Genomic DNA, 72,089 nt, shown 5'->3' with positions numbered 1-72,089 from the left:
AAGTAAACCAGAAATGCGCAGATTCTGCACAATACGCTGTATTTATTATATCATGATGACTCACGAGTTGCATATTTGCGCTAAATCCGCGCAGATTTGGCTACACGAACTTCCCCGGCAAAGTGAGTAATCATAGAAACACGCCAAATTGGCTCGTGATTTGACAGCGTTACCCACCAAAGTTCATTTTTACCCACATTTGGCGGATTGGCGGGTGTTAATTTCAAACCCTGAATGTTGCACTCCTGTTTGTCATTGTGCACGAAACTTCACGCCAATAAATCATCAGAAATATTGCTGACTTGTGCGCATCTCAAGCGCCCTCTTTACGCTCGTCCTAATGCCTGTTAGTTGTCCGTGGATTTGCCTATTTTTGGTTGGAAAATGGAAAAGTCTTTAGACATGGAAAATCGATTTTACAATCGATTCAATGAACACTTCTGTCTCAAAAATCGAACAGGATTTTTTCACAAAAGTGACAGCCCTAGTTTGCATGGGGTTTCAGAAGATGGCGGGGTGTTTTTGAGTTCAGGGCCCTCACGGCCTGGGGGAAAAAGCTGTTGAGCAGTCTGGCGGAGCGGGCTCTGATGCTCCGATACCGGCTTCCTGATGGTAGGAGCTGGAAGAGACTGTGGCAGGGATGGGTGGAGTCCTTAACGATGCTGTTGGTTTTGCTGGAGCGTTGTATAAGAAAAATGTCCTGGATGGAGGGGAGAGGGGCACCAATGATCTTGGCAGCGGTGTTCACTGTCCGCTGGAGGGTCTTGCGGTCAGCAGCATTGCAGTTTTCGTACCAGACAGTGATGCAGCTGGTCAGCACACTCTCGATGGTGCCCCTGTAAAATGTATTAAGGATAGGTGTAGGAAGGCTTGCTCTTTTCAGCCGGCGGAAAAAGTGTAGGCGCTGTTGTGCCTTTTTGGAGAGTGACATGGTGTTGGTGGCCCAGGTAAGATCCTCTGTGATATGCACCCCCAGGAATTTAATGCTGCTGACTCTCTCCACAGTTAAGCTGTCTATGGTCAGAACACAGTTTTTATAGAGTTTATTTATTGTTTATTTTCTGTTTTGTGTGCAAGAACTTTCAGTAAACAAATGAAACTTGAACGAAGACCCGAGTCAATACTCTGCCCGAAAAAAATATGCAAAAAAAGGATTATTGCAAATAGCTATATTAGAATGAATGTAGAAAATAACGCGATCATTATCAACATTAAACAGCACAACGGTCTAATGTTACTGAATGAAATGTCGACGCAGGACGAGCTTTAGGACTGTTTCTAGGGTGACCATATTTTAGTTTTCAGAAAAGAGGATGGGGGCGTGGTTTTGAGAGGCGTGGTTAAGGGGTGGGGGCGTGGTTGGGGTAAATGCGTCAAAATATACTTGACAAATGCATTCACAACCTTGCATGCAACTATGTTATTGTACTTTAATACACAAAGTAATACATCCTTTCCATTCAACGTTTGGCTCGCAACAATAAAATAGTATTTTTTTTTTAAAGTTTACCTTACATGACACTATTTCTTTTCATGGCCATAGGTAAAAAAATTAATAAAAAATCACCAACACTATTTCAGTAAAAAACATCCTCCTGATGTTCTCTTGTAGCCTATACATTCCTTATGTGGCGTCTAGGTCGCTAGCACCTTTATTTGACACTGACACATACGTGCCAGCTTTGCAGGTCATGCACGGAACCTGACCGAAACGAAAACACGGGAATTTTCTAGGCTTTTTTTTTTTTTTTTTGGCTGTTAGCTACTTACATCTTATCTCGCACTTGACCGTAAACTGAAGCGTCGAGTCGCGCTGCTAAAAAAAAAAGTCCGCCTACTTTGATTTGATTGGTCATTTCAAATATTCTGACATTAATGAGCAGTAACAGACCAATGAGGCTGAGATGAACACAAACACACACACACACCCCCCCCCCCCCCCCCCCCCCACACACACACACCTGTTTTCTGACGTGCAATCTCTGCTTGGAGCCGTTGAGGATTGAGGAATGCGCTGATTAAAACAAGCCGGTTTCATATGTTTTGTGTGCAAAAGCAAGCGCCAGTCAATTTAAAGTACACGCTTAAATGGCCCAATGAAAAATAATGAAAACCAGGACATTTTCATCACTTTATAAAAAACAGCCAGGACGGCCAGGACAGGACGTGAAAACAGGACGTTTGGTCAGCAGACTGTTTCTGAACCCGATGCAGATGTATCTTTAACACGTGATTTTCTCAGTTTTTTGCTCAACATTTTGCTTTTTTGAATGAAACTTGCCCATATCCATGTGTTGATTTAAAAAATGTAAATGCAAAAGCTTTGTATTTTAAATAAATGCTGTTCTTTTTAACTTTTCTATTCAACAATGAATCCTGAAAAAAGTATCACGTTATTAAAAAATATTAAGCAGCACAAATGTTTCTAAAATTGATAATAAATCAGCATAGCCTATTAGAATGATTTCTGAAGGATCATGTGATACTGATGACTGAAGTAATTATGCTGAAAATTCAGCTTTGATCACAGGAATAAATTATACTTTTAAAGTATATTAAAAGACAAAACCATTATTTTAAATTGTAATAATATTTCACATTTCACACTGTTTACATTTGATCAAATAAATGCAGCCTTGGTGAGCATAAGAGACTTCTTTCAAAAACATTAAGAATAGTAATGTTTCCAAACTTCTGACCAGTAATGTATCCTATATAATAAAGGAAATAAATAATAATAATAACTTAAAATAAAAATAATCAAGTCTTTAAAGTTCTTACCTTTTCAAAACCCCAAAAACCACCAAAATAGGATTTGTTGACCGGGACTTTTTTACTGCTCTCATTCTTTGAGTCTATCAGCGTCAGGAAAATGCTGTTCGTTTTCTCAGCGAACAAATATCTCATAACATGAGAAGTGTGTAAAATATAATTACAAGTAGAAACAGTCACCTTGTAGGTCAACATTTTGTCTGAATGAAAGATGTACAAACTCTGGATCCTCAGTTTATTCTTGAGCACCTTTATATGAAGTTCACTTCCGGCGCTACTCTCCGCCTCCTGTGACATTAGACAAGTCAAGTCAAGTCATTATAATGTGGAATTGGTCCATCAATCAAAAATGTCATGTGCATACCTGCATATGTGATCTGCTATATCAAGTTTCTGAACTTATAGAAGATACAGGAATAAATGTCCTGTATCATTGCATCTAAACCAACAATATGTTTATTAGATCCAATACCAACTAATCTACTGAAAGAAGTGTTACCTGTAGTGGAAGAGCCTCTTCTCAATATTATTAACTCGTCTTTATCTTTAGGACATGTTCCAAGAATATTCAAGCTGGCAGTTATAAAGCCACTCATTAAGAAACCACAATTAGATCCAAATAACCTAGCACATTACAGACCCATTTCAAATCTTCCATTTATGTCTAAAATACTAGAAAAAGTTGTGTCCGCTCAATTGTGCTCTTTCTTGCAAGAAAATGATATCTGTGAAAAATTTCAGTCAGGATTCAGGCCTCATCACAGCACAGAAACTGCGCTGGTTAAAATTACAAATGACTTACTTATGGCTTCTGATCAAGGCTTTATCTCTATGTGGACACAGCGACCCCATAGATTTCAACGGAGAAAAGTTAAGTCAATTAGAAGCACTCTCTTCCTGATGGCTGACCGAACTGTGCAGGCTCACACTGAGCTTGATGACTGTAGATGTGACGTGGGCAACGTGTCTGACAGCTGTCAGTCTTCTAGTGGCTGTGCCGATAGAAATCTGAGTCATTCCCGTCCGAATCTCTCAGAGACGGAGAGCGTGAGCATTAGCTGTCCATGAGCTAGCAGCGGGAGCAACTTTATCACTCTCAATGCGCTTCTCCCTTGACAATTTACAAGAAGAGATCAATTCATGTTTGACCACTGCCGAGCCCCGTAGCTGTTGCGCTTCGCTGTAATTTGCATTTTTAAATGTAGTTTTCACTTTTATTACTGAAGTGCTGGAAAGTATTTCATATTTCATCACTGCTTCCCCTTTAACAAATGGGAGCTGTTAAGAACAAAAAGAAGGTTTTTCTTAGAAAAGCGCCCCTGCCTTCGTCTTCAGGATATGCAGAGTCCGGACCCTCGGATTGCAAGCTATGAACGGAGCCTACGCCAAAGAACTTGATTGCTTGCAGGGCTGTTAATAAATGTTTAGTCACAGTATTTATTCTCCCGAGTCTTTCTGGTAGAACTACAGCGTGTCTATTTGCCTATTTTTAAACAGCATATTTAAGCAATCAAATAATAAGTATGAATATTATTATTAAATATGAATGTATTCATATTATTCAAGCATTTGACAGTTTATTTACAACAGAAAATCATGTGACTGAGCACGTGAGGAATGCGTTCCCGGGTTCGTATGATCACAAAACTCTTTACACTTTACACTCTTTAGCACTTTACAATAACAGTTCATGAATAATCAGGAAGGCTACTAATACCTGAATTAATAATTAGCATACTTCACTGTTTCAATCGTTTTTGAGTTGGTGAGATTTGAACCTTCGGATTGAAAGTCAGTCTCTCTAACATGTGACTCAAGACAGAATATGAAAGTGTAAATTCATACATTTCCTAACAAACACCTGCTAGCATGTAAAGTTGTTATTCACTCATGAGTTCACGTGACTCAGTTCTTCATTAGTTCTTGAGTAGTGCATGCTTTGACTTGTTAGTTTGTGCTGAAGAAATTATTAATTCAGATATTAGTACATGATTATTCAGGCTGTTATTGTAACGTGTTACTACACACATGGTTGTTCTTTATCGATAGATCACACACTTTATTTTACAGGTTGTGAAAGTTTTTTTTTATTGGAGACAGTTTTTAATTTTCATTGTTGCAAGGATGAGTGACACACTGTGGGTGTAAGTTAGTTGGAAACAGAAAATTTTTCAGTTATTTCTAAACAAAATTTTCAAGAAAAACACAGAGGTATTAGGCAACACTGTTATTGTGTAAATGTATGTAATAAACTGGCATAACCAGTTCATTGCACATGGCATAAACTGAATAGGGAAATTCATTTTTCATTTTTTTTAAATAATATTTTAATACTATTCATTCTCTATTCTATTCATGGAGATAAAATAGAGAGAAATGAAAGCTTTGGCATAAGTTCTGCCGGGAAGACTCAATTGTTACATCACTTATTACCAGGGCCGGAGTGGGACTCATTTTCAGCCCTGGAGTTTCATGCCTTAGACCGGCCCACTTTAGTTTCCGACTGACTAATACAATAATGTAATTAAACCCTCAGTATATAAGTCTGCAATAGCACTGTTCTGTACAGCCTTGTAATTCATTGTATTTTTCAAAAATATAATTTTATATTCAGTGCAATAGCCGTAGCCTACACAGGGTTTTATAAATACAAAGGTCCCAAAAGTGATCTTGCTATGGGGTTCAGGGCAGGGGCATATAATTTTTTCCACTGGCATTGTCAAAGAACATAGGCTATGTATACCTATCTGTGTTAAATATGAATTCATTGTAATAAAGTTATTCTCATTCTGGGCACAGTATGCAATAGGCTCTTCCTCTACCTGCTCCCCTCTCTCATCTCCATCTCCTTCTCTCGTGATCTTCTCTCAGTCTCTTTATCTTTAGGCTACCTGTATCCTTCCCGAAGCTGAGCTTTGATTGACAGTCTTTGCAAACTGATTATTTATGTCGGTTTCTATTACTTCTATCGTTAAACAGCTGTTTAGTTTAGCCACTTGCATGTTATCTTGTGAAGCGTCGCGATGGGATTCGCGCGCGGCCGCGGCTCGCGCTTCTGTGAACATAATCCCGCTTGCTTTGATCGGTCATCTCAAACATTTTGCCATTGCCGACGAGCGGTGTTTGAGTGCTGAAGCAGCTCAGATGATGAGGGCGGTTATCGTCGCGATATGCGAGTCATTGCAGCACCAAATTAGAGTTAATATTAGGCAATTATTTCACAACGTTATAGGCTACAAATCGGAGACCTCACGCTCTGACTCGTAGGCTATTTGGTCGCTTGAGTTTCTAGAGATTTTTTATTATTCTGGCCTTTTCAGCGCCGCCTTTGCACCTATTATCCATGTTTTGTATCTCTTATTTTTTGTTCGCACATCTCTAACAACTGACTTTATTTTTTGTGGGGCTGCGATAAAATAATAATAAAATAGTGGGGCTGCGCTGTGACTGGAGCCTAAAGCATTCAACCCAGTGCCATGACAACACCGGCCCTCTTGGCCAATAAAACAGACCGGCCCACCGGGAATTCTCCCGGTGCTCCCGATTAGCCAATCCGGGCCTGCTTATTACCTTCTCATCTATCCAAACATATTCTTATACTTGTGGCATAAAAGATCGTTACACACGTCTGAGATCGCAGATGCTGACGCTTCCCTTCACCTCCATCCTCCCCACCTCCACCAGGATGGTCTCTTCCCTCCATCCTCCCCACCTCCACCAGGATGGTCTCTTCCCTTCATCCTCCCCACCTCCACCAGGATGGTCTCTTCCCTTCATCCTCCCCACCTCAACCAGGATGGTCTCTTCCCTCCATCCTCCCCACCTCCACCAGGATGGTCTCTTCCCTTCATCCTCCCCACCTCCACCAGGATGGTCTCTTCCCTTCATCCTCCCCACCTCCACCAGGATGGTCTCTTCCCTCCATCCTCCCCACCTCCACCAGGATGGTCTCTTCCCTTCATCCTCCCCACCTCCACCAGGATGGTCTCTTCCCTCCATCCTCCCCACCTCCACCAGGATGGTCTCTTCCCTTCATCCTCCCCACCACCACCAGGATGGTCTCTTCCCTCCATCCTCCCCACCTCCACCAGGATGGTCTCTTCCCTTCATCCTCCCCACCTCCACCAGGATGGTCTCTTCCCTCCATCCTCCCCACCACCACCAGGATGGTCTCTTCCCTCCATCCTCCCCACCTCCACCAGGATGGTCTCTTCCCTTCATCCTCCCCACCTCCACCAGGATGGTCTCTTCCCTCCATCCTCCCCACCTCCACCAGGATGGTCTCTTCCCTTCATCCTCCCCACCTCCACCAGGATGGTCTCTTCCCTCCATCCTCCCCACCTCCACCAGGATGGTCTCTTCCCTTCATCCTCCCCACCTCCACCAGGATGGTCTCTTCCCTCCATCCTCCCCACCTCCACCAGGATGGTCTCTTCCCTTCATCCTCCGCAGCACCACCAGGATGGTCTCTTCCCTCCATCCTCCCCACCTCCACCAGGATGGTCTCTTCCCTTCATCCTCCCCACCTCCACCAGGATGGTCTCTTCCCTCCATCCTCCCCACCTCCACCAGGATGGTATCTTCCCTCCATCCTCCCCACCTCCACCAGGATAGTCTCTTCCCTCCATCCTCCCCACCTCCACCAGGATGGTCCCTTCCCTCCATCCTCCCAACCTCCACCAGGATGGTCTCTTCCCTCCATCCTCCCAACCTCCACCAGAATGGTCTCTTCCCTCCATCCTCCCCAACACCACCAGGATGTTTACTACTTACTATTTACCTGAGCATTCAGTATTGTGCAATATAGCATACAGAAGGTGAGGGACATTTTGGGGGGAAAGAAGTGCTGCATTTTATCATTTAAACTTTTGACTTTTCATGAAAATTCTATAATCCAAGATGGCCGCCACCATATGACGTAATAATATGCAAATTAGATGGAAAAATCGCAGATGCTGACGCTTCCCTTCACCTCCATCCTCCCCACCTCCACCAGGATGGTCTCTTCCCTCCATCCTCCCCACCTCCCCCAGGATGGACTCTTCCCTCCATCCTCCCCACCTCCACCAGGATGGTCTCTTCCCTTCATCCTCCCCACCTCCACCAGGATGGTCTCTTCCCTCCATCCTCCCCACCACCACCAGGATGGTCTCTTCCCTCCATCCTCCCCACCTCCACCAGGATGATCTCTTCCCTTCATCCTCCCCACCTCCACCAGGATGGTCTCTTCCCTCCATCCTCCCCACCTCCACCAGGATGATCTCTTCCCTTCATCCTCCCCACCTCCACCAGGATGGTCTCTTCCCTCCATCCTCCCCACCTCCACCAGGATGGTCTCTTCCCTTCATCCTCCCCACCTCCACCAGGATGGTCTCTTCCCTCCATCCTCCCCACCACCACCAGGATGGTCTCTTCCCTCCATCCTCCCCACCTCCACCAGGATGGTCTCTTCCCTCCATCCTCCCCACTACCACCAGGATGGTCTCTTCCATCCACCCCACCTCCACCAGGATGGTCTCTTCCCTTCATCCTTCCCAACACCACCAGGATGGTCTCTTCCCTCCATCCTCCCCACCTCCACCAGGATAGTCTCTTCCCTCCATCCTCCCCACCACCACCAGGATGGTCTCTTCCCTCCATCCTCCCCAACACCACCAGGATGGTCTCTTCCCTCCATCCTCCCAACCTCCACCAGGATGGTCTCTTCCCTCCATCCTCCCCACCTCCACCAGGATGGTCTCTTCCCTCCATCCACCCTACCACCACCAGGATGGTCCCTTCCCTCCATCCTCCCAACCTCCACCAGGATGGTCCCTTCCCTCCATCCTCCCAACCTCCACCAGGATGGTCTCTTCCCTCCATCCTCCCAACCTCCACCAGGATGGTCCCTTCCCTCCATCCTCCCAACCTCCACCAGAATGGTCTCTTCCCTCCATCCTCCCCAACACCACCAGGATGTTTACTACTTACTATTTACCTGAGCATTCAGTATTGTGCAATATAGCATACAGAAGGTGAGGGACATTTTGGGGGGAAAGAAGTGCTGCATTTTATCATTTAAACTTTTGACTTTTCATGAAAATTCTATAATCCAAGATGGCCGCCACCATATGACGTAATAATATGCAAATTAGATGGGAAAATCTAATCCCTACATAAACTTTGGGTCATCCTTAATATTTCTCTAATTTACAGAAAGTCTCAATCTTTTATCACTTTTAAGATATAACCTTTTGAAATTATGATGTCAAAATCGAACGTTTTAGGAAACAACCTCTGGCGCCTAAAGGGTTAATAAATGTTTAGTCACAGTATTTATTCTCCTGAATCTTTCTGGTAGAACTACAGCGTGTCAATTTTTATACAGAGCATTTAAGCAATCAAATAATAAATAGGAATATTATTATTAAATATTAATTTATTCTTATTATTCAAGCATTTGACAGTTTATTTACAACAGACAATTGTGCACTGAGCACGTGAGGAATGCGTTCCCGGGTTTGTATGATCACAAAACCTTCCGTGAATAAATCACCATCCGCAATGCATGAGTTTTATGTGGTTTTATCATGACGTGCCATGCACATTTATTTTTACAGACGTCCACATGAGGAACAACTACCGTCCGAATTATTGCTAAGTTCAACACCCATCATTCACAGCTGCAGTGCTGTTCTGTTTCCAAAATAATTTTGGTTTTCAGTTTATTGTTTTTGGCTTTTGTTTCCAACTTATGTTTTTTTTTAATTTGTAGTGAACTCTTTGACTTTTAGGATCGTTCCTAAGTATCTGAATTGTCTATTGCCTTTTTCTTTAATTCTAATAATTTTTTCTTTGTGGTTTTCTTTAGTTTTATTTTATTTGCTCTTTCCCATTGCATTAGATTTGTTTATTTGATAAGTAATTTTGTATAAGTTGTTTTTCTTTATTGATTTCTTTTTGAAATACAATTGTTTGTATGATTGTTCTCTTTTAAGAATTGTCAATAAAGTATATTTTGGTATGTTGACCCGTGTCTCTGACTCATATTGGTGATACGAACCTGTGTATGCCTTTTGTAGGGGCTAATGTTAATTCTTTGGGTGAAATTTCCAAGGTGGCATAGTCGGAGTGTGAAATTGTGCAATCTTGTTAATTTATTTAATCCTTTAGGAAACCCCCTTGTAACTACCCCTCATATGTCCGATCCCCCCCGCCACATATGCGCTTGTGCACGGAATAGGCTATATTCCTCCATGCACTCACTATTTAAGCATAAATTGATATAAACGTGAGATTAGTCGACTATTGCTTAAATTAATAGAAAAATTTAGTCTACGGCAACAATGCATTTAGGCTAGTTGACATTTATTTAATTAGTAATTATAGTACACAGCTCTTTACATTAAATTAGCTGAGTTAACAATTAGTTAATGAACTAATAAAATAATAAAACAAAGATTAAATTAAGATGCTAACTATTTCTATATAGCATTGCTTGTTCCACCACAAAAAGACTGTTTAAGGTTACAATCCATTACACACTTGAAGATTTAGGCCTACTGTGACACCCTGTATGTATAGTCACATGAATAATTCTATTTTTCTTTAAGTATTTGATTTATTTTATTATGTTTATGATATTGTTTCAATTACATTTAATATGCTGGACTTGTGATGCGTAATACTCTCAGTGGACAGTAAGGGGAGACAATGTGCTGATCGGAGACTATGAGGGTAACTATGAGTCGCGGAGAAGAAGCCGCCATTACAAGAGCGACTCGTTACTGATAACAGCACAACTTGTCTGTCTCATTGTTTTACCAAACAGAATTCATTTACTGCAGCAACGCCAGTCGGACGGCGGGCGTGTTACAGATTTTGGGGGCTCGTCCGGGATCTAGCGCCACCTGCTGGTATGCGGATCCAATTCAAATGAACCACAGAAGGGCTGAGTGACGGGTGATCAGCGTGAGGACCATGAAGGGCAGCTCAACGGTGGCAGGAGAACCAAAGCACGGTGGTGAAAGGCTTTCCTGGCTGAGGCGGAGTAGTGCAGTGTGGTACCAGCCAAGTGTGAACCCATCAGCAGCTGGATTGTCGATAAGATGACTTCGAGCGAGAGAAAATCAACAGTTTGGGAAATCAAGAAAAGACTTCATCAACTCACCCATGATGAACTGATCAGCCTGGTGGATTGTCTGGAGCCAACTGCAGCACCAGGAAAGCACAGGTTGGATATAACTGATGAGGAGTGTTGCTTTGAGTACATTGTTGAGTACATGAACAGTGATTTTCTGCTGGAGTTAGAAGATGGAGGGTTGTCTCAATTGTTACTGTTAAAAGACAATGTCGATGTGATAATCCAGAAACAGAATGTAAAAACGGTTTTGCATGACACTGTGTCACTTACACCACCACAACAACTTACACACACCACTGACACACAGACACAGCCGATGGAGTATAACCGATTGGTAGACTGCTATGAAGAGTTAGGGCGAAAATTAGCACAATACAAGATTGAGGTTAACCAAAGTAAAGCAGAATCTCCCAAAAGTAGCGGTAGCTTACCTGTGAATGTAGCTGGTGAGCCCAGCAGTGGAAAAAGGGAAAGTATGATCTCCCTACGTGACCTTCAGCTACTGCCATTTCAGCACAGAGAGTGTTCAAGGAGGGCAGATTGGTGACAGTACTTCTTATATAAGTTACACGAGTGTAACTAAGCAAATAGATGAGGGACTGGCAGCTAACCACAGTGAAAATGACATCATCAGAGGGGTCTTGAGAGTTATAAAGCCATGAAACTTTAAGGACATGTTAGTAAACAAGGAGGGACTGACAATCCTAGAATTAAAGAGTTTCCTTCAGTCGCATCTGAATGAGAGAAGTAGCTCTGAGCTCTTTCAGGAGTTAATGTGCGGAAAACAGAATGACAATGAAACTCCTCAACAATTCCTGTATAGACTGATTGGACTGAAACAGAAACTAATTTTTCTGTCCAAACAAGCTGTCACAGACCTGGAGTATGATGAACAAACAACTCAAAATGTGTTTCTGAGGACGATTTATCAGGGCATGGGTGCAAAGTACAACCAGTTCCGCACTGAATTGAAACCCCTGCTTACGAACCGCCTGGTGACAGATGAGGCACTCCTGCGCCAAGTAACACAGATAGCCAGTGACGAGAGTGAAAGACAACGTCGGTTGGGACAAGCTGCACGGCAGCGAGTGTCGAATGCCCTCAGCGTCCAGTGTTAGTCCAGCCGAGGTAAAGACGCAGATTGCAGTAGACAAAACGACCAAACTGAGACGATTCGTCGGTTGAGTGCACAAATTGAAGCTCTTACAAAGACTGTTGAATCACTTGCAAAGACGAAAACAACAGAAGGTCAGTGCAAAGTCATCGACTCCCAGCTGCAGCGAAGGCAACGACGACAAATGTGTCCCAAATGTAGTAACAAGGATGTTACCTCTTGCAGTCATTGCTTTGTGTGTGGTGAGGAAGGGCATCGTACGGTGGGCTGACTAAGAAGGGAGAAGGGGTCGGGAAACGACCAGCGGCCACTGATGAGGGGCGAACAGTGACCGAGCAACCACAGCCCCAGCCTAAGGAGAAAGAAGCTCGGATGGGTAGGTTGGCTGATCCACTAAATCAAAGACAAAGTTCCTGTGACCGAGTAGCCCAGCTCATTGGAAAGAAAGCCACCCTCAAGTGCCACATTCATGGGTTCGCAGTAACCACTCTACTGGACACAGGAGCACAAGTTAGTATAATCGATTGGAACTGAAAGAGTAAATACTTACCGGATCAAGCTCTGCGACCACTGTCAGAAATAGTCGACGAGGGCGACTTCAATGTCTCAGCTGTTAATGGAGAACCATTGCCATTCGAGGGATGGGTAGAATTGACAGTGAACCTGCCCGGGAATGATGATCCAAGTTTGGCTATTCAAGTGCCTTTCCTTGTGGGGAAGATGCCGTTAGAGCGGCCAATGCTGGGGTTTAATGTGGTCGAGGAGATAATAAGAGGAAAGAATGACACTGAGCAGGGTCTATGTGCTTTTGCAGAACTCCTAAAGATGGCCCTGGACATCAAAGGCGAACAAGCCAACGCGATAGTGAGCTTCATTCAGGAACAACCCCATGTGAACCCCGGGGCTATTGTCACAGTTAGCCCTAGAGATGTTGTTGTACCACCCGGTCAGGTGACTCATATTAAGTGTGAAGTTCCAGTTGGCTTGGAATGTTCAGAGCCAGTAGTACTGTTCGAGTCCAGTGAGGAGAGTGCATTGTTAACTCAACTAGACGTGGGAGAAGGTCTGCTGGAATTAGAGGGGACGGACCGGCCCTATGTTAGGATTCCCCTGGGAAACCCTTCTGCTTGTGAAGTCACTATCAGGCGACGTACACCTCTAGGAAGTATTCAGCCAATATCAAGCATTATCGAAACGGAGCAGCAAGACGTGGTAAACAGAGGTGACTTACCAGTGAGCAGAGGAGAAGAACCAGGTTCCCAAAAACATGAGGACGTCCACAGGGCAGACAGCTTGTGACACCCGCTGGTCGATGTAAGTCACCTGGAAGAAGAACAGCAGAAATTAGTCAAAGACATGCTGTATGAAGAATCCAACGTGTTTGCTCGCGGAGATTATGATATTGGGTGCATCTCAAGCTTACAGATGACGATTAACCTAAAGGACGACATCCCTGTTCAGCGAGCTTATGCCTCCATCCCAAAACCCCTATATAAGGAGGTGAAGGAATACGTTCAGGACTTACTACCTCGAGGTTGGGTAGTCAAGTCGAAGTCTCCATATGCAGCCCCGGTGGTGTGCGTTCGGAAGAAAGATGGCACACTAAGACTGTGCATAGACTACAGGTTGTTAAACCAGAAGACAGTCCTAGACCAACATCCACTTCCCCGGATCCAGGACCTCATTGATACCCTGGGAGGCTACTGATGGTTTTCAATCCTGGATCAGGGAAAGGCCTACCATCAGGGATTCATGGCGGAGGGATATCGCCACCTTACGGCATTCACAACCACTTGGGGGCTATATGAGTGGGTGCGCATACCCTTCGGATTGGCTAATGCACCAGTGGCATTCCAGAGGAGTATGGAGGGGATGCTGGACTCGCTCAGAGATGAATTATATATCCCGTATCTCGACGACATACTTTGCTTTGGTAAAACGTTCAGTGACCATGTTCAGGTGCCAAGAAGAGTCCTCAGAGTACTGCGGCATCATGGAGTAAAGTTGAGGCCAGCAAAATGCGAGCTCTTCAAGAAAGTGGTCAGATATGTGGGGAGGCTAGTTGTCCGCATCGACCCAAAAGATCTAGAAGCAGTCCTCTCCCTGAAAGACCAAAAGCCCGCTACTGTCGGGGAGTTGCGGCGATTATTGGGGTTCTTCAGTTACTACCGCACCTTCATCCAGGACTTTTCACGGATCGCTAAGCCACTGTACAAACTCCTCCAGTCTCGGGGATCAGTAGCCTCTGGGGGGCAGAATAAGTCTGGTAAAACTGAGAAAAGAGGGAACCAGTTACCATCCCATGCGAAAGTAGAGTGGATGAGTGTGCACCAAGGTGTGATGGAGAGACTCATTGGGGCTCTTACAACCCCCCCCCCATTCACCCCCCCCCCCCCCCCCCCCGCCCCAGTACTTGCTTACCCAAACTTTGAACTCCCATTTGTGCTCCATACAGACGCGTCCGAACAGGGGCTCGGGGCTGTGCTGTACCAATATCAAGAGGGCAGACTCAGAGTTATTGGCCATGGCTCCAGAACGTTGACTCCTGCCGAGAGAAGTTATAGACTCCACTCCGGAAAGCTGGAGTTCCTGGCACTTAAATGGGCTGTCTGCGAGAAGTTCCGCGATTATTTGTTCTATGCGCCACACTTTACAGTCTTCACAGACAACAACCCGTTGACGTATGTCCTCAGAACGGCTAAACTCAACGCTGTTGGACATTTGGGGAGAATTGGCAGACTTCAGATTTGACATTCGCTACAGACCAGGCAAAATGAATGCGGACGCGGACATGCTCTCTCGTTGCCCCCTTGATATCAATGAGTTTATGACCGCCTGTACCGAAGTTCTCACAGAGGAGGTGGTCCGGGCTACATGGGAAGGAAGTCGGGCTGACCAAGAGAATGAAGTTGCCTGGGTTGCGGCTCTTAATGCACGTCAAGAGAATGCAGAGTGCCAGTTTGGAGAGAGTCTCACGACACTTGACCGCTCTGAGTTGAAAGTCGCCCAGAGGGAAGATCCTGTTGTTGGTAATGTGATAGAACTAAAGGAGAGTGGTGGAGAACTGACATCTGAAATGACGAAAACTTCTAAAGGAGGCCTAAAGAGACTATTGTATGAGTGGAGGTAACTTTATCTTGATGAGGGACTGCTCTATCGTAAGACCAATCACAGATCTCAACTTGTTCTTCCAGCTAAGTTTAAGCAGTTGGCCTTGAAACAGTTGCACAACGACATGGGTCATGTAGGGACGGAACGAGTTCTGGACTTAGGAAGGAGCAGATTCTACTAGCCTTTTATGAAAAAGGAGATCGAGCACTATGTCACCCAGCAGTGCCGATGCGTGAAGCAAAAGAAACCTGTGGTGCGGATCAGAGCTCCGATGGGAAGTCTTACCTCAAGTTGTCCACTGGACTTGGTGTCCATTGATTATTTGCACCTGGAGCGGAGTCGGGGCGGATATGAATATATTCTGGTGCTGGTGGACCATTTTACCAGATTTGCCCAGGCGTACCCGACAAGAGACAAGTCTGGAAGGACGGCGGCTGAGAGGATATTTAACGACTATATCCCAAGATTTGGCTATCCTTGCCGGCTTCATCACGACCAAGGCCGTGAATTCGAGAACCATCTCTTTGCGACTTTGCAGCGGTTAACAGGTGTCAGTAACTCTAGAACAACACCCTATCACCCATAAGCAAACCCAGCAGAACGTTTCAATCGCACTCTGCTACAAATGTTGAGGACGCTGGAAGAGAAGGAAAAGGATAGATGGAAAGACCACCTCCCGAAGGTAGTGCACGCTTATAATTGCACTAAGCATGAAGCGACAGGGTTCTCTCCATTCTTCCTTCTGTACGGACGTCACCCGCGCCTGCCCGTTGACTTGTTGTTTGGTCTAAGATCAGAGGATGACCAATACTCATCTCAAGATTATGCAGAGAAGTGGGCACAATGGATGGATGATGCATATAAACTAGCCACGGACTACAGTAAACAAGCAAGCGCACGGGACAAGAAATACTATGACCAGCACCTTCGGGGTGCTGCAACCAGGAGATCGAGTTCTGGTTCGTAACCTAAGTGAACGGGGCGGGGCTGGAAAGCTAAGATCATACTGGGAGAGAACAGTGCACATGGTCAAAGAAAGAATAGGAGACGGACCGGTCTATAAAGTGTACCCTGAGTCCAGTGGAGGCCAAAATCCAGCAATGATACGTACCTTGCATCGGAACCTGCTTCACCTGGTTAATGACCTACCTGTAGACCCGCCACCTCCGGGAGCTGATGAGTCATGTAGACCAAAGGGAAGGAAATAAAGATTGTTAAAATCAGCAAGAGAACCTGAAGAAGCAAATTCAAGTGATTCATGTTCAGATGACAGTGACGCTCCGAGAGCTTACTACTGGTTGCGCTCCTCTGAACAGAAGAGATCTAAGCAGAGAAGGACTATACCTGACACTTACGAAAGAGGAGGTTGGAGACGGAGAAATAGTGAGGATGGACCTGCGAGGCATGGAGAGATCACTCTAGGAGTAGAGGAAGAATACTTTCCTGAGCCAGTGGCAACTCACTCATTGAATGACTTACCTTCTGCAACAGAATCTGAGGGGATGAATGATGAGCTGGGAGACATGGTACCTGTGTTGGAAGAAAGACAAATGGTTAGTCCAATGGTAAAAGCCGCAGGAGATGGATATGTGAGAAGATTAAGCAGAGAAAGAAAACCCACAAGGGTCTTCACTTACCCCTAAAGGCTGATTTATACTTCTGCGTCGGGTGTACGCCGTAGTGTACGTCGTAGGCTACGCACGTAGGCGACGCCGTCGTGAGCATTTATACTTCTGCGTTTATGTCTGCGTTGCTCTGCAGTTACACCGCCGAAACGCTAGTTGGCGGGGCCGGTTTTAATGTTCCACTGTGTATAGATTCCTCGTGGCTGTTTTGATTTGGCTAATACAAGCAATGGCGACTGAAAGAGAGCGGATCATTTTGGAGCTGGAGCTTATCGAGTTGGAAAAACAGTAAATTTTAGTGAAATTTCTGAATTTACAGAACTTCTGAATTTAAAAATGGCGGACGGTGCAGAAGAACACGCCGGAAACGCGTAGGAGGAAACGCAATGCTACCAAGCCGACCAATCACAGATCTTGCGGTCCGCGTCGTCGCGACGTGTAGTTACATTTTTGAGGAGGTGCGCGTCAGGGTACGGCGAAGGGTACGGCGTATGGTACACGTCTATGCGTATGCTACGCCGTACCTACTGCGCGCACCAACGCAGAAGTATAAATTGGCCTTAATTGGGTCAGCCCAATTATGAACTGCCTACGGAGATAGGGGCTGCTCAATTTATGCAGACACAGCAGTTACCGTATTACTCTAGGGTACAGGGGCCAGTATGTGTGACTTGTGCTCACGTCTCACCTACATTTCCTTATCAGATAGGGTCCTATCCTACCTTAACACCTTATGCTGCCTTTAGTGGATACTAGAGAATTAGTTCCTACAAGAAAACAGGGTTAAGACTCACACATATATTACACAATGACACAGAAATCTTGAAATTGGTTACAATGTGAGGAGAAGGTTTGTGTTATTAAGTAAACTGTTTAAAAGAGTTAAAGGGTCAGTGTTGTTTGGAGCCATTTCTTTTGTCGGGGAGAGTGTGACACCCTGTATGTATAGTCACAGGAATAATTCAATTTTTCTTTATGTATTTGATTTATTTTATTATGTTTATGATATTGTTTCAATTACTGTTAATATGCTGGACTTGTGATGCGTAATACCCTCAGTGGACAGTAGGGGGAGACAATGTGCTGATCGGAGACTATGAGGGTAACTATGAGTCGCGGAGAAGAAGCCGCCATTACAAGAGCGACTCGTTACTGATAACAGCACAACTTGTCTGTCTCATTGTTTTACCAAACAGAATTCATTTACTGCAGCAACGCCAGTCGGACGGCGGGCGTGCTACATATCTTGAAGATTGTTGTATTGTATTTTATCTTCTGATATAAAGATGAAGATTGACATTTTGTTTAAAAATAAGCCCATACTATTGTAAACAACCCGATCACACTAAATGCGTCTCTATAGCACGCATGTGTGTTTATCGTGTAATTTATACGCGAAAATTAGTTTTTACGTTTTCCTACGCATGGGTTGGTTAGATAGTAGTGGTGTGGGGTGCGTGTCTATTACACGCAATGAAGTGCGTATCAAATGCATGCGAAAACTAATTTTCGCGTAAAAATTGCACGATAAACACACTGCCTGCAATAGAGACGCATTTACGTGAGAACAGGCTGATTGTAAAACATAAACACCTTAACCTATGTTCTGTTAGATGTTCTGCGTTTTGACTACTTTTTTAAGTTGTATAATCATACTGATACATCTCATTGCTTCATTTTGCCTGGGGCTCAGTGTTGGTTCACATGACAGTTAATTCCACGCATTGGATTACACAATAACTTACACTGTACAGCGTTGCCTAATACCTCTGTGTTTTTCTTGAAAATCTTGAATTTTGTTAAGAAATAACTGAAAGTTTTCCGTTTCCAACTAACTTACACCCACAGTGTGTAACTTACACCCACAGTGTGTCACTCATCCTTGCGACGATGACCCATTAAACATTGGACATCGGATAGACGTGCAGATCATGTCTATATTGGGTCCGTCGGTCCATGACCAATTCTGGACATCTATTCGACGTCCAAACCAGGTCCACTATTTGGACGTCCAACCATGAACATACTTGGACGTTATTTTGACGTTCAACATTTGACCTAATCTGGCTTATTTTTTTTGGGACGTCATTTGGAGGTCTATGGCAGTTGTGATATACACATTGGACGTCGGATAGACGTGCAGATCATGTCTATATTGGGTCCGTCGGTCCGACCAATTCTGGACATCTATTTGACGTCCAAACTAGGTCTACTATTTGGACGTCCATCCATGACCCAACTTGGACGTCATTTTGACGTTCAACATTTGACTAATCTGGGTTTTTTTTGGACGTTATTTGGACGTCTATGGCAGTTGCAGTAAATTTGTTTTACAAATAGAGCCTATCAACATGATTAATACATATGAATACAGATTATTTATAAAGAAACAAGATTTTTTATCTGTATGACTATTTATTTATTTGATAGACCATATGTTTTTTTTGTTGTTGTTTTTTATAAAAAACAAGACGAGTCGAGAAATAAGAGAATTTAACAGTTTTTTTTTTAGTTAAAGTAGCCTATAATCAAGTTATTAATTGTTTTATTTTATATTGTATAATATATATATTATACAATATGAACCCATTTTCTCGAAATTGAAGGTAAGTTCGGTCAGCATAATTATTTCAATGTCCATGTGTACGTATAGTCTTTGGCGTTATTGTCTTACAATAAAGCTGCGAATGGTCAAGGGCGTTAGCATGCACAGCACGCATTTTTTCGTTTTACATTAGCTTGCTGCTCATGGTTCATGTTCAGTTTCGATCTTATTTTAGCTGTACACAAGATAACATGTCTATTTGAACAATTTGGGACACAACTGCACGTATACGTTACCGATAGCAGCATGGCATGGAGTTCTGACTGACTAACGTTAGCTTTTTGCTACCGTAACTAACGTTAACGCCAGCTGCTACCTTTAAATCAAGCTAACTCGGTTTGGCTGTTTTAGGGGCTTTTTCCATAACATTCAAATTTCTAATATTGTCAGATATTATGATTTTTTTTTTTTTTTTTACCACGGTACAGGGTCATACAAACTCCTAATGTGCTTATATAACGTTATGCTCTGGAAACTATATATTACTCGCAACACTTAAAGGATTAGTTCACTTTCAAATAAAAATTACCTGATAATTTACTCACCCCCATGTCATCCAAGATGTCCATGTCTGTCTGTCATTAGTCGAAAAAAAAATTAAGGTTTTTGAGGAAAACATTCCAGGATTTTTATCCATTTAATGGGACTTCAATGACAACCAACTATTTAAATGTTCAATGAAGGTTCAAATGTCTGTTTCAATACAGCTTCAAAGTCTCTACATGATCCCAGTCGAGAAATAAGGGTCTTATCTAGCTAAACAATTTGCCATTTTCTAAAAAAATATTATATTTATTCTTTTTAAGCACACATGCCTGTCTTGTACCATCTCTGTCACGCATTACATCATCATGTTGGAAAGGTTATGAAAACAATCAAATAATAATAAATTAAAACAAAGATGTTGAATAATTTCGAAGTTGGAGAAGAAAATGAGTTGGCATATTTCACAGACAAATAACTTAGATGATGTGACGCCTGACCTTACCAACGTGATGACGCAATGCATGGCGCATCTCTGAGATGTACAAGACAGGCATTGGTGGTTAAAAAGTGTTTTTTGTGTGAAAATGACGCTGAATAAGACCCTTATTTCTCGACTGGGATCGTGTAGAGACTTTGAAGCTGTATTGAAACAGACATTTAAACCTTCATTGAACATTTCAATAGTTGGTTGTCATTGAAGTCCATTAAATGGATAAAAATCCTGGAAAGTTTTCCTGAAAAACCTTCATTTCTTTTTTGACTGAAGAAAGACATACATGGACATCTTGGTGAGTAAATTATAAGGATTTTTTTTCTTTATATTGAACTAATCCTTTAACTTTTGGGTGATGGAGAATGAAAACGTCTCAGGTTACAACTGTAACCTATGTTCCCTGAGAACAGGGAACGAGACAATACGTCATCGACGCTATGGGGAACGCCTCAGGCGTGACAGGTGTCTGAAATCACAATCAAATCACGGCAATCACATTGACCGGCGACAGCCCGTGAATCATTACGTGAATGATTAACGTGCGACCTGGAAGTATATAAGGGCGCCTTGCAAACATGACAAATCATCCTTCGTCTGAAGGGACTGTTAGGTAGGCAGGCCCCGAGGCATGGCAGGGAGACGTATTGTCTCGTTCCCTGTTCTCAGGGAACATAGGTTACAGTTGTAACCTGAGACGTTCCCTTTCGAAGGGAACTCAACAATACGTCATCGACGCTATGGGGAACGATATACCCACGCCGCCATGCTAAGGGGAGTGCATGCCAGGAGGCAGTGACAACTGTCAGAACCAGCAAATTCAAAAGAAATGCAAGAACCACTCACCCTCAGGTCACACTGGGCTGTCAGTGACAGCATTCCCTACGGTCATAGCCCAAGCTATAAGCCTAACAGGAGGAACTCCAAATATGTAATCCGAAGGCCTACCTGGGTCTGCTCAAAGGCCTAGGACCACAACTTCAATTTAGAAGGGGTCCCTTCTAGGGAATGTGGCTAGGGAACCCGAGGGAACCCCAGCCAGTCACTATACGGGGGAATATACCACCCGAAATGCCACCAGGACGGCCTGACCTGGTGTCACTACGTCGGACACTTCAGTCTGGCCAAATTCCTGTCTGTCTGGAGACAGAGCCTCTGGACATTTGCCTTAGGTAAGGCATCCAACCCGAGGGACTGCGAAGCTGGCAGTGAAACCTCAGCCCGGATCTCAGAGACGGGATATCCCGGAGAGTATGACTCAGCATAGTGCTTTAAAACCTTGCTAGAGAGGGGAGTTTCTCTACTCGATCCACAGATCTACCCAGTGTTTGTGTTTGAAACACTGAGGAGGCCTGTGAAGGCCTAGGGGCTGATCTAACTGGGAGGCCTCACGAGAGGCCTACGACCGTCTGACCAGACTCAGGAGTCCAAACACTCATAGAGACCCTCAGTGAGGGGAGCAATGGACTGACTGGTAGGAAACCAGGCTGTAGGCAGAGAAGTTCCGGGAGGGAACCAGTATTAGAGGACGAACACTTTAGTTGAGCCAGGGCGCGAGCTCGCTTTTAGCAGCGGCCAAATAAGGCCAGCTGAACTGACAGCAAGCGGCCACTAGCTTACAGAACCCAGCATCGTTGGGGAACCACTCACAGGGAGGCCTGGCAAGGCCTACTACCTGATAACCACAGTAAGTGGGAGCTCATATTCAGGAAGGCCTGGTGAGGCCTGTAACCTGATAACCACAGTATGTGGGAGCTCATAACCAGGAAGGCCTGGTGAGGCCTGTAACCTGATAACCCCAGTATGTGGGAGCTCATATTCAGGAAGGCCTGGTGAGGCCTGTAACCTGATAACCACAGTATGTGGGAACTCATAACCAGGAAGGCCTAGTGAGGCCTGTAACCTGATAACCACAGTATGTGGGAGCTCATAACCAGGAAGGCCTGGTGAGGCCTGTAACCTGATAACCACAGTATGTGGGAGCTCTCATGACCAGGAAGGCCTGGTGAGGCCCGTAACCTAGCGACCACAGTGTGTTGGAGCTCAAAACCAGGAAGGCCGGATGAGGCCTGTAACCTGATAACCACAATATGTGGGAGCCCGCATTCAGGAAGGCCGGGTGAGGCCTGTAACCTGACATGTGGAAACTCATAACCAGGAAGGCCTGGTGAGGCCTGTAACCTGATAACCACAGTATGTGGGAACTCACCTTCAGGGAGGCCTGGTGAGGCCTATTACCTGATAACCTCAGCATGTGGGAGCTCATGACCAGGAAGGCCTGGTGAGGCCTGTAACCTGATAACCACAGTATGTGGGAACTACCTTCAGGGAGGCCTGGTGAGGCCTACTACCTGACAGCCACGATACTTGGGAGCTCACATTTAGGGAGGCCCGGAGCGGCCTACCACCTGATTATCACATTATGTGAGAACATGCCTTCAGGGAGGCCCGGTGAGGCCTACTACCTGATAGTAGGTCAGGCTAGCTGTCCAGTTGCCTGTCCTTTGGGCTTGCCTACAGGGAGGCCTGGTAAGGCCTACTACCTGATAGCCACCGTAAGTGGGAATTCACCTTCAGGGAGGCCTGAGGAGGCCTACTACCTGATAGTAATCTTAAACAACTGGTAGCTATGAGCCCTGAATCTGGATGACAGTTCGAAGGCGGCCTGTTAAGGCCAGCCCACTGGGGACTCGCCTATCAGGGAGGCCTGGTTGGGCCTACTAGCTGACAGCAAGTCAATCTGCTCCAAAGGTACACTGTTGGGAATCATACCACACCAACAAGTATGTCCCACAATGTTGGGACTCACTTCCGAGGAGGCCTGTTTAGGGCCTACTACCCATCAGTGAGTCAACTGCCCGAACCACCAAGGCCAGCCACATGAGGTGAGCTGGCCTACAGCGCCCTCATGGGAGCTGCCCATTCAGGAGGCCTGCTGAGGCCTACTACCTAATGGCGCAGCCTTCGTTGGCAGATAAGCTGTTTAGACAGCGCCTACAGCATTCTGGTACCTAATCACATAGCCCATGGCAGTGTACTCAGCGAGAGCGCTAGCACCCTTTGAGCAAGGGGAGTACAACATACGCCACTCTGCCTCAATGGAGGCCCCAAAGTCAGGGGCCTACCAACTGTAAGCATGGGCGTCAGCTCATGGCAATGCTCTGGCTTCAGGGGAGCGTACTTCGACCAAAAAAGAAGTGAAGGCTAGAACTTTCCGCTCAACCCGAGCCACAGTGGTGCGAGGTAGGATAATACAGAACTGAAAGTGAAGGACTCAGACCTGCCCTGTATCACAGGGGAGTACTCCGTATGCTAGTTCTGCAAGGCAGGGTCGGGCAAACAGACCCAGCCTCCTCGTGAGGCGAAAGGCGGCCTCACCCTGCTCAATAAAGACACATTGTACCGGGGAGGCCTATTTGAGGCCTAACCCAGGATCTTTATAAACCATACCTCTGCACCACGCTGCATTACTCTTGTCGCCCCAGAATGCAGAGAAGGGGGCGGGCCTTGGCCTAACGACTCCATTGGAGGAGGCTGTCATACAGGGATGCTAGGAACCTAAATTCACACAGTGAAGGTTCAGAGGCAGAAATGCTAAAGCAGAGCACCTCTACTATCCCTGGCACAGCCTAGGCCAGCTAAAGAGGCGGCCCTGGTGAGGGCCAACCTGCAAGCATAGATCTACCTGAGGGCTCGGAGGAGCCACAGCCTAACAGAAAAATAGTTATTATTATTTCATACAACTGGCTGCAGAATCGCTCAGCCCAATGAAAACCCAGACAGAGCTCAAAGGGGGCGATGTACTCAGGAAGGAAGTCAAACGGTCCCGTGGGCCGGACATATAGATCTATCTGAAGCTCAAGCGTCAGTCAAACTCAGATCAAAAAACTGTTCCTAATTGAGAGAGACCAACTACTCTACCCTGAGGTGGCTAAGAGCCAGCCACCTAAAGGGGAACTTCAGGGCCCCAATAATCCAGATTTTTCCTCCTTACCTTATTCTTTCTGCATTGACATGCCCATAACTCTATACAGGGAACGAGGTCTGTAGAGAGATACATATTAGTATACATTCTTCAGAAATTACTCTTAAGAAGACCAGACAGCTCACCTGCGGCGTGCGGAGTGAAGACTCGCCAGGTAGTCTCTTAGGAACCTGGGGTCCATCACTTTACATGCCTGAAAAAGGCGCTCTCACAGGCCAAGCCTAGGCAGGCCAACAGAACATCGTTCTCATCATAGGCCCCGCCCCAGGCCTGATGTGATGAACGCCTGGGGAGTCGGAAGCAGGAGAGGGCAGATTTGATGACCCTCGGAAGGAGTTATCCTTCAGCGGCGCTGACGCTTCTGCTGGATAACATCCCTCAAATCTCTCCTGTTGCGGGAGTCACGCCTTTTCTGCGCCCTGCTCCTATCTGGAGGGGGCGCACGAGAGGTGACACTGGCTCGCTGGCCCCGCCTCTGGTCCTCAGACCGGGATGGGCCAGGTCCTCCCGCCTGCCTGGGCGCGGACCCGGATCTCAGCGGTATGCATGTTTTAAATGCTGCTGAGCGCGCCTTTGCCTCCCTGAACTTCCCCACCACCGCCTCGACGGAGGTGCCGAAGAGTTCAGAGGGCGAAACCGGCGAATCGAGGAGAAAGGACTTCTCTTTCTCCCCGATGTCGGCAAGATTTAACCACAGATGTCTCTCCGTGGCCACCATAGCTGCCATCGACCGGCCGATCGACGCAGCGGTTTTTTTTGGTGGCCCGGAGAGCAAGATCTGTGGTGCGGCGCAGCTCAGCCACCGCTTCAGGGGACAATCCTGCCCCCTGGTCGAGATCCCTCAGCAGGTCGGCCTGGTACGCCTGCAGGACCGCCATGGTGTGCAGGGCAGCACCAGCCTGACCTGCTGCCGAGTATGCTCTGCCATTCAAACGAGCCGTTGTTTTCAGCGGTTTGGATGGCAGGGTTGGAGCTCTCAGTGTCGATGCCTGTCCAGAGACGAGATAGTTCGCAAACGTCTCGTCAATGGGCGGCATCGACACATATCCATATTCTCCGATCCCCTCGACATCAGCGAAACTAGCCCGCTGATGCCGGTGGATACGGGCAGAGTATGGATTCTTCCATGCCTTCTCGACCTCAGTGTGGAGGTCGGGGAGAAATGGAAGGCTCACCTGAGCTGGTGGTCTATGGCCGGGGAGAAACCGATCGTCGAGCCTGCCACGAGCGGTTTCTCCTCTAGCGCGCTGCCATGGCAGCTGCAGCCTGCCGGCGGCGCGCTCCATCACATCCACCAGCTCTGCATACACGGGGCAGGATGGCTGAGGGGGTTCAGGATCCACCTGACTCTCAACCTCCTCAGCCATCTCCTGCGCGTCCTGAAGAGCACTAGCTGCAGGAATAGTCGGTGAAAGGCTATCATCATCCACCTGCAGCTCACCCTCGTCAGTTGTCGAGTCATCTGAGAGGTTTACAGGCCTCTCAAGGTGATCGACAAGCTCCATCTGGGAGCCACATGACGCAAGTCGCCGCTCTGCCCCGGCACGAGCGGGACCTGAACCACGGGGCTTCCCAGATGCTGACCCCCCTTCACTCGAGAAGAGGGACAGACGAGAGCGGAGCGTTTTCAAGGAAAAAACGCTCACAGTTTGCACAGGAAGCTCCCTCGAGAACCTCCCGTGCGTGCTCTTCACCCAAGCCGAAAACGCACAGCTGGTGTGTGTCCTCCGGCGTCAAATATCGAGGACACGGGTCGGCACACTTCTGAAAGCAACTAGCTTTTGCTGCACGCTTCATTTCTCCATATTTTTAATTTGCGTTTCAAACATACAGTCCCTGAAGACGAAAGGATGGTTTGTCATGTTTGCAAGGCGCCCTTATATACTTCCAGGTCGCACGTTAATCATTCACGTAATGATTCACGGGCTGTCGCCGGTCAATGTGATTGCCGTGATTTGATTGTGATTTCAGACACCTGTCACGCCTGAGGCGTTCCCCATAGCGTCGATGACGTATTGTTGAGTTCCCTTCGAAAGGGAACTTTAAGGTGTGTAACCCATTTTTTTTGTCTTTCATGTGCTCTAAGGAGTGAGATGTAATGACCGATCCCGTAGCAATACCCCCAGTCCCTCGGCCAGGTCCAGACATGATGAAAGAGCACAGTGCAGTGATCTCAGCCGCCATGACAGGCTAGGTGAGTTGTCAGCTGTGTTTATACTGCGCTCAATTATGATTATTTAGCTTTTTTTTTCTTTTCTTTTTTACAATTAAGGAAGCAGTTTTCATCTAAGTACTTTGCAGTTCAGCAAGTTTTATAGATGTTCCTCTAATCATTATAATATTGCAGATTTGTTATTTCTCTTATAATAATTCTTATAATAAATTCTAAAACAGATTTTTTTGTGGTGCAGATGCAGTGACTGAGACTGGGAGATGGAACTTTCCATTGCCTTGCGGTGGTAAGTATTGATCTTTTGGCAGTGGAGAAGGCATTTTTAATAGTACCACCTTCTCTCTTCCTGCACTGTTCTCTCTGTCCACAGAAACCGCTTTTCAATTATAGCCGTGGCTTGGTTTCTATCATGTCAGATGATTACATTTCTTTGGACTTTTGTTTCTTTCTCCAACACTGCTGTACTAATAACAAACACTGAAGCTGATTACAAAAACAATTGTGAGCTAGCTACCCTTGCTATTCTAATTGGAGCATTGTAATCAACAAATGTGTTTATTTCAGTGTTCCAGAAAAAGGTCCTGAGCCCACTGGTCGACATCCGCCATCGCCTCAAGGAAACGCAGCCTGCCTCTTCAGCTGTCCATTTAGAGAGGATGGACACCATGGAGGACTTTGACTTACAGGAGAAAAGCCTCTCTGATGCACAGGCCTTTGATACCCTGGTAGGTTTTACAAGTCTTAAAGTAATGGATAGCCTAGAATAAAATAATACAGTGCACTCGCACACTGTTAGATCCCTCTGGGAAGTGACAGTCAAGTTTATTATGGACTTACTCCAACAGGTGCCGCAAATTTCCAGAATTGGTGGGCGGAACACCAAGGACTGTGCCCACAAAGTTTTGGACAGGTATCTACAATATTTTTTTGCATGTTCTCATTTGGCTTCTAACTGAGCATGTCCGAATAGGTGAAAATTAAATGAAAATACAAGTTCACAACCAAATGCATTGTAAGATAGACCAACTGTGCTTGACAAAGAAAAAGTAGAGGGATGAAAGCAGGACCACCCTAGGCGACACTGATCAAGTAGTGTAAAGGGTTAATTGCATATAAAATGTTGTTCCTACATACAGTGTTATGCCTAAGTTTAGACACCCATGCTAAAGTTGTCTAAAAAGAGGAATAAACAAAATCATCTTTTGGAAATTGATCGTAATGCCTTAATTAAAAAAGAGGAAAAGTCCAACCTTTAAGGACACCATTTTTCTTTGTGAACGAATAATGTATCGTAAATAAATAAATGTTCTTCCTTAAAATACAGGGTGCATAAGTCAGGACACCCCTATGTTAAATTCCCATAGAGGCAGGCAGATTTATATTTTTAAAGGCCAGTTATTTCATGGTTCCCTTAGCCTCTGGAATTAAAATCACCCCACATCATCACACACACGTCACCATTCCTAGAGATTGGCATGGTTTTATTTCAGTTCGCCTAATAGCTGGTTTGATTTGCATTGAGAGATGATCTTATGGAAAGTACCCCAAGCCAAGATCTAGGTATGGTGATGTGTGTGATGATGTGGGGTGATTTTAATTCCAGAGGCTAAGGGAACTTTATCAGGATCATAGTATCCCGGATCCATGAAATAACTGGCCTTTAAAAATAAAAATCTGCCTGCCTCTATGGAAATTTAACATAGGGGTGTCCTGGCTTATGCACCCTGTATTTTAAGGAAGAACATTTATTTATACATATTCATTCACAAAGAAAAATGGTGTCCTTAAAGGTTGGACTTTTCCTCATTTTTTTTTAATTAAGGCATTAAGATCAATTTCCAAAAGATTATTTTTTTTATTCATCTTTTTAGGAAACTTTAGCATGGGTGTCTAAACTTATGCATAGCACTGTATATCCTTCACATTAATTTATTGAAATGTATTTTTCTTTAGCCTCTTTACCAACAGCCTCATGGCCCAATTTAATTTGAAGGGCAAGGGGAAAAGGGGGAAGCGCCCTTTAGAGGGTACAAAGATTTATAGAGCAATACAAGGTAAGCCCAAGTTTCATGTTGACCAGTCTATAAATAATAACTTTGGACAAAACACTTCCTTCCCTTCTGACTTAAAAAAAAAAAAAGCAATGCCAATTATCTATCTTGATAGATAGACTATTCATCCACAAGAGGTGTTACAGCATTAAGACAGAAACAAAAGCAAAGTTGAAAGTAAAAGATGGTAAATAGTCACAATTCTCAAAATATTGTTCTCCTCTCATGGCACAAAGGTGAGTCATTTATTACAAGAATGACTTCCTGTGGCAGTCCTTATTACTTTGAAGCTGAAGCAGCCTCCAACTGAACAGTCTGCTCTCTGACAAGTATAACATGTAATATGTTGTTATGCAATTATATACTGTAATATATAATTGTGTTGTATTATCCAGAATATAAAAAAAAACTTTTTGTGCAAAACTTTTCTCAATAGTAATTTCTATGGAGTCCAATATGTTTCCAAGCACAGAACCAGCTTTTGTAAATTGCACTAAGCACAACAGGCTGATTAAAACACTGTTAACATTCTAATGCACACATTAAACAATGTAAGCTTTCTCAAAAAAAATCCAGTCTTCTTAGTCTTGTAGACAGCCTAATTGTTACAGTTAACAGTTGTGGGAGATGGCTTTGCATTAATCCAGTAGTGGATGCACAGGAAATATATTTTTGCTCACACATGTGTAAGTGTATGACTGCAGATTGCCTTTGAATATATTTGAGTCATTTCTATTTCTGCTTGTGCAGAGGGGATCATGAAAAGCGATAATGCAGCCACTGAGGAGTTCATCAAGGGGAACGTGTCTGAGCACCTCAAGCACGCGCCACAGAGAATAGGAGGTGGAGGATTCGCAATGCCCTGATGAGCCTATGCCGTGATGAGAATTAAAATAGTTTAGTAGTCCAATACATTGTCTTTGTTTGATGCCATTCAGGGCATATTGTTTTTTTTTAAAATAAAGTTTGAAAAAGCGATATTGAATTGTGATTTATTTGAATGTGTATAACTATACTGTTGTATGTATGTAGTAGTCCCATGTTTCCCAGATGGTGGAGGACATGTTTTCTGTGCCAGTTGATTTTCCTGTAGCTTAGTTTGACTCAGCAGCTAGTTTGAACTGGAAATGCATTACACTATGTGTCTCAAGTTATCACCTGCTGCTGAGACAATCAAATGGAGTTTTTGGAAAATTATCTAGTTCTATTTCAGAAGGTGGAATACTGTTCAAGATCATTTTCCAAAAACTCCATTTGATTGTCTCAGCAGCAGGTGATAAACATACAAAGGTGTAATGCATTTCCAGTTCAAACTGCTGAGCCAAACAAAGTTACAGGAAAATGAATACAAGATACAGAAAACATGTCATCCACCCTCTTGAAACATAGGACTACATAGAAGTTGTATAAAAATGACGTGTTAAATAAGTCAAAATTTTATGTTGAAAAGACGTCCACAAACGACCACTTTTGGACTATAAATAGCCCTTACATGGAGGTCCCGCCGACGTCAACATTAGACGTGAGGTAGACGTTGAAAAAAGACGTCGCCTGGCGTTACAAAACCACCCCATAAATGGACGAAAATTGGACGTCCAAAAATGACATGGAAAAGACGTCACTACGACGTCACATTGCGCAGTGATACCAAAAGCTGTCTCCAACACAGCAAACTTTCACAACCTGTAAAATAAAGAGTGTGGTCTATCGATACAGAACAAGTGTAGTAACACGTTACAATAACAGTCTGAATAATCATGTACTAATATCTGAATTAATAATTTCTTCAGCACAAACTAATGAGTCTAAGCATGCACTACTCAAGAACTGAGTCACGTGAACTCATGAGTGAATAACAACTTTACATGCTAGCTCGTGTTTGTTAGTAAATGTATGAATTTACACTTTCATATTATTTCTGGAGTTACTGCGGGAAGTTGTGTCCTAGTGTTAGAGAATCAGACTGTAAACCCAAAGGTCGCAGGTTCGAGTCTCACCTTAAACGCAAAATAGGATTTAAACAAAGTTAATTCAGGTATTAGTAGCCTAGCCTATGTGATTATTCATAAGCTGTAAGTGTAACCAAACTAGATTTATTTATCTCTTTATTTGTTTGTTTTTAACATGTAGGCTAAAGCCAATGTCTACAGGCACACATGAATACACAGAAGTTTTTTTTGTTTTTGTTTTGACGAGAATAAATAATAGCGTACAAAGATGGGTGTTGATCATTCGGACGGTAGTTGTTTCTCATGTGGACGTCTGTAAAAATAAATATGGCAAGTCATGATTAAATTCATGCATTGCGGATGGTGATTTATTAACGGAAGGTTTTGTGATCATACGAACCCGGGAGCGCGTTCCTCACGTGCTCAGTGCACAATTGTCTGTTGTAAATAAACTGTCAAATGCTTGAATAATAATAATACATTAATATTTAATAATCATATTCCTATTTATAATTTGATTGCTTAAATATGCTGTTTAATAAAATAGAAAAAAAGACACGCTATAGTTCTCTCGCATTTTATCTCTCAAATCGATGAATGTCAATAAGAAAGTGGAAATTATGGATGGAAGTTTTTAATGTTTAACTGTATATATACTAGGCTACATATTTTAAAATTGTATTGCTTTTCTTCCTTATTTTTGTTCTTAACAGCTCCCATTTGGGGAGCAGTGATGAAATACTGTATGACCTGAACACCTTGTGCTGCAAAAGTGTTAGTAAATTTAAGAATTTGTAAGGAAAAAAATACAGGAATGTTACAAGAAAAATGAAGACTAACACGCTTAAAATGATGATATTTAAGTGTAAAGGTATAACTGAAAATGTTTGGTGTTTGAGGTGAGGATTGGGGTTGATCCATTCATAAAGAAGCTGTTTTTTGTTTGTTTTGATGTGCACAAATAAGCGACAGGTACTATAAGATTTTCTTCTTCCTGTTCCTTTTTTTCGTTCATGCACGTCATGCACATTATGAATGAATGAATGAATGAATAAACATCTATGTAGGCCTATGACTTGTGCAATAAATAAATATTAAATACTTTCCAGTATTTCAGTAATAAAAGTGTAGCCTACATCTTTAAAATGCAAATTACAGCGAAGCGCAACAGTTACGGGGCTCGGCGCCGGTCAAAAATGAATTGATCTCTTCTTGTAAATTGAGTGTCTGGGATTCAGTTGATTTAAATTACCACACGATCTTGGTTTTTGACAACAACAAAAAACGGATATTTTTACCCTTTGTTTTGACCCACATTTACTGTACATTGCGGGAGGGCATTTTGAACGTATTATATCCAAATTAAATTGTAGCCTATATACACTCTTATATTGTCACGTTTGTCATGGACTTTCTGTTTGTTGTCTTCATCATCATTAGTTCATTTTCATCACCTGTCTAGTTAATCAGTTAATCATCCTTCATTATCATCACCTGTTGTACCCTCGTCATCCTCTGTGTATTTAAGTTCCTGTCTTTCACCTTTGAGTTGTCGGTCAATGTTTATGTTACTGTGTTTGAGTGTTACCCTTCAGCCTGTACCAGCTTTTTGTAAGTTTATTCTAGTAAAAGTTTGTTTTGGAGTATTGTTCCCGTCTGCCTGTCTTCATCCGCACCATACCCGTGACAGATTGACCGACCCACAAATGGATCTAGCAGCAGCTTTGGGGAGTCTCCAGCCAAAAAGGCGGCCACGCCTAATTCTGGTTCCCAGGATGGCCGCCTTCACGCTTCTTTCTGTTCCTGAGGTCCCGTCCAGCCCAGAGCTTCCTGCACCGCTGGTCCCGTCCAGCCCAGAGTTTCCTGCACCGCTGGTCCCGTCCAGCCCAGAGCTTCCTGCACCGCTGGTCCCGTCCAGCCCAGAGCTTCCTGCACCGCTGGTCCCGTCCAGCCCAGAGCTTCCTGCACCGCTGGTCCCGTCCAGCCCAGAGCTTCCTGCACCGCTGGTCCCGTCCAGCCCAGAGCTTCCTGCACCGCTGGTCCCGTCCAGCCCAGAGCTTCCTGCACCGCTGGTCCCGTCCAGCCCAGAGCTTCCTGCACCGCTGGTCCCGTCCAGCCCAGAGCTTCCTGCACCGCTGGTCCCGTCCAGCCCAGAGCTTCCTGCACCGCTGGTCCCGTCCAGCCCAGAGCTTCCTGCACCGCTGGTCCCGTCCAGCCCAGAGCTTCCTGCACCGCTGGTCCCGTCCAGCCCAGAGCTTCCTGCACCGCTGGTCCCGTCCAGCCCAGAGCTTCCTGCACCGCTGGTCCCGTCCAGCCCAGAGCTTCCTGCACCGCTGGTCCCGTCCAGCCCAGAGCTTCCTGCACCGCTGGTCCCGTCCAGCCCAGAGCCTTCGCCGCTGGTCCCGTCCAGCCCAGAGCCTTCGCCGCTGGTCCCGTCCAGCCCAGAGCCTTCGCCGCTGGTCCCGTCCAGCCCAGAGCCTTCGCCGCTGGTCCCGTCCAGCCCAGAGCCTTCGCCGCTGGTCCCGTCCAGCCCAGAGCCTTCGCCGCTGGTCCCGTCCAGCCCAGAGCCTTCGCCGCTGGTCCCGTCCAGCCCAGAGCCTTCGCCGCTGGTCCCGTCCAGGCCAGAGCCTTCGCCGCTGGTCCCGTCCAGCCCAGAGCCTTCGCCGCTGGTCCCGTCCAGCCCAGAGCCTTCGCCGCTGGTCCCGTCCAGCCCAGGACCGCCTTCGCCGCTGGCCCCGGTCAGCTCAGAGCCCTCTTCGCCGCTGGCCCCGGTCAGCTCAGAGCCCTCTTCGCCGCTGGTCCAGTCCAGTGCTGACCTCCCCAAGAAAATTTTGGGGGGGGGCAATAAGTCCTCTGAGGGGATCGTGGAGGCCCTTCCGACACGGTTCCCATGGCCACCCGAAGGGTCCACACCGCCATGGTCGCCCGAAGGGTCCACACCGCCAAGGCCGCCAGAAAGGCCTGCTCCGCCCTGGCCGCCTGCACGTCCTGCTCCGCCCTGGCCGCCTGCACGTCCTGCTCCGCCCTGGCCGCCTGCACGTCCTGCTCCGCCCTGGCCGCCTGCACGTCCTGCTCCGCCCTGGCCGCCTGCACGTCCTGCTCCGCCCTGGCCGCCTGCACGTCCTGCTCCGCCCTGGCCGCCTGCACGTCCTGCTCCGCCCTGGAGGCTTCCTGCTCCAGATCGGCCACCCCTTCATCAGCCTCCAGGGCGCCCACCCCCCCACCCCTTTGTTGTTCTACGGCGCGAGGTCGCGCCTTGTTGAAGGGGGGCGTTATGTCACGTTTGTCATGGACTTTCTGTTTGTTGTCTTCATCATCATTAGTTCATTTTCATCACCTGTCTAGTTAATCAGTTAATCATCCTTCATTATCATCACCTGTTGTACCCTCGTCATCCTCTGTGTATTTAAGTTCCTGTCTTTCACCTTTGAGTTGTCGGTCAATGTTTATGTTACTGTGTTTGAGTGTTACCCTTCAGCCTGTACCAGCTTTTTGTAAGTTTATTCTAGTAAAAGTTTGTTTTGGAGTATTGTTCCCGTCTGCCTGTCTTCATCCGCACCATACCCGTGACATATATTACTCTTCAATTTTATATCACATTATCCATTAATGCTATTATTAAGGAGGTGAATTTTAAATAGTAATTGTAATTGGAAAACCTCATCAGAGAAAGGGCATTGTCTGCAGGAATACCTCTACATTTATCCCATATCTAGTTCAGAAACTTGATATAGCAGATCACATATGCAGTTATGCACATGACATTTTTGATTGATGGACCAATTCCACATTATAATGACTTGACTTGACTTGACTAATGTCACAGGAGGCGGAAAGTGGCGCCGGAAGTGAACTTCATATAAAGGTGCTCAAGAATAAACTGAGGATCCAGAGTTTGTACATCTTTCATTCAGGAAAAATGTTGACCTACAAGGTTATCGTTTCTACTTGTAGACAGATTATTGCTGAGAAAACCAACAGCATTTTCCTGACGCTGATAAACTCAAAGGATCAGAGCAGTGAAAGAGTCCTGGTCAACAAATCCTATTTTGGTGTTTTTGGTGCTTTTGAAAAGGTAAGAACTTTAAAGACTTGATTATTTTTATTTTAAGTTATTATTATTTTTTATTTCCTTTATTATATAGGCTACATTACTGGTCAAAAGTTTGGAAACATTACTATTCTTAATGTTTTTGAAAGAAGTCTCTTATGCTCACCAAGGCTGCATTTATTTGATCAAATGTAAACAGTATGTGAAATATTATTACAATTTAAAATAATGGTTTTGTCTTTTAATATACTTTAAAGCAACAACAGGTAACTTTTGCTCTCGGGGTCCCCCTACAGTTGGGAAACAGTATTGTCCTCTACTACTGTCGGAAACTCTGTCATATATGCACGTGCATTTGTTGACAACCATGATAGCCCTGAACACTGCAGGAGGAGTTCACATGCAGGTGTTCTGCTTGCGTCGCGTGTGAAATGTCTTCATCCAGGTACAGTGGCATATATTTCAGCAAGTCATATGAATATAATTTCATGGGTTTTATTTTTTTTCAAACGACAAATGATCGCGATGCTCACGTTTACAAGCCAGCGTCATTATAGTAGCCTAGTCTATTGGTTACATTTTTACTGAATCTATATGATACTTCAATGCAATGTTTGAGTGGTAGATAATAACCATATATCGTCAATATTATAATATCAAGCTACCATAGATGAATCTGCAAATTTTACAAATCGATTTGAATTATAGCTTGTGGCAAGACAAATAAACAAATATCACAGACATGTTAGGTATCCTAAAATATGATTTTGTACATCTTATATATTTACTTGCAAGAATGTAGCCCATACCAAACGTGTTCACGCCCTTTAGACATAGGCTTTCATTTGATATTTGAAAGTCCGCATCGGTCGGATAGGGTTGCCACCTTTGATTTGTGAAAAACCGGGACACTCAGATTATTATTATTTTTTGGGGTCGGAGTTGTAGGTTGTAAATAGTATTTTCTTTGACACTGGTGGCTCATCCGATTTTGTTTTGTTATCCTCCTCGTCCGTCTCTCCCCCCATTTCACACAATAGATGTAAATAGACAGTTTTTAAAAAGCTAGCTAGCAACTAAACTCACACTGTATCATCTTGGATGTGTGTTGATGCGCGCGCGCGCGCGACCGACCGACAGCACAGGCAGTTGCTAGGCGATATAATCCAATAAAAGTAAACGCCTGGCATTGGCCAATCCACTGTTTTACCCGTTTTTACCATGTTTTTTACCCGTTTACGGACACAGGATTGGATGTACTGTACACAACTATGAAGAAAACACAGTAACAGTAGACGGAAATGGTTTAATTTGAAACCAGGAAATTCTACTTTAAAAGTACATTTTCACAGAAAAACGGGACAATTCGTGTCCCGGGAAAGAATATAAATTTTCCGGGACTGTTGCTCAAAAAAAGAAAACAATCCCTGGAAAAGCGGGACGGGTGGCATCGGGCACCCCTCCTCCTCCTTCAGCTCACGCCAGCGAGAAACAATGTTGATCCTCGTTCTGCCTTTAATGCGATCACTTTCTCGTTTCCTCTTTTTGCTTTCCTCCGACAAAACCTTTGCTTTCTTGCTTTTCTGTGCTGCTTCGGCCATGACTATAACATTTGGCAAACAAACGCTAGTCTGGCTCGCACGTCCGATTTTAAGGAAGTGGGGGTGGTGGTGGAAGTGACATATATGCCGTAAAGCAGTCGAATTTTGTAGTTGTCTTTGTTCGCCGGTTACTACCCGAAACCCGAAGTTTAAAAGTACGATTAAAAACGCTACAGACCCCGTCAACCTATTGCAAGTTGATGTACCATCACAAGAGACTTGGAAATATATTATGAAGGTTGAAATGTTACCTAGTGCTGCTTTAAAAGTATAATTTATTGCTGTGATCAACATCATTTTCAGCATCATTACTTCAATCTTCAGAGTCACGGGATCCTTCAGAAATCAGTAATAGGTTATGCTGATTTATTATCAATTTTAGAAACAGTTGTGCTGCTTAATATTTTTCAATAGCGTAATACTTTATTTCAGGATTCATTGTTGAATAGAAAAGTTAAAAAGGACAGCATTTGTTTAAAATAGAAAGCTTTTATAATGATATGCCCGTTTTAATTCTATATGCATTTTTTTTAATCAACACACAGTTTCATACAAAAAAAGCAACATTTCGAGCAAAAAACTGAGAAAATCACGTGTTAAAGATACATCTGCATCGGATTCAGAAACGTCCTAAAGCTCGTCCTGGGTCGACATTTCATTCAGTAACATTAGGCCGTTTTGTTATTTAATGTTGATAATGATCGTTATGTTAAGTGTAACTGTAGGCTATACACTCAATTTCATAACATTTAGAAGGAAACCGATTCAGATTTAAATAAAAAAAATTATTCATATTTTAACATTATTAAAATGATCTCACCTCGTTGATGCGCCTGACTCCAACACAGGAGCGGGTCGGTAGAACTGGTTTCAATTAGCCTAGATAACTATGGAGCTTATAATATGACAAAATTATTCGAATTTGAATTGTGTAAATTGTAAATTATTGACAAGTGTAATCTAACAAAATGTAATATTATGTGGAATTTTAAAGATGTAGCAACATTGACTATTGACATCTGGTCAAATTAATGAATCGTGATCCTCACACACACTTCAACAGGACAGGACACCAACATGGCTCACACCAACATGTAACCGGACACCACACATTCCTCACAACAACATCTGGTCTTCCACACACACAAACGTGTCCTTAAACGAATCATGTTTAAAACATTACCAAATATATTCTGTGTTGCCATTTATATGTCATGACAGGTTTGGGATTTAATTTGAGTTCTAATGTTTATTAATCAAACTCTAAATGCTTCTAATATTATATTCCCTATATATTTTATGTAACCTTGTTATCAGATAATCTGAACCTGAGGTGTTTAGTAGCATTTTGAATCTTGAGACCTAACGGAGTCGAATTCTGATAGCAGAATGCAGTAATGTACATTGCTTTACACATGTTATATTTCTGGAGCCAAAAGGTTTAAGCCACACACTTTTGTAATCCAAGCCAGAAGGATGTTCACAGCAAACAAAGAGAGTTTCCCGCTTTCGAATCACTGAAGGTGATTGGTTGCTCGCGCCGAACGAAGGTGGAGCTATACATTCTTTAAAGCCAAAGCTCAACCAAAATCGCCCCTTCTGCTCTCGTCCCCTGCTCTTCCTGCCGTCGTCAGCATGTGAAATCTTTGGTCAGGGACTCCCTCCAGGAGCTCCCTCCCTTTTTATTTTCTTTATAAAGTTTCTTTGGTTTCATTTTCAAATTCTCCTTGGTTCGTTTCCACCTACGAGTCGAACGAACGAAGCCTGAATTCCTTCAGTAACATATCACTTCCACAAGAGGCCTTCTTCAAAACTCGCGCCCTGTCCGAGGAGACACGAGAGCGCGCCCCGGAGACACGAGAGCACGCACCCTGTCCGAGCCTTCACGAGAGAACGCGCCTCAACACGAGCGCGCGCACTCTGCTACGAGGAGGCCACACGCAAGCTGTTCTCAGACACATTACGCACACACGACCTTTTGCAAGTATCCACTCTAATGAGTTTTTAATGTTTTAAGGTTTGATGCATTTTGATGGCTCTCAAAGGTCTGTGATTTCGTTATTCTATGACCATTCTCTCTTTCTTCCCTTTCTCCCTCTCTCTACAATCTCAGCGCGTGCACGGCGCGCCCCTATCTCTCTCACTCCCTCTCTCTCTCTCTGTTCCGCATTCAAATCGAGCGCGCGACCCTGCCCTCTATCTTATTCTCTCTCCCAAACGCACGACCAAAAAGCTCTGTAAAGCGCTCCCCGCGCGTGCGAGGTGTGCGTTACTGCTCTAAATAGCACCAGCCTAAATCAGAGCAATCTCTCTCTCTCTCTCTCTCTCTCACTTTCTCTCTCATCATCTGCTACCCGTTTTGTCTTGTTTGTTAACTGTAAGTAAATGTACATAGACATATAAAACGTGTATCTTGTGTAATAGCCTATATTCTGTAGTTTTGCATTTATTAAAACCATATATTATAAATGACTGGTGACTGTTTAACGACCATAAAAACGAGTCAATGAGGTTCACGATCCGAGCTACCGCGCTCATTATGTACTACATTAAGTAGTTTTAATTTTATAAACACCGGAAAATTAATGTTCCCGGCCGGAAGTTAATGTTTCTTGGAGTTTATAAGGAGATGGCTTTACTGAGAGGTTGATGGGTGATCTTTGATGGTTTTTGCAGGACAAACACCTATTTGATCATTACATGAATTTCCCTTAAAGGTTATCTCATAATCGAAATTAAATAAGATTATTGATATATGAATGAGGAATTATAAGACGTTGTGATCGATTATTCATATATTCATACAATCTATACATTTTCAATTTCGATAATTGAATGTAACTGTAATATGCAAAATATTAATCATATTCATGATTAGTTATTAAAATTCCCTGTGGATCATTTGAGCTAATTCATACGGACCCAGAGTCCGAGGCATATACTTTACAAAGAGTTCTGAATTTGATTTCTTTAAACGAATAACGGATATTGAACATTTGAAATTTAACTTGAAATGTTTTTATGGTTGAATTTTATAGATGCCGACAGATTTTATGCATTTTCAAACAGCAATTTTTTTTTTGTTCTGAATTCTTACTGTGCGTTCACACCGGACGCGAATAGTGCGTCAAATAGCGCTGGCTCAAAACCACGCCCATAGCGGTAAACTAGAGGAACGCCCATCAACGTACAAATGTGGGGAGGCGTCGCGACACCATGCGACATTCGTGTCTCGGACAAGTGGATAAGTATCGTATTCCTATGGGTGACGTCAAGCGACTTTGACGTGCCCGCAAAGCATTCCCGGGAAGGTGGCGCTTCATTTGAAAAAATGCCGCGTGTCAAGAAGCTGGCCGATGCCCATCTTTATGCAAATTAATTCCGTTGAACGCCACGCGGCTATCCAATAGAAGCAAGCACATGGAGACGGGGGGAAGTCTCGCGGGTCCTTTGTTCTAGACTGGCCGCTGGCTCAAAACCAGCGATGGGCGTTCCTCTAGTTTACCGCTATGGTCGTCATAGCGGTAAACTAGAGGAACGCCCATCAACGTACAAATGTGGGGAGGCGTCGCGACACCACGCGACATTCGTGTCGGACCAGTGGATCAGTACACGCTTGACCACTTTGTGTCCATTCGCGCATCAAGAGCGAAACTGACACGCGTAAAAACATAAGTTTAAAACGAAATTTACGCACGTCACGCGCTTCAGAGGTGAAAGCTTCAAAAACCCGTTGGCGGCCATCTTTTTACAAGATGTCTGATGTTGATCGATCATTTAGCGAGAGAGTCACCGCTCTGTATTTGCTCTGGAGAGCAGAACAGCGGCGTTGGGATCATCGTCGCCGTATTTGGTTCCACTCAACTCTTCGGAGGCGAACCTAGTTTGGCAAGTTTCACCATTTGCTCCAGGAGCTGCGCCTGGATGACGGCCGCTTTCAGCGGTACTTCCGCCTGTCCCGCGCCCAGTTTTTCACTTTATGCCATGTGAAGCAAGCAGACTCCTGATTGGTTAACGCGGCGTGAATTGACGCAGAAGTTCAAATTTTTCAACTCGGGCAGCAGACGCGCTATATGCGTCAAACGCGTGAATGCACAAAAAGCACTACATAAAATAATTTGCGCGTAACGCGGTTAAATCAGATTGCTCCGATGCGGGACAGCAGGTCATCAAACTGGGCGCGGGACAGGCGGAAGTACCGCTGAAAGCGGCCGTCATCCAGGCGCAGCTCCTAGGGGAAATGGTGAAAAACTCGCCAAACTGGGTTCGCCTCCGAAGGGTCGAGTGGACCCAAATACGGCGACGATGATCCCTACGCTGCCGTTCTGCTCTCCAGAGCAAACACAGACCGGTGACTCTCTCGATAAATTATCAACATCACACATCTTTTAAAAAGATGGCCGCCAACGGGCTTTGAAATTACGCTTCAAACTTATGTTTTTACGCGCGTCAATTTCGCTCTTGATGCGCGAATGGACGCAAAGTTGTCATGCGTATAATTAGACGCGGCAGGCGCAAATTTGAAGTGCTATTCGCGTCCGGTGTGAACGCACCATTAGACTGCAAATATCCATTTAAAAAAAATACATATTCAAGTTTTCAAGATGAAGAACTTCAAATTCAGTTTTCTAAAATAAAAAAAGTGGAAAATTCAGATCGTACAGTGTATCATCTGATCATTTCATTTTGGAATGGAATAACGAGAAATGAAAAGACGGATCATTTATTAATTTTTTTCGTTTAGTTTAATAGACGGAAAACTAGGTTTCGGCTCAATTTCTCAATTTTCGTCTGTGGTTTACAAATCAGTTTATGGCTTTGATATTTCGCTCGCACATGTGGGCGGAGCTAGAAACGCCCGCACCGCAAACCACTACTAAATTTATCCTAACAACCCATGCGTGTCCTATGCATGTAAAAACTAATTTTCACGTATAAATTGCACTATAAACACACTGCATGCTATTGTAATATTAGCTTTTCTTAATAGGCTGCTGCCACCACCTTTAATTCTTTTAGCCAGTATGGTCTGGCAACAGAGGACAACACACCACCACAACTTCAATCTAAATACAGTTTTATTAACAGAGGGGACTACAAGGACAGGCTAAACACAACCTGGAAAGCCATAGAACTACACAGAGCACTATGTGAATTCATTCACTTCATTGGTGACAAACCCCAGAATAAATTACAGTGGCACTTCAAACTCATTTAAAACCTCAAATTCATGCATGTGTAAAACGTTATGACTGTTCCCTACCCTCCCAGTTTTTGTTACACCCACCCTTACTATCACCCTCTATTAGACACAGCTTTATTTAATACATCTGTTTAATTTAAAAACTATCTTAAAAAAAAAAACACTTAACTCGCCCACCGCGACACTGCCCCTCCCAACTGGAATTCCACACCGTTCCGTGCAGGGCAATGAGAGCGTCGTCGCGGCGTGTCGCCACTTCAGCCCAGCAAGCAATAGCCGTCATTTCACCGTCTCGGTTAAATATAGACCCGATATAGACCGGCTACGTGTAACCCACTTCTAGACGAAATAACATAGAATCTGGTTACATGTAATTTTTTCCTAAATAACTTGCGAGATGTAGCATATTCCATCATGTAAGCAACGTCAACTGTGATTATAAGGTGTTTGGTTTCATTTCTTTGACATGTTCTGGGTAGGCTGTGCGTAGACACGATCTAGCTCGTAGTCAGACCGGCTATATTGTAGCCCACTTATAGTCAAAACTGAAATAGCAGTTTTTTTGGGCAGGCAGCGCATAAGATATGGTTGATATCCCATCATGTTCGCATTGTTAATAATATGTACAAGGTGCAAGTGTCATTTCATGACATGGTCGATATGTAGTCACTATCTAGCTCTGAATAGCTCGGGCTATGTGCAGTCTGCTCTTAGCCCACCCGGCGAGATCGAGGCGATCAGTGGTCTACGTTTAACGGCTTGGCTATAGCCCTGATTTAGGCCAGCGATATAGCCACAATAGTCTTCAAATTGTCCACATGTTTTTCGCCCACGCAGCTTCATGTTTGCTGTCACACACAACAATATAATTTGACTGTCTTTCATTTTAAATTAAATAAAAATGCAATTACATTTCTCAACCGCTAGATGGCAACAGCCCAACAGAGACATGACTACGGGCAACGCACGAGACCCGATGACTGTTGCCAGATATCGCGATAAACATTGATGCCATTTTCAATTTTATTTTGCACGAGAGAGCTCACTGAGCATTTGTCGGAGACGGTCGAGCAACAGCAAACCTTCCAATTTCTACTTTGACCTTGTAAGTATGTGTGTTCGTTTTGACACGTGTTCATTATTTAAATACAGTATTTGTTATCGTGTAGGAATCATGACATTTTGAAGGTAACAACATGCTTTTATTCTAACAATCTAACGTTAGCCGCACGTGTAACGTTAGGCTACTGTAACTGTTTTTCTGTGTTCCCTTAAACTAACTTTAATTATGTAAATTAAAGGGGGTAAACATGAAACGTGCAACATGATTAACATTATTTGTTATAAAAGCCATAAATATATTTTAGTTTTTAGATTTTAGTTTTTGATGTGGCAAGGCAATTTTATTGTATAGCACGTTTCACCAAAAGTCAATTCAAGTACATTATATAAAACTTAACAACGACATAGGGCAATTTAAAAAGAGGCCTATAACTGTTTATTCCTTTCCAATGAATAAAAGGCTGTGGCAAACAGTAAAGGCTTTAACCTTGATTTAAAATAATTAAGAGTTGCAGCAGACCTGCAGTTTTCTATGACTTTGTTCCAAATGGTGCATAAGAACTGAATGCTGCTGCTTCATGTTTAGTTTTGACTCTGTGGACAAGAAAACAGACCTGTCCCAGATGACCTGAGGTCTGCTCTGGATGGTCCATAATGCAGCAGAATATCAGAAATTTACTTTGACCCTAAACCATTCAATGCTTTAAAAACCAGCAGTAGTAATTTGAAATCAATTATTTGACAGACAGGAAGCCAGTGTAAAAACCTCAGAACTGGAGTGATGTGATCAACTTTCTTGGATTTTAAGACACTGGTTTATTGCAAATTATCCAGCAATCGGTCAATACTGATTTTGACAAACATCAAATGTCTTTGTTTTGTGTGTGTGTTCAACAGAAGAAAGAGACCCATACAGGTTTGGAACAACTTGAAAGTGAGTAAATGGTGACAGGATTTTCACTTTTTGATGAACTGTCCCTTTTATATATTCATTAAAGATACATCGGTCAGTGATAAAAAAGGACTTAAAGGGGCCATGACATGTTTTTTCTTTTACTATGTTTCCTTTAGGTGCAATTATAGTATTACTTAGGGCTGTAGCGATATACTAATCTCACGATACGATACACGATATTCAGCTCACGATACGATATATATCACGATATTCAGCCAACGATTCGATATAATCCGATACACTTACATCATTTTCTGAAAGATTTAAAGGGGACGTAGGGGTGGGCGATATGGCAAAAATATCATATCACAATTTTTTTCAGGAAAATCACGATTGTATCACGATTCTTTTTCATGTTGGTTTTATTATTTTGCAAGTGACTGAGCATTACAGCCAAACTAATGTCCCTATTTTAAAAATAAATCCTTATAGGTAACAAAATATAAAATAAAAAAGAATGGCAGACATTTAGGCCAAAGTGGCGAAGATAAAAATCATTATTAAAGTCATAATGATCATAAAGGCATTATTTTCTTTGTTATTAAGAAGAAGCTATATTAACAGTAGCATTGAAGAAAGTAATTAAATTAAAATAATATGAAAATTAAAAACAACAGACTTCACTGTATAAATTATACATTGATTCTTACTAAAGTTCTCAGTCAAGAGCAGTGAGTGATTTACCAGGGAGCTTATTTCTGTTTTTAGACTGAATAATGGTAATGCAAAGTAGATATACATGTATGAACTGGTTGAATAATTTATTTTAATGTGACATCAGGCTATATTTGTCAGGATTCCACCTTCATCTTACGCCTCACTACATTTCCCAGCATTCCCCGTGTCTTCACACCTGCACTCACTCTTCCCTGAGTAATTATCATCACCTGTGCATTGTTAATTAGTTTATCACCTTCACCTGTAGTCTTCATTATCTTCTGTGTATTTAAGTTCTCCCTTGTTCACTTTGCAGTTGTCGGTCAATGTTAATGTTGATGTTTCATGGATCAAATAAACCTTTGCTATTTGAATCTTTATCTGGAACTTCATCTTCTTCTACCCTGAGACGTGACAGATTGACCGACCCAAAAGAACGAGATGGAGGTAGACTCTATGGACACGTTCCTTTTTCATCAGAATGGGAGTTCGATTGAAGAATTTGTGGAAGTATATCTTCATCTTCACCAAGATGTTTATTGGGAAGAGGAATACTTGAAGCGGCGTTTTTGGGGTGGACTGGAAGATACTCGAACCCAGCTACTTTTGCTCCGGGACTTTCATTTACCTTTTGTGGAATTCTTGGACAGAGCTCTTTGGGTTGGTGGATCCTCTCTCCAAATTGAGCCAGAGCCTGAGCAGCCCGATCATCCAGTGCACGAGCCCGATCCAGTGTCAGTGTCCGATCCACTGCCAGAGCCCGGTCGGGTGCCTGAATTAACAGGAATAATAGTTCCTCCCTTACTTTGGGAATGCCCGAGTCCGATTTTGATCCCAAGTCCGATCCGGTCCCAAGGTCCTTCTAGTTCGAACAGCCCAGCCCGGGATTCTCCGGCTCAGAAACGCCTTCATCATCGCAAATATCGTCCGGCTCAAAGACGCCTTCATTTTCGCCGGTCCCGCCCGGTTCAGAGACGCCTTCATCTTCGCCGGTCTCGCCAAGGTCAAGAGCTTCCTGCACCGCTGGTCCCGTCCAGCCCAGAGCTTCCTGCACCGCTGGTCCCGTCCAGCCCAGAGCTTCCTGCACCGCTGGTCCCGTCCAGCCCAGAGCTTCCTGCACCGCTGGTCCCGTCCAGCCCAGAGCTTCCTGCACCGCTGGTCCCGTCCAGCCCAGAGCTTCCTGCACCGCTGGTCCCGTCCAGCCCAGAGCTTCCTTCGCCGCTGGTCCCGTCCAGCCCAGAGCTTCCTTCGACGCTGGTCCCGTCCAGCCCAGAGCTTCCTTCGCCGCTGGTCCCGTCCAGCCCAGAGCTTCCTTCGACGCTGGTCCCGCCCAGCCCACCCTTTCCTTCGCTGGATCTGCCCAGCACAAAGCCCTCATCGCTGGATCTGCCCAGCACAAAGCCCTCATCACTGGATCTGCCCAGCACAGAGCCCTCATCGCTGCCCAGCACAGAGCCCTTATCGCTGCCCAGCACAGAGCCCTCATCGCTGCCCAGCACAGAGCCCTCATCGCTGCCCAGCACAGAGCCCTCATCGCTGCCCAGCACAGAGCCCTCATCGCTGCCCAGCACAGAGCCCTCATCGCTGCCCAGCACAGAGCCCTCATCGCTGCCCAGCACAGAGCCCTCATCGCTGCCCAGCACAGAGCCCTCATCGCTGCCCAGCACAGAGCCCTCATCGCTGCCCAGCACAGAGCCCTCTCGTCCGGTGTTGCCAGATGGGTCGGTGGATCTCAGTTCTTCGCCTCCAACCTCCGTGCCCAATACTCCGCCTCAGCCCATCCGTTCATCACCGTCCCCTTGGCTCCTACCTCCTTCAGTTCCTCCATGGTCCATCAGTCCACCAGCTCCTCCAGGCTCACTCGTCCCCCCGAATCCACCTTGGTCACTCGTCCATCTTCCCTCGCCTCTGGACTGCTCTCCTCCGGCTACGCCTCGTCCCTTCGTCCTCCCGGCTCTGTTGAACTCCTCGCTCCCTTCAGTTCCCTCTTTGGTCCTCACTCCCTCTTTCGTCACCGTGCCCTTCTGTCCCCTGTCAGCCCCTCACTCGCCAGAGCCGGCGGGTCCGCCATGTCCAGCTGGTCCCTCGGTGTCGCCTGGGTCCGTCGGCTCTTCGGCTCCCCCCGGATCTCCTCCCTCTTCTGCTCCGCCTCCGTCAGTCGGCACCCTGGACCCCTCTACCCTTCCTCCTCCATGGCTCATCCCTCCGTCAGCTCCGCCTTTCTCCATCTACGGCGCGGGTCGCGCCTGGCGGGAGGGGGGGGGGGGGTACTGTCAGGATTCCACCTTCATCTTACGCCTCACTACATTTCCCAGCATTCCCCGTGTCTTCACACCTGCACTCACTCTTCCCTGAGTAATTATCATCACCTGTGCATTGTTAATTAGTTTATCACCTTCACCTGTAGTCTTCATTATCTTCTGTGTATTTAAGTTCTCCCTTGTTCACTTTGCAGTTGTCGGTCAATGTTAATGTTGATGTTTCATGGATCAAATAAACCTTTGCTATTTGAATCTTTATCTGGAACTTCATCTTCTTCTACCCTGAGACGTGACAATATTGATATAAATGATAGTCTTAATATATTGCTTAGGAAAATACATGCATCTTAACTCTATATTGCCCAACACTAGTGTGCATCCAAGCAAAAGAGAATGACTTAGTCACAATTACTGTAATTAAAGTTAAACATTATGGTGTCAACAATGCTTTTCTTATGCAAATTCTTTTTTTCTTATTTGGCAGATGCTGTGATGATACACTTTCCAATTGCAACCGAATTTGAATTAAAAAATGCAATTGGGGGGCATTTTAAGCAAGCACCAGGGAAAGTGGGGGGGGGGGGGGGGGGGGGGGGGTTAATGGGTATCCAAATAAACAAATAAACTTAGATCATAGATGGAAAAGACCATTTACAGCCAATACAGGCAATTTACTTAGGAAAAATATGTTTTGAAAGTTTTTTTGACAGTTAAAGCACCACGTCTTGCCTGATCTCCACCACTTTTATTAGGTGTCCTCAAAGTGTGCCCATACATATGTGTGTCAAACTTGTTGTAAATATCTCATTTCGTTTTGAAGGTTAGACACTTATATTTATGAGAGCATAAAAATGATCCATAGGTGACATTGATTGGATTTTATTTTTATCAGTTCCTATCATAATTTTGACATTTGGGTGTTATTGTTTAGCTATTGACCTATGTTTTAAATTTCCTGTGGTGTTTTTGTCTCGATTGGACTAACGGCTTCGAAGAGAATCGCAAGTTTTTTAAGCGCTAAATGACACCATTACACAAACCATAAGGCGAAACATGGCATGTTTGGTATCGCTGGACTCGGCAAGGATTCAGGAGTCTAAGGAGGTCACTCACGTGAAAAATGCTGGCTTGAAGCTTCTCAGGCTCCTTCAGGGCATTGTGCCGATGACGTATACTGAGTTTTTTGAGATACACCAATGTTGTCATACACTATCATGGCACCCTGGACAAAGACACTGCATGCCAATTTTCATCGGACTAAGGGTTGTATGTGGTTATACCCATTTTCATGATTGTTTTTCCTGTTATAGCGCCACCAAGTGGCCAATCATCGCTATTGTTTTATGTGACCTCAGATTGAGTTCATGAACATGTGTCCCAAGTTTAGCGAAAATATCTCTTTCCGTTCACAAGTTATAACTGTTTAGGTAAAAGTGTCTCTGGTGCCATTAAACATTTTGGTTCCCCTTAGCAACCGTTTTAATGATTATTGACAGTCAGACTCCAGATAATTTTTTCTGCAGTGGTTTGGTTCCGATCAGGCCAAAAACCTAGGAGTAGTTCGCAAAAGTAGGTTTAAAAAAAAAAAACGGAATTTACTCGAAATTGGCGCCCGAAGGGCGAGCCAATCCGAGGCATGCGTCTCGTCCGCCTTGAGCCAAGGATTCCAACGATGTAAGACACTTGAGCCTACGCCTAGCGGTTTAGGAGTTATGAGCCGTTTCGTACTTTTGACCGCTGTAGCGCCCCCAACAGGCCGATCGGAGCGTGCCTTGCTGACGTTGTAGGCGGTGTGAGTACTACCAGCCCCCAAAGTTTCAAGTCTCTACGACTTACGGTTCGGCCTGCCCGATCAGTTTTAGAGGAGAATGCTGCATCATGGGAAAATTAACAATAACAATAGGGTTTCAGCACTATGTGCTTGAACCCCTAATTATTGTATCTGTTCACAGAAATGTTATTAAAATAAAACATTTGTCATAAGATCACAAAAAAAAACAATATCTCAGTATAAGATGTAATGTAAAAGCTTATTTATCTTTATTCTACTAAATCTTTCTTTATTATGAGAGCTCTCAGCGGGGGGGAAAGCACATGTAACAACCATACAAGATAATCAGCACAAAATCAATATAAAGTTAAATGATGATCTAAAATAGACTACAAACAATAGATCATCTGAGCAATAAAGAATATGAATAAATGAATCAAAAGATGAGTAAATTAATACCATATATGGATATAAGTTTATATGATTAAAGAAAATAAAATAAAAAAAGACAATAATAAATGGATTATAACACAAGCTTAGCTCTTTAGTCAAATAAAGTGTTTTGCTTTCCTGGCGTGAACCAGACAATCACCCCTCAGAGAAGATACATACATGCACAGATGGCATTACAAAGTAATATCCCTTACTTCCCTTTAACAGTCAAATACAAAGAGTAATAAAATATAATGTCTATAAATCGCCTCAAAAGGCAGAATACTCTGTGTTTTACAATACTTCATATTTTAAGTAGAGCTGTTGTTCTCTTTTTCTCTGTCAAGCACACATAAGCCGTAAACATTATATATAGGCCTGGCAAAATATGTTTTCAAACTGCAACACTGTTGGGGATTTTGTCTGGGGACAAATAACCATAATCAAATGCTAATCCCTTATTCCGGCTCTTGATGGTGTTGGTCACCTCATCTAGGTTCTTGCGGAAAGTGTTGATGGCTTCCTTCACTGGTTGCTCTGTGAAGCACGTGTCTGGATACTCGCCTAAGTACAGCTGGGGAGAAAGTAAGTTCTTCAGAAGCAGAACAACATCTTTCTTTCTTTTTACAAGATAAACTGACCCTTCTCTAAGCTCCGCCCCCTTCATTTCTGTCAATCACTCAGACAAGCTTATAAAACAAACAAAGGAATTGGGGATTTTCAAATCATAATCCATATTATGGATAATCAAAACATAAATTAACTGTCACTGTATACGTGCTCCAGAAAAAAGATTAATTATCTCTATGACTTTTAGATAATTTAGTTTAAAACTATACAAACACACCGGACCATCCATTATCTAACACTAGAGAAGAGCAAAAGCTTGCCTGTAAGGATTGGAAGAATTGTATTACATATGGATTTCTTATTCAACACTGTTTTGAATTTTAAAATGTGTGGACATAAAAGTTTGAATGTGGCACATAATATATAGTGTAGACGTTTCCTTCTCAGGTTTTGGCTGCACTCTTCTTTATATGCAGAATAAAATTGAACAGCGCAGTTATTATTATGATTTATACTGTACAATAACAGATCAGAGCTCCTAATATTTTATATACATAACACCATTAAAAGAATATATAAACTTTCTGTTACTCCCCAAACATGATGATGTTTTTAAAATGGTACTTAGCAAAGGTTCAGTTAAATTAATTGCTCTACCTGACTTAAAATACATAGTATTCGTTGGCAGTGCCGCAGAAAACATACACTGTAGCAAGCAAACAATCTACAACAATAAGAAGAATTTAAAATGTGTTTGAGCCTACATAGAGCATATAAGTTGAGCCTATAAGTTTCTTTGGCATTTCTCTCAAAATTATGTTTTTTTTCCCCAGAAAGCTTATTTTATTTAATTCTGATATTTTTTTTCTTCTATTTTTTAATGCAATTTTAAGCATATTCCTCACATTATTTCAACTTAAATTCAAAATAACAATTTATGCATGACCCTTTTTTTTCAGCTCAAAATATACATTGGGTGTATTTGCCGACCTCTTGTGAAAAAAAATATATAACATGACATGTCATGACTCTTGCCACTAGATGGCCTTTTAGCTCTATGAAGCTTTTTTTGAATTCACAGGACTCCTCAAATTCATTCAATTGTTTTGTGTATTCATGTTTCAAGTCCAACAAAAGTCCCAGGGTCTTGGACCCCTCAAATTAACACTCAATTTTTTTAATTTAAAAAATATATAGTTTCGGATCAAAATGATCCGAGGGTTATGCTCTGTACCCTCAGTTAGGAACAGGTTAATTCTTTTTCACATTGATTTAGACTAAACTGCCGTCATGTTTGGTACAATTTTAAGTGGAAAGTGAATCCAGACCAAATCAAAATCAAACCTCGTTCTTCTGGAACTGACTGAGGGCCCAAGCTGTTCCTAGAGCCATACTGGAACGTCCGAGATCAGGCAGACTCTCCATGATATAGTCCATATCCACTTTGCCCTTCTGTTCTGGAGGCGGCTTGCGCATGGTGGTAGGACTGTTGGGGATCCAGCCATACCAGTCAAACTGGAACATAAAAGTTTACACACAGATATTAGCTTATAGATATTATCCAGAATTTTGCCAAGCAATTTTTAACACTCCTGCAGATTATATGAAAGTGTGTAATCTCACCTGTCCAAAGTTGACAGCAGCATGTTGTGCTGAGGTGTTGAATATCACAACGGTCAGGTACTTGACTAACTCCACTCGAGTTTTCAGAGACTCTGGAAACACTGAAAACAGTGGCAGTACGCATTTAACTTGTGCACACATTTAAGGGTTAATTATCCAGCAGCCATATCACCCTGTAGCCCAAGAGTGGTTGCCCACTGAAGCTAAGCAGGGCTGAGTCTGGTTAGTACCTGGATGGGAGACCTCCTGAGAAAACCAGGTTGCTGCTGGAAGAGGTGTTAGTGAGGCCAGCAGGGGGCGCTCACCCTGTGGTCTGTGTGGGTCCTAACGCCCCAGTATAGTGATGGGGACACTCTCTGTGGTCATTAAAAATCCCATGGCACTTCTCATAAAGAGTAGGGGTGTAACCCCGGTGCCCTGGCCACATTCCCTCCAATAGCAAGTTCTGGAAGCTCATAATGCACAGTAAGGTCTGAAGAGACCCGTGTGAAATCATACTTGAGAGAAGCCAGTCAGTTGAGTTTGTGGTAAAACCTTTACAGTGCTTGTATATTGTTGTATTTCAATGTATTTGATAATTCATACTCATAAAGTAGAACTGAAATGACATTCATTACAAGATGATTTAATTAAAACATTTCAAAATCCACCCACAGACTATTTTTCCAGTCATGAATTTTGTCATTGAGGATTTCTATCAAATATTGTGCAAAAATCTCGTCTCGTTCTTGTGAATCCAATCTCGTGTCTCATCTTGTCTCGTGAGATAAGGGTCTCGTCACACTCCTATTAAATAAATATACCGTGAGGGGAGGCTTAACAAAGCTCTCAGTATCCAAGAAGGATCAACGAGAGCCTAACAACTTAACAAACTGCCTGGCCAAGCTCTATGAGCAGAGGCCTCAACATGACGACCCTTTAAACCAAGAGGAGGCCTAACTAAGCCCCACGCTCAGGAAACCTGGGATCCATTGCAGTGCAGCCACATAGATGACATCATTTGATTTTCACACACAGTCAAATCAGCATTTATCCGATTCAGCCTCACAAAATGTAATGCATACAAGTCTTTAAATCTAGACTGAATTATAACTGTGAATTTCATACAGTAATTGTTTGTTTGTTATTTCTTTGGATTTACTTAATCACTTAAGTAATAATTTGTCTCACCAAGTTAAATATCAAAATGTATGTCAGTATTTCTCAAATTTGCCCAAGTACAAATATTTGTATTCTCATTAATGCTTTTGAAACATTGCAGAAACTTATTTGATTTCTGGGTATTTGTTTTATGTCACATTTGACTTGTTTGAATTAATGTTTTTGGACATTAATTCAAATTAATCTCGGTGTTTGGTTACACTGATATTTTGCTTATACTCTTAATGAAAAAAAAAATAAGAGCTTGTAAGATCTTTTATTCGTGACTAGCTTTATAAGTACATCAAATTGAGGGCTTTTTGCCAGAGACAAATTTGTATCTGACCATATTAAACCTCTGACCAATGACAAATGCCATATGTATGCTTTTGCTGTTTGTTGCACTATATGGTTTTTTAAATGACAAGATCCCTTCTACCCAAGTTCACATCATGTGTCCTGCCTCAGAAAGAAGAACAATCGTTTGCTCTCAGATTAAAGCCGCGTTTCCACCGCGGGAACTTTCCCCAGGAACTAGGAACTTTGGGCTGGTACTCGGTGTGTTTACACCGCAGGAACCAGGGTCTAAATGAAGTTCCGGGTAAATATTTCCCCCTCAGAAAGTCCCTGCTGGCGAGGTAGTACTTTTTCAAAGTTCAGGAACTTTCGGGGGCGAGACTTGTGCGCTGAACGTGCTGATTGGTTGTGTTCACGCCGCATTTTGACTGGAGGACTCCACGCAGCATTCTATTTTAACCGGCATTTAAAAAAATCTATTGCGGTTCGTGGCTTCATGCATTAAGAGTTGTCTGTCTGCAAATATGGAATTTAATTATAAAAAAACAACTGGACCGACGACGAGGTTCAGGCTTTATTACGCGTATTTGTGTAACAGGACATTTTCTGCGCGTTCGTCCCAGCCATCTCACATTCAATGTCCGCAATACATCACAAACAACTGCAGCACAGTTTGAATCTCCTCCATACTTGTTATAAATGTGGCGCTCAAAACTGATTACTGTCCGCCGCAGACTGGGAGGAGCAGTCGCGCGCAGTTTATAATCTTCCCGGTACTTTAGACCGCGGTGTAAACGCAGAAAGTAACCGGTCTGGGGCAAAAAAAAGTTCCTGGGAAAAAAGTTCCTGGGACAAATTGTTCCGGGTAATTTCGGTGGAAACGCGGCTTAAGTACCTGTTCTTTTGAGGATGAGACGTTTTGGATGTACTGATAAGAACCGATCAAATCCACTTGATAGAGTCATCAGCTGTGGTGGGGGTAATTGTACGGCTGAAAATAATCAAAGATATTTGAAAATGAACAAAGATATTTGCCTTTACTGAAATGAACAAAGACATTTGCTTTTACTGTTTCAACCCCCCTCCTTCTTACACCAAGGACCATTTGGAATTCCTAAAGACAAAGAGGTGCTGATAGTGCTCAAGGCCTGTAGACCAAGATATGTGGACATTGGGTGTCTTCTAATCGTCACACCTTTAGTACGATGGGGGAAGTAATAATCTGATTGGTCAGTTTGAACATCTCACATTTGGGTTTTAGTCACATGGTCAGGGAAAGGATAAAAGAAGATTGTAACAGTCGCTCTGTCTCTATATCTTTGGATCCCTTTCTTGGGTCTCTCTCTCTCTCTTTTCTTTGTCTCTAAATCTCTACACTTTCTCTTTCCCTCTCTTTCTATATCTCAGGCAACATTTTACATATATGCTGTGTACAATTAATGGTAGAAGTTTTTAGCATCTCATACATCTATTTTGTAACTATTTTAAGTGTAACCATAATCATATTTTGTCATTAAACCTTTTCAATTACAAATAATGTGCTAACTAGTTTTGATTTGGTATTGACTTTGAAGTGCTAGCTATTGCAATCAATATAATCACTCTATAGCAACACTCTCCCACATATTAAGCAATTGTACCTGCGTTTACAACTAACTGTACTCACTGTCAGAATTATTCATGCCAAAGGAAACATCCTTAACAAATCTTTGAATCTCCACATCTCTTTTAACGGTCTCATCGCTCTCATAGTAGATCTCGACCACATCAGACACAAAACTAGGAAGATGAAAAATATGACAAAATGAATGAAAATAACTTTTTATTGGAGTGTATGTGGACTAATTTTTACTTTTCACTAGTAGTACAAGATCTCAACTGTTGCAACACCTACTTGTGTATTGCCTCCCAGATCATCATGCCATCATCTCTATAATAGTACTTGGGCACATCTTTCATTCCTCGATCTTCTATGGTCTCAGGGAAGCACAGGGACTCGTAGGTTAAAGTCTCCATGGCCTTTTTAATCACTTCAGACATCCCATTTGCAGAGAGGCTACTAATCTGTGGATATCAAGAATTCAGTTAATATTTTGCCTACATTTTTTCAGCCCTTATTTAGGCTACTCTTTGACTTTTTGAAATGTAGGAACTATTTAGGTCTGACAAAGACTAAATAATCAAATATGAATAGAATTGCTTTGAATCCTAGCAATATGCTCTTAACGCATTATAGTCCTTCACGTCTATTGCGATCTCAAAATTCCGGCCAGTTAATAATACCAAGAATTTTAAATTCGACTGCTGGCGGTAGATCCTTTTCCCCTTTAGCACCAAAACTTTGGAACAGTCTTCCTACCATTGTCCGGGAAGCAGACACACTCTGTCAGTTCAAAGCTAGATTAATGACACATCTCTTTGACCTAGCATTCACATAACACATTATAGACTTCTATAACTCAATGTTAGGCTGCATAGATTAGGTCAGCCGGAACTGGGAACACTTCCCTTAAATCCTGATGTACTCGTTACATCATAAGAAGAATGGCAGCTACGCTAATTTTAGTGTCTTTGTTTATCCCGAGGTTTACCGCAGCCTGCCGGATCCAGGCCGTATCCAGATCTGATGAAGGACCTTCGCCTGGACCCGATGACAACGCAGTGCTGAAGTGCCAACTAGCCTCTCCCTATGGAGAATCCCTTTACCACTCTACAGATAAAGCATTCTGGGGATAATTTTGGTTTCGCGTATCTACCCCGAAGTGATAAAATTCTGTATAAAAAATTAAGGCCAGACAAGTAGTTTGTTAAGGCTTGGTTTGTAGGGAATTACAAACCTGCGCACATAGTATATTCAAATGCGCACAACTATTGAATTAATTCTTAATGCGCACGTTAGTGCCATCAGCGTTTCTCACAGGTTCGTGTTTAAAGTCTGTGTAGAGAGAACCGCTATCGTCTTAGCGGTCTCTATTTTAATAACTAATGATCGTTGCGATGGAAGTGAATCAATCAAAACTAACTTTAGCTGGAAAATATCTTTATTCAAGAACCACTATAAAGCCAAAACAATCTATGTTACCTTAAATTATCCGTTTGTCACTGTAAAGCCGCTTTGAAGCAATACATTGTTAAAAGCGCTATATAAATGAAGATGACTTGACTTGACTTGAATATGCTGTTTATGTGTGTATATATATATTAAATTAGGTGTAAAGCTACCTTGCTGATGATCCCGTTTTCACTGATGAGTTTTTCACGGGCCGCTGCATTAATTGCAATTGTGAACCGAACATGAGGTTTCAGTAACTGTAAGAAGCATTTAAACATGTGCATTAAATCATAAAAACCTGAAACTGCAAAAGTGATGTCATTCCCTGGAGGTTTTTGGTTAACAGCATTAAACCATGGATGTCAAAAAGGCAAGGATATCAGAACCAGCAACCCTTCCTCTGTAAATTGACATGTGTGAAACCACAATATTCAGTTTAGCCCTGAATCTAAATATCATGACTGTGTATTGAGAGACATGTACCTTGTATACAGGATGGACTGCAGGGAGCTGTCTGTACATGGCCACTTCAAAAACCTCTGATGTCAGATGTGTCTTGAGAAGGTGCGTGACCAACTGGTGTACAATGAAGTCGGCAGATTTCACCCACATCTTGGCAAGCATCCAATCATATTCATTATCACTCGGGAGAAAGATTGGGCTCTTTTCCCCTGGGGTTTGACTGAGCTGATTTAGAAATAATAAAGCCAAGCAAGACATTGTTACTTCAGTGAGTAGATTCACAGCTGAAGCATTTTCATTTTTAATTTATGTTTTCATTTGATACTGATTATATATGGGACAGATACCTGAATGGCAATTGGCACAATTTGGTCCAATCTGTTCTTGTACAGCAGGCAGAGCGGTGCAGTCAAAAAGACCAGATCGCTGGATGTTGGCACTCCCTCCAGTATTTCATAATCCACTATGTAGATGTTTCCTGCCTGTAAACATGTACACAGGTGCAAAGTTTAGAACTAATAGTTCATGGGTTAAATAACATTGATTTGAGTCATTTATGTAAACTAAATTATGTGAAGGATGTCAGAATACAAGCAATTCTTGAAAATGATAACTGACCGACTGTTCAAGTGATTTATTTCTTAAAGTTTCTGACCTTTATTTCCTCTTGTAGAGTGACACCTCTCTTCAGAAAGCTCTTCACCATCTCATGTGTGACTGGAAACTTGTCTGGAATCTCCGTGCACTTCTTGATCATGACAGGATTGCAGCCATTCAAAAACTGATAGCCGAACATGTAATCCTTTCTCCAGTCTTGCATCACGTTCTCTGTCCAGAATTTACAGGGGAAAATTTAGTCAACTGTCAAAGGCTTTACATGTATGAAAAAAATGTGCCTCTGCATTGTTGGTTTCTCAAAACAATTGTGGTTTTGGATATAAAGTGTTTGTTTAAATGAAGAAACAAACCTAGTAGAGTGTTCTTGATATTAAAATATTCCAATATCTTTTCAAAATCAGCCATGTCTTTCCAGGAATTAATGAAACCTTTAAATTGGTTAAGAAATGATTCCACAATGCTGAAAAAGAGTGCATACTGTATAATTAAAGACATGAACACTATATGCACAAATTTCGTTCTGGAGAACTGAGGAAAATCTCATTATCAAATCAACAAGAACTGTGGCCATGACAAACTTACGCTTTCAGGAAATTGAAATCCAACTCAAAGGTTTTTGCTGCATCGAACTGAACTTCTGGAAGAAGATGATCCATGCCCTTGGGGTAGCCTTCGCGCCACTCCTTCCAGCTTCAACAAGAAAAATGACAACATTTACTTAAACCGTTACACTGTCATGTACACTTATGTTAAGTTTCACTTTCATGGACTTTTAGTTTGTTTACTGTCAGCTTCCTGGTCCTTTGTCTTAGGGTGCATTCACATCTGTAGTTCGGTTCATTTGGTCCGGACCAAGGGCGAAAAATAATACTTTGTGGCATTTTTCAGGCGTTTTGGTTCCTTTTCACACCACACTTAGCCTGGCAAGCCAGACTTACATCAAGATGTTTAGTCTGGCAACTCTCCATAGACGCGGCTTAATCCGAGGGGCGGTTGTCTCTCAAAATCCCTCTGCACGCAATAGGATAGCGCTACAACCAACCAGAGCAACGAAGAAGGTGACGTAGTCAGAGCGGCAAAGATCCGGTCCAGCAAAACTCCGAACACTTTTTCCTTTTTTTAGAATGACTTAAGTGCCGTTCTTTGCTCTTTTCTTAAAGAAAAACTTAACTCCAAGTCCTGCAGAGTCACGGCCAAAGCCGATTCAAAGCCGCCATTCTTTGTTTTCAAGTGACAGCCGTCGCAACTCTGTCGTCATATGTTAAGCCCGCCCCCGCCTACTCTATACACGACGTGATTGACCTGACCCAATTTAGTTTTTTTGCAGCTAGAAGGTCTATGGAGAGTGGCTAGACTGCCCTGGCTGCAAAATACATTTTGCTGCCGCTAGGGTGCGTCTAGATTTCTAGGCTACACCACACTGATTGCTCTGGTCCGAATCAGTTGATGAGTTGATGAACAAACCAAAATGCAGTCATGTGACAACATCCACATCACTCGTTGGCCAGATGTGTCTTGAACATATTTCCATAACTGCACTTGGATAGTTGAGAATTAACGTTTGGGGAAATTCCAACAGAACTCCTGGAAGTAAACAAAGAGGAGGAAAATCCAGCAGACAACACGCCGCTTTTTACTAGTATGGAGAGACGACTGCGTGGGCTGATTGTATCCCTGGTCATATTTTATCATAGTTTGTCTACACCACTTTAGGCAAACAATACCATTTTAAATTGAAGCGAGGATGCGGCCTGAAACTAATGTTTTAATGCACTGCACGCGGCGAAGGCGCATCGGAAGTCACTTCAGGAGAAGGCGTGCATTAATGTTGCTAACATAATGCACAGCGCAGCTGACTACGGCAGCTGGTTTAGTCCAAAAATGCGCAGGTCTTTGGCAGTTGGGTCTGTTCGAGATCGGATCACGTTCTCACCACAAACAAACTGCTCCAGAGTTAATTTGAAATCGTAATGAGACCACCTCTTCGAGGAGGTCTTGGTCCGCATGAGAGCGTTCAAATTAGTGATTCACTTTACTTCCCGAACAAGTGCGCACCCGAGTTCGTGTTGCTTTCACATTCACGCAATCCGCGGCACGGTTCGGGAGCAACCGAACTCAGACCACCTCCTCTAGGTAGTCTCGGGTTCGGTACCCCAGTGCGCACCCGGGTCCGCATGACAGCGTTCACATTAGCGATTTTTCATGCAAACTGTACATCGTTCCAAACTAAACTGCCAGTGTGAAAGCCCCTTTAGTTTCCAAAAGTCTATCATCACACCAGTTAGTCTTTTAGTTTGGTTATCTTGTTTACATGCTCTGTGTTTTCAGTTACCTTATTGTCCGGTATTGTTTGTGTGCAGCAGACTGTTTGTTTATTTAACATTGTTTTTTGCATTACCTGATTCTGAGTTTGAGCTATTTTGATCCTTGTTGGCATTTCTTCGTCTAGACCAGGGGTGCCCAATCCTGCTACTGCCCGATTGACTGTCCTGCACAGTTCATCTCCAACCCTAATCAAACACACCTGCCTTTCATTTTCAAATGATCCTGAAGACCTTAATTGGTTGCTTCAGGTGTGTTTGATTAGACTTGGAAATGAACTGTGCAGGACAGTTGATCGGCAGGAGCAGGATTGGGCACCCCTGGCCTAGACTAATGTGACCAACACCAAGAATTACATTTAAAGGTGAAGTGTTTTAAAAAAAATTCTCACAGCCCAATTTAATGTGCTGAGACAATTACAAGTAAGACTTTTGTCAGTTGTCTTGTGTTTTTCTTTTACAAAAATGCAATAAATTGCAATCAATCGTTAAAATATGTTTTATGTTACCAGTGGTCTGTTTTGGGGAATAGCCTACTCTAAAAAGTCTCAGTATTGCCAGAAAACAATTTTCTTGCTTTTCCAGAGTGATTAGCGACATGGCATTTACAACTCAGGTAACTGGTTAAAAAGAGGGAAAACTTTCCAAAACCGAGCACATATCCAAGTCAGCGTCCAGTTCAAGTACTGTACATTGAGATAAATAGAAATCCTCCTTGTCTAAGCCCAACGCACCAACGTTTAGCAGGGGGACGATCATCCAAACAATGGCAAATTCTCTTTGGCATCACCTGAATCCTTGGTCAAAATGCAAAGACTGAACACGAAACCTGAACAGAAAATTTCTACAAACGCGTTCACTTGTTTGGTCCGGTGTTCTGTCACGGGTGGTTGCTGGAAGAAGAATACAATCCAATACACAGCTTTATTCACAAACGCTCCAACAGAATGGCAAACGGTGAGCAACACACAACTTAACATAGACGACACTGAACTCAAAAAGTACACAGGTGATAATGATGGATGGTAATGCACAGCTGAGCATAATTAGTGTCCGTGACAACAAATGAGTGACGAAGGGAGGTGATGAGAGTCTAAACTAACGTGAGTGTGACACACACAGAGCTGCTACGGACCTATGTGTACAATATTATTGTGTCAAGCAGACTGAACTGTATATAGTGACACATAAAGAAAAAACTGCAACAAATGAATTTTGTTCAAGAATGTAATTGTTTCTTCAAACCTGAATTGTTTCTGTTGTAATTCCAGTTCTCCTCGTCTTTTCTCTCCAAGCAATTTGGTTTCATCCTGAGGCAATCGAGCTAAATGAATGCACAAAGCAATATGTAGCACACATTTTACACGTAGAAAAGACAGCATTTAAGACATGATTCAATATCAACTGAACTGAACCATAACATTTTAAAATAATAATGCTTAATTTAAAATGCACGTACCAGTGCCTTCTCGGATAATCACTTCCTTTTCATTTTCAATCCAGCAATGACAGGGGAACTCGAAGCGTTTTCCATAGGGTGTTTTCACTTTGATATGCCCACAAAACCACTGAAAATGGCCATAGTTTTTCTCCTTTTCAAGTTTCACCTGAACAATGTCTCCAAAGTCCTTCTTCACATGGATGTCGAAGGAGAACTCCTTTAATGACAACTTTTATTAGACATATTTTTTACAGTATACCACTTAGTTTGATTGAGCTTTTTCTGTTTATGTACACCATTTTTAAAACATTCTGTAAAGTCGGTAAAGCCAATTTTTTGAAGTGCCTAAAATAAAAGTTGGTTTTCCAATGTGTCGAAAGCTTTGTAGAGTACAGTGTACATTTTTGGACATCCTCAGACCTCAGTCATATGAAGACAAGGCATCATGCCTCAGACTAAAAGGCTTCAGTCATTGGACAAAACGGCATCGTGCCTCAGACTGAAAAGCTTCAGGTCTCAGGAAAAACAATGTCATGTCTCATACAATTAGGGATCAGATGAAACAGCCTCAGACAAAAAAGCATCAGACATAAAGGCATCGAGCAAAACGGACTCAGACTAAAAGGCATCGGACGAAACGGACTCAGACATAAAGGCATCAGGCGAAACGGCATCAGACATAAATGCATCGGGCGAAACAGCATCAGACATAAAGGCATCGGGCGAAACGGACTCATAGATAAAGGCATCGGGCGAAACGGCATCAAACATAAATGCATCGGGCGAAACAGCATCAGACATAAAGGCATCGGGCGAAACGGACTCATACATAAAGGCATCGGGCGAAACGGCATCAAACATAAATGCATCGGGCGAAACAGCATCAGACATAAAGGCATCGGGCGAAACGGACTCATACATAAAGGCATCGGGCGAAACGGTTTCAGATATAAAGGCATTGGGCGAAACGGACTCATACATAAAAGCATCGGGCGAAACGGCATCAGACATAAAGGTATCGGGCGAAACAGCATCAGACATAAAGGCATCGGGCGAAACGGACTCAGACATAAAGGCATCGGGCGAAACGGCATCAGACATAAAGGCATCGGGCGAAACGGCATCAGACATAAAGGCATCGGGCGAAACGGACTCAGACATAAAGGCATCGGGCGAAACGGCATCAGACATAAAGGCATCGGGCGAAACGGCATCAGACATAAAGGCATCGGGCGAAACGGACTCATACATAAAGACATCGGGCGAAACAGCATCAGACATAAAGACATCGGGCGAAACAGCATCAGACATAAAGGCATTGGGGGAAACGGACTCAGACATAAAGGCATCGGGCGAAAAGGCATCAGACATAAAGACATCGGGTGAAACGGACTCAGACATAAAGGCATCGGGCGAAACGGACTCAGACATAAAAGCATCAGGCGAAACGGCATCAGACATAAAGGCATCGGGCGAAACGGACTCAGACATAAAAGCATCGGGCGAAACGGACTCAGACATAAAAGCATCGGGCGAAACGGACTCAGACATAAAAGCATTGGGGGAAACGGACTCAGACATAAAGGCATCGGGCGAAACAGCATCAGACATAAAGGCATCGGGCGAAACAGCATCAGACATAAAGGCATTGGGGGAAACGGAATCAGACATAAAGGCATCAGGCAAAAAGGCATCAGACATAAAGACATCGGGCAAAACGGACTCAGACATAAAGGCATCGGGCGAAACGGACTCAGACATAAAGGCATCGGGCGAAACGGACTCAGACATAAAGGCATCGGGCGAAAAGGCATCAGACATAAAGACATCGGGCGAAACGGACTCAGACATAAAGGCATCGGGCGAAATGGACTCAGACATAAAGGCATCGGGCGAAACGGACTCAGGTGGAGTTTGGAGGTTCGCACTGCCCTCCCCATATGGCGCCACATGTACGCGGTTCATAGCTCGAAAGAATACTTTAATTTCACAATTGTTTGCAAACATACAAGCTAGCTAATTGAAATATGTCATCTAACTTTTTTAACATGCAAACGAGCTTTTTCGAAGCGCGATGCCGTTTTGTCCAATGACTCAAGCCTTTTAGTCTGAGGCATTGCTAAATAGTACATATTTTATGAATTGACAAATTAGAATGAATTCATGCGAATTGGTCGTGAGACAGCGTTGGGAAAATTTTCTCAAAAGTTTGCAATATTCTTTGGGTCATCACTAATATTACTGTAATGATTACAACCTGACGGACCCTGTCCTGACAAACATTGACTTGAGCACACCTGTGGACAGTAAATAATTTTTGTATGGTTTTAAAAAGGGGGAGGGAAATTCTAGATAGAGAGAACAGGGAATATAGGTCCTGGAAAACTTCCTCTAACATTGCCGCGGAGGGGAAGATTATAAACTATTTTACACACACACACACACACACACACACACACACACACACACACACACACACACACACACACACACACACACACACACACACACACACACACACACACAGAATTATACTGAATGAAATGTCGACCCATGACGAGCTTTAGGACTGTTTCTGAATCTAATGCAGATGTATCTTTAACACGTGGTGTCCTCAGAATTTTTTTTTTTTTGCACAATTTTTTTTTTAATGAAATTTACCCACATCCATGTGTTGATTAAAAAAGAATAAAGCATGAAGCTAGAATAAAATGGGCACATCATTACAAAAGCTTTCTATTTTAAATAAATGCTGTTCTTCTTTACTTTTTTATTCATCAATGAATCCTGAAAACAGTTTAAAATATGGCCGTATGTCTTGGACACTCGGGTAAAGAGAGGGGCGGAGCTGTCAACTGATCACCACCTGGTGGTGAGTTGGATCCGATGGCGGAAGAGGAAGCTGGACAGACTCGGCAGACCCAAGCGTACTGTAAGGGTCTGCTGGGAACGTTTGGCCGAGTCTCCTGTCAGAGAGATCTTCAACTCCCACCTCCGGCGGAGCTTCGACCGGATCCCGAGGGAGGCTGGAGATATTGAGTCCGAGTGGACCATGTTCTCCACCTCCATTGTCGAAGCGGCCACTCGGAGCTGTGGCCGTAAGGTCTCCGGTGCCTGTCGAGGCGGCAATCCCCGAACCCGGTGGTGGACACCGGAAGTAAGGGATGCCGTCAAGCTGAAGAAGGAGTCCTATCGGGCCTGGTTGGCTTGTGGGACTCCTGAGGCAGCTGACGGGTACCGGCAGGCCAAGCGAACTGCAGCCCGGGTGGTTGTGGAGGCAAAAACTCGGGCCTGGGAGGAGTTCGGAGAGGCCATGGAAAATGACTATCGGCTGGCCTCGAAGAGATTCTGGCAAACCGTCCGGCGACTCAGGAGAGGGAAGCAGTGCCCCACCAACGCTGTTTACAGTGGAGGTGGGCAGCTGTTGACCTCAACTGGGGATGTCGTCGGACGGTGGAAGGAATACTTCGAGGATCTCCTCAATCCCGCCGTCACGTCTTCCATTGAGGAAGCAGAGGCTGAGGGCTCGGAGGTTGACTCGTCCATCTCCCAAGCTGAAGTCACCGAGGTAGTCAAGAAACTCCTCGGTGGCAAGGCACCGGGGGTGGATGAGATCCGCCCTGAGTACCTCAAGTCTCTGGATGTTGCGGGGCTGTCTTGGCTGACACGCCTCTGCAGCATCGCGTGGCGGTCGGGGACAGTACCTCTGGGATGGCAGACTGGGGTGGTGGTCCCTCTTTTTAAGAAGGGGGACCGGAGAGTGTGTTCCAACTACAGGGGGATCACACTTCTCAGCCTCCCCGGGAAAGTCTATGCTAGGGTACTGGAGAGGAGATTACGGCCGATAGTAGAACCTCGGATTCAGGAGGAACAGTGCGGTTTTCGTCCCGGCCGTGGAACACTGGACCAGCTCTATACCCTCTACAGGGTGCTGGAGGGTTCATGGGAGTTTGCCCAACCAATCCACATGTGCTTTGTGGATTTGGAGAAGGCATTCGACTGTGTCCCTCGAGGCGGCCTGTGGAGGGTGCTCCGGGAGTATGGGGTCCGGGGTCCTTTGCTAAGGGCTGTCCGGTCCCTATACGACCGGAGCAGGAGCTTGGTTCGCATTGCCGGCAGTAAGTCAGACTTGTTCCCGGTGCATGTTGGACTTCGGCAGGGCTGCCCTTTGTCGCCGGTTCTGTTCATAATATTTATGGACAGAATTTCTAGGCGCAGCCAGGGGCCGGAGGGTGTCAGGTTCGGGGACCACACGATTTCGTCTCTGCTCTTTGCGGATGATGTTGTCGTGTTGGCCCCTACAGACCAGGACCTTCAGCATGCACTGGGACGGTTTGCAGCCGAGTGTGAAGCGGCTGGGATGAGAATCAGCACCTCCAAATCCGAGGCCATGGTCCTCAGTCGGAAAAGGGTGGCTTGCTCACTTCAGGTTGGTGGAGAGTTCCTGCCTCAAGTGGAGGAGTTTAAGTATCTTGGGGTCTTGTTCACGAGTGAGGGAAGGATGGAACGGGAGATTGACAGACGGATCGGTGCAGCTGCTGCAGTAATGCGGTCGTTGTACCGGTCTGTCGTGGTGAAGAAAGAGCTGAGCCGCAAGGCGAAGCTCTCGATTTACCGGTCAATCTACGTTCCTACTCTCACCTATGGTCATGAGCTTTGGGTCATGACCGAAAGAACAAGATCCCGGATACAGGCGGCCGAAATGAGCTTTCTCCGCAGAGTGGCTGGGCGATCCCTTAGAGATAGGGTGAGGAGCTTGGTCACTCGGGAGGAGCTCAGAGTAGAGCCGCTGCTCCTCCACATCGAGAGGGGTCAGCTGAGGTGGCTCGGGCATCTGTTCCGGATGCCTCCTGAACGCCTTCCTGGAAAGGTGTTCCGGGCACGTCCCACCGGGAGGAGACCCCGAGGAAGACCTAGGACACGCTGGAGAGACTATGTCTCCCGGCTGGCCTGGGAACGCCTCGGTGTCCCCCCGGAAGAGCTGGAGGAAGTGTCTAGGGAGAGGGAAGTCTGGGTGTCTCTGCTTAGACTGCTGCCCCCGCGACCCGGCCCCGGATAAGCGGAAGAAGATGGATGGATGGATGGAGTTTAAAATATTAAACTGTTTCTAAAATTTATAATAAATCAGCATAGCCTATTAGATCGATTTCTGAAGGATCATGTGACGCTGAAGACTGAAGTAATGATGCTGAAAATTGTTGATCACAGGAATAAATTATACTTAGTATTTTAAAAGCAAAACCCTTATTTTAAATTGTAATTTCACATAGGCTAATACTAATACTGTTACCTTTGACCAAATAAATGCAGCCTTCGTGAGCATAAGAGACTTAACAAAAACATTAAAAATAGTAATGTTTCCAAACATTTGATCAATAATGTATCCTATATAATAATGGAAATAAAAAAATAATAATTACTCAAAATAAAAATAAAAAGTCTTTAAAGTTCTTACCCTTTCAAAAATGCCAAAACCACCAAGAAAAGATTTGTTGACCAGGACTCTGTCACTGCTCTGATCATTTGAGTCTATCAGCGTCAGGAAAATGCTGTTCGTTTTCTCAGCGATAATCTGTCTACTAGTAGAAACGATCACCTTGTAGGTCAACATTTTGCCTGAATGAAAGATGTACAAACTCTGGATCCAAGAAGCACCTTTATATGAAGTTCACTTCCGGCGCTACTCTCCGCCTCCTGTGACATTATAATGTGGGTTTGATCTGTCAGAAATGTCATGTGCATACCTGCATACCTGCATATATATAAAAATTTCTGAACTCATAGAAAAAACAGGTATAAATGTTAAGGTATTCCTGTAGTACAGACAAGCTTACTACTTGCTACTAATTACACTTACTACTTAAAATGTACCTTCTTAATAATATAATTCATATAAAAGTGAAGAATAGTGAAAATTACTACTGTAAAGGGAAAATATGTAGCCTATTATATATAGTTATAAACATAAAAAACGTAAACCAAGCAGTTTTATGATCACATCACCTATTGTAAAAAAGCTAATTTCCACTTTTTAATTGACATTTAGAGAAAGAACTACAGCGTGTCTATTTGTTCTATTTTTAAACAGTATATTTAAGCAATCAAATAATATGTAGGATATAAATATAAATGTATTATTATTATTCAAGCATATGACAGTTTATTTACAACAGACAATCGTGCGACCGAGCACGTGAGAAACGCGTTCCCGGGTTCGTATGATCACAAAACTCTCCATGAATAAATCACCATCTGCAATGCATGAGTTTTATGCGGTTTTATCTTTATTTTTATAGACGTCCACAAGAGAAACAACTACCGTCCGAATGATTGCTAAGTTCAACACCCATCATTGTATGCTATATTTATTCTCATACTTGTCCAACATTTTTATTTATTTATAATAATAATAAATCATACTTCTGTGTATATTCATGTGTGCCTATATAGACACTGACTTTACATGTTAAAAACAACAAATAAATAGATAGGCCTAAATAAATCTAGTTTGGTTACACTTTACAATAAGTAGTATATATGCCCCTGCAAGTGTCAAAATGATTGATGGCCCTATAATAATAACCTTGACCTCTTGACCTTGCCACACCCCCTGCCCTACCGTTGACCTTGGCCTCTCTATGGTAGTATCGCCTTTGACCTTGGGTATAAAAACTCTAAAAACATTTACATATTAAGGCATCTGACTCTACGTCTTTCATTTTGGATTTAAATGCATTTAGCAAGATTAATTCACTGAGTTTTAAGTACTTTTGTAACGTATTCCATGCTGAAGGTGCAGAATACAGAAATGCCTTCTTTCTCATTTCCGTACGAGTCTTTGGCACAGAGAGCATAAAAAAGCCCATTGCTTTTCTGTATGATAACACATAGGTAGCTTGGCAGCAGACCAAGAATTGCCATATACCAAATACTTATGCCGTGTACCAAAGTGAAAGTGTTGACATAGCCTTCGGGTGGCTAGAGGAGGCCATCCAACCCAAGAGTATAGCTCACAGTGGTGAGTCAGCGCTTTGCAATTTGTAATAAACCTCAACGAAGTATGATAAGCTGTGTCAATCATATGCAAATTCTGTGCAGAAGTATTCACTTATAAAATATATCCATAATCCAGAACATATATCCCCCCCATAATGACAATCAGAGGGAGGCGTTGTGGCCTGGTCCTGGATTTTGGTCTTATCTCCATTTAAAACTAATTTCAGCTCCATAAGGGTTTTTTGGACTTAAATAAATGCATTTTGCAATTGCTTGTAAATGAGTTGACGCCCTGCAATATATGACAGTATCATCAGCATAAAAATGAAGATTAGCATTTAACACATTTTGACCCATATTGTTTATATAAAAAGTGAATAAACTATTTGGAACTTTGAAGCAATATAATAGAAGTTATGAGGGTTATTTTTGAGCTCTGATATCAGGTTGGGTTCCTAAATAGGATTGATACATGCGCCGGCGTACGCTGGGTGCAAGAAAGGGCCCTAACATTACATGTGCTGTGACATGATGCACAGAGGCTCATCTGGTCTGTCACCCTATATCCTGAAGCTGTCATTAATGATTGTCAAGGAAGTTATTCCTCTGAAGATGTGGTGGTGATTGGAAGGACCTTATAAGAATCCTGTCAATGAGGACGGCCTGAGGCATCACAGGTTCTAAATGTTTTCCTTATTGCTCTCTCTCTCTCTCTCTCTCTCTCTCTCTCTCTCTCTCTCTCTCTCTCTCTCTCTCTCTCTCTCTCTCTCTCTCTCTCTCTCTCTCTCCCTCTCTCTCTCTCTCTCTCTCTCGTGACACTTCAAATGTCAAAGTTTGTTACTTACCCCCTGATAAATAAAAAATATACTTGAAGTTCAAGTCAAGGTTTTTCCACAGGTCATCAGATGTAGATTTGTTTTTATTAAGACTTTTATTCTAATTGAAACTTTTAACTATAAATACCTTTTAAGATTATAATTTGAAATAAATTTTGCACTAGCAAAACAATCACAATGTCCCCATCCTGGTCACTGAACACATCCAGAACCTTCTGACTCGGAGACTCTAACGCTGGTGTGTGAGAGAGAAAAACTCTGGGATCTTTTGTATATTTGTATAATTTCATATATGGTATGGACATCGAACTACTTCTTCAACTCTATAAAAAAATGTAAGATGGTTGAATTTATTTTTTAACTAAAATAATTGGTGCACTGTCTTTCAGTAAATTTAGAAAATATGTTCATTTTTAAATTGAACGACATAATCATTTCATTTATATTCTTTTAAATAACAGAATGTTTTTCAACTTTAGTTAGTTTGAAATCTTGTGAAAATATTTCATTATTAGAAAACCTAATTTTTCTCACTTCAGCTGTCCCCAGCAACGCCCCGATGCTGGAACGTGGAGGAAGCGCTCCATGTGACACGCAGACCCAACTTCATATCAGATCTCAGAAATAACCCTCATAACTTCCATTATATTGTGTCAAAGTTCAAAAATCAATGGACACATTATACTCACGAGGCCATAGACAATCCTATTATTCAATTATCCAATTATTTCAATTATCCAATTAAACCCAAGGTCAAAGGCGACACTACCATAGAGAGGTCAAGGTCAACGGTAGGGCAGGGGGCGTGGCAAGGTCAAGAGGTCAAGGTTATTATTATAGGGCCATCAATCATCATTCATTATAGGGCCATCAATCATTTTGACACTTGCAGGGGCATATATACTACTCGGTTCATGAATAATCAGGTAGGCTACCTGAATTAATAATTGTTTAATTCTTGTTGGACATTTTCCTGAGGAACCGCACTAATATCTGCAAACTGCACACAATCTGTGTGTGTCCTTCTGCATTCATATTTCCAAATTCTTGGAATGCTTTGAGAAAATTCCTACCATTGCCTGTAACTGGGGCTGTGCTGTACTACACAGTCCGATGCCCTGAAGTTTTCAAGCAGTGATTATTTCATGGTTTGCGATGATTTATCAAGTTTTTCTGCACATAGGGGTTTTCCCTCCACTATTTCCCTGTATAAGCTTGCGGAAGGAAACATGAGAATGGTTGCATATTTTTAGTTATGAAGTCAAAAATCAGTGGAGATGGCTGTTATATCAAGTTTTGCTTGTTTTACAGGAAGACCACATGGGGAGGAGAGGTGTCAAAAGTAAAAGTAAAAATTTGGGATGCACTAGGCTACCTGTTTCAGTCGCATATATGCCCATTGAAAATGAACACTTTTAGTACAAAGCAAATACATTAAAGAAACATATATGTGTACTACTGAGCATCAACGTGTTTATTACTGAGCATTAACGAGCAGACGATTTGATGACTAGTTGCCTATAAGTAATGTAATGGTGCAAAAAGTCAAACTTCAGAGTAGGGCTGTAAACGATTAATCGCGATTAATCGAATTCAAGATAAAAGTTTGTGTTTACATAATATATGTGTGTGTATTGTGTATAATTATTTTGTATACTGTATATAAATACACACACATGCATGTACTGTATATATTTAAGAAAAATGTGTTATTTACATATAAAATAGTTCTATTTCTATATAATATAAATCATATAAAAATATATATGCATTATATAAATGCAAATATTTCTCAAATATATACATGCATGTGTGTGTATTTATATATACAAAATAATTATCCACAATACACACACATATATTATGTAAACACAAACTTTTATTTTGGATTAGATTAATCGCGATTAATCGTTTACAGCCCTACTTCAGAGGCATGTTATCAATAACCTTTATTGGAATGTAAATGTTCATCCAAGCTTAGCTGCAGAAATCTGTGAGGGCAACGGACAAGAACATTGCTGTACCCAGGGCACGCTTAGTAACCCTTGTATGGTTGTCTATATACAATAAACATTAGTGCAGTCAAAATTAATGATTAATCCAAGTGATTAATCAAAAAATTAAAAATAACTCATAATCTTGATTGATACTTTCCTGATTGATTCTTCCTAAGTCCTTGCTGGAGTGTGACGTGATTTGTGTCATGTGCGATGGATCGCGTATAAACCAATAGGGTGTTGGAATGGTATATGTTTATACTTCTCATCCAACCACAATCAAATTGACTCTATCCGGATGGCGCGATTTATCTGGAGTGTTGTAAGTATCCCGGAGTATACAAGGATATCATCAATGTAGACTAGCACGAACCGGTGGAGGTACTCCTCGAGCACCTTGCGCATTAAGTCCTAGAATAAGGAAGAAGCGCATGACGCAATATTCATAGTGGCCAGTAGGGGTCATAAAAGCAGTCTTCCATTCATCTTCCATTCATCTCCCTTGTGTATCTGGATGAGGTTGTAGGATGTTGTTGATGCTAGCGCCTTTACGATGTCCCAGGGCTGTTGGGATGACGGGAAGTGATAACAGAATTTCATTATGATTTTGTTCAATGCCCAGTAATCAATGCTGGGCCTCAAGCCTCCGCCCCTCCTTGGCCATTAAGAAGAAGCTTGAAGCAGCAGGGGAAGTGGAAGGATGGATGTATCCCTGTTGGAGAGCCTCCTGAATATACTCCAGCATGTCTGTTTAGGGATGGAGAGTGGGTATATGGCTCACCCAGTATGAGGTCAAGAGTGCAGTCCCATGGTCTGTGAGGTGGTAATTGGGAGGCTCGTCTCGGGCAGAACACGTCACTGAGGGGGATGTAGCAGGCAGGTATGTCCACAGATTGCTTCTCTAATGGGGTTTGTATCGACGTGGAAAGGACAGGTAGGGTCTTGACTGGCTGGCTCGAGGAGAGTGGGAAGCATGCTAGGACATTTGTTTTTTCCCCACTTCAGGATTTTTCCGGTGGTCTAGGACAGAACTGGATGGTGTTTGACAAGCCAGGGGCCCTAAGATGATGTCAGCGGTGGATTTGATGTTTTCCACGTGGAGGAGACCCACTCACTGTAGTACTGGTCAATCACTGAGCACTTGTTCCTGGCAGAGTGGCTTCCCTATTGTGGAATGGACCTTGTAACAGACTTTGTTGAACCTTTTCTTGATCTTGAGAAGCAGAGCTCCCCGGAAATGAAATTGCCAGCTGACCCAGAGTCGATTAGGGTGTTGACAGAAATGGAAAGTAATGTTGCAGTAAGGCAAACAATAGAGGTAAGTGGTGATGAATCAGAACTAATACTGTGCACAAAACTCACCACTGGACGAGGATGAATGGGGACATTTACTATGACATCCCCTTTGAAACCACAATACAGGCAGAATATTTCTAATACTATTCATTTGAAACATTACAAAAAAGTGTAAAACCTCACAAAAAACATCATTACAACACCCGATTCACCCCAATATATATATATTTTTTTACATAATCATATTTTTTTAAAGCATGTAATATCACCTTTTTTAATTAATAAAATAATACAATTATTAATTAATAAAATATTTGTATTAATAAAAATATTCCAAAGACTGTGTAGTGGCGGTTTTATGATATTCATTGATCTTTAGTAAAATATAGATGATTCAAAGAATGTCACATGTGTGACTCTCACTTGTAGTGAGAGAAGATTCTTTTTATGTACCTGGGGAGGCAGAAGGGAGAGACACTCCAGAGAACAGACGAACAAGGACCTCTGACCTAGATGTCAGAAGGCCATTTGGTGAAGGAGGGCTTAGGAGTTGGCTCTAGTGACGAATCGAAACTAGTGTTATGGCTTCCTTGTCTATGGAAAATTACTGAATGGAAAACTACTGTGGGGGGAGGGCTCTGCGGAGAAGGCCTTGAAGATTAGGATAAAAAGCTGGTTCAGTCTGTCTGGGGGTGTGTCACTCTTCTGCACAGGGTAACAGCTGTGTATTAGACTGCTCCTTCTTGCAAGAATAAATACTTTTAATTTTATAATTTGACTCTGAGTCTCCCTTACGCAGTGATGTTTGTTTGATGAATTTTTGCCACAACAATTTGGTGTCAGAATAGTGGGATTCCTTGGACGATGCCTCCTGGACCTGAGATCGGACGGTGTTTGGCCACCTGGACTGAGTAAGTTCCAGCTCTACCTCGTAAACTTGAGAGAGAGAGGCCGGCCGATGTCA

General features: G+C 43.3%; 1 protein-coding gene across 1 annotated transcript; it reads right to left on the bottom strand.

The window, feature by feature from the left end:
* Window positions 1-48,285: 48,285 nt before the first annotated feature.
* LOC306988396 (polyunsaturated fatty acid 5-lipoxygenase-like) lies at window positions 48,286-59,878 on the bottom strand. The gene is made up of 13 exons (XM_079593356.1): window positions 59,805-59,878; window positions 56,821-56,928; window positions 56,589-56,698; window positions 56,276-56,448; window positions 55,968-56,102; window positions 55,642-55,845; window positions 55,329-55,415; window positions 54,001-54,170; window positions 53,773-53,885; window positions 53,002-53,097; window positions 50,670-50,770; window positions 50,391-50,561; window positions 48,286-49,050 (listed from the first exon to the last, which is right to left on the bottom strand). The coding sequence occupies exons 2-13, from the start codon at window positions 56,892-56,894 to the stop codon at window positions 48,871-48,873; spliced, it is 1,614 nt and encodes a 537-aa protein (XP_079449482.1). The 5' UTR covers window positions 56,895-56,928; window positions 59,805-59,878; the 3' UTR covers window positions 48,286-48,870.
* Between the last annotated feature and the right edge of the window lie 12,211 nt (window positions 59,879-72,089).

This window comes from Phoxinus phoxinus (genome assembly GCF_949152265.1).
Source record: "Phoxinus phoxinus genome assembly, chromosome: 2".
NCBI lineage: Eukaryota > Metazoa > Chordata > Actinopteri > Cypriniformes > Leuciscidae > Phoxinus > Phoxinus phoxinus.
The sequence above is the reverse complement of the archived record's forward strand: the minus strand, read 5'-3'. Positions and strand labels throughout refer to the sequence as shown.

Excerpts from the sequence above, each read along its gene's own strand:
- LOC306988396 (XM_079593356.1), bottom strand. The coding sequence starts at position 56,894 with ATGGATCATCTTCTTCCAGAAGTTCAGTTCGATGCAGCAAAAACCTTT. Across the intron at positions 53,886-54,000 it reads ATCTGGGAGGCAATACACAA|TTTTGTGTCTGATGTGGTCG; the intron begins GTAGGTGTTGCA and ends TCATCTTCCTAG. Across the intron at positions 50,771-53,001 it reads TCTCATCCTCAAAAGAACAG|TGTTTCCAGAGTCTCTGAAA; the intron begins GTACTTAAGCCG and ends CACTGTTTTCAG.